General features: G+C 39.4%; 2 protein-coding genes, 1 long non-coding RNA gene and 1 pseudogene across 5 annotated transcripts; 1 reads left to right on the top strand and 3 right to left on the bottom strand.

Annotated features, from left to right (window-relative positions):
* Positions 1 to 35476: 35476 nt before the first annotated feature.
* LOC110907323 lies at positions 35477 to 40330 on the bottom strand. Its single transcript, XM_022152319.1, has 3 exons — positions 39979 to 40330; positions 36251 to 39921; positions 35477 to 36148 (listed from the first exon to the last, which is right to left on the bottom strand). Exons 1-3 carry the CDS (start codon positions 40328 to 40330, stop codon positions 35477 to 35479), a joined length of 4695 nt encoding a protein of 1564 aa, XP_022008011.1.
* An 8182-nt stretch (positions 40331 to 48512) lies between these two features.
* On the top strand, positions 48513 to 51956 carry LOC110909314 (receptor-like protein kinase 7). Its single transcript, XM_022154346.2, has 2 exons — positions 48513 to 51334; positions 51409 to 51956. Exons 1-2 carry the CDS (start codon positions 48763 to 48765, stop codon positions 51783 to 51785), a joined length of 2949 nt encoding a protein of 982 aa, XP_022010038.1. The 5' UTR covers positions 48513 to 48762; the 3' UTR covers positions 51786 to 51956.
* Positions 51957 to 53969: 2013 nt separating this feature from the next.
* Positions 53970 to 57528, bottom strand: LOC110909315. Of its 3 annotated transcripts, none has more exons than XR_002575341.2 (7): positions 57276 to 57528; positions 56724 to 56872; positions 56458 to 56610; positions 56268 to 56350; positions 55712 to 56085; positions 55169 to 55299; positions 53970 to 54443 (listed from the first exon to the last, which is right to left on the bottom strand). It is a non-coding gene; the product is annotated as an uncharacterized LOC110909315 (long non-coding RNA). The 3 variants fall into 3 exon arrangements; XR_002575338.2 differs by having other exon boundaries at positions 56458 to 56628; positions 57276 to 57526; XR_002575340.2 differs by having other exon boundaries at positions 56458 to 56628; positions 56724 to 56841; positions 57276 to 57526.
* A 3729-nt stretch (positions 57529 to 61257) lies between these two features.
* Positions 61258 to 62132, bottom strand: LOC110907322 (annotated as a pseudogene).
* Positions 62133 to 72089: the final 9957 nt, after the last annotated feature.

Here is a 72089-nt window from a genome sequence, read left to right as displayed (position 1 = left end):
ATAGCACATTCCTTGACCTTCTGAGTCTAGACTTAACATAGGAATATTTTCATCTGTATTCGGAGAATTGTTGCTTTAAATTCTATATCCGTCGCCAAGCAAAGAAGCCGTAATGGAATTTCTCCCCATTAGAAGCTTAGGGAAGGCCGAGCTTCGTGCTGCGACTGGGGTTAACATGAAGCCAAGGAGAAGCATTCAGAAATAAAATGAAAAAGAAACTCCTTTTTATTAAAGCTCGTTTTCCTTAGTAATCCTTTTAAAGGCATATTTATCCTTCTGTCCCTTCAAGGACAGCATCACTCCTTAGAAGTCCCGTTTAGGGCAACCATGTGCCTGTATGAATTCTAGTGGGACGGTTAGATTTAAAATAACGTTCCTATTATAGGATCTGCGATTATTATAAGATGGCAAAATCTAAAAAGGACAAGACCTAGCTCAGGTGCCATATAAGACAGGGCCAAGATGGTATCTCCATAATTAGATTCAGATCCATAATTAACATCTCAACTTAGGATTGTTCTGCGTTTAATATTAAAAGAGAATCTTCGGGGTAAAACCTAGCCACGAGTCATTATAGACATGGCCAAGATGGTAGAACCTGTCCAAAAGATTCCAAAAGTTTGGTTAACATCTGAAAGTATGTTAACATGCTGGGCAAATTGTGATGCAGTATAAATCACACAGGCCATCTTTGAAAATTGGGATTTATTTAAAATTCCCTGTAAGTAAAATAGCCATCCCTTAAGGATGAAGTGCCTGCGGGTAATAAATAACGTCCTCTGGGACTAAGAGACAGCAGAAGTCTGCAACTCACTGTCAAGAAAGGGTAATGAACTGTGATTCAGACCCAAATACCTCGATTCTGTGAAAATCCTGGTTATAAATTAAACTTGTCTATGTGACTAGGCTTTTTGTGCCATAGTTATATTTTAAATAAATTTAGGATAATTACAATGAAAATCCTGAATAAAATAAATATCATTCCTTTCCTGCCAGTATTTATATTAAAAAGAGTCTCAAAGGGTATAACCTAGCTTGAATGTCGTTAGGGACCTGGCTACGATGGTAAGACCTGTTTAAAGAGATTCAGATCCTTGTTAAACACCTGAAAACGTGTTAACACTCCTGACAATGGGTGATGCGATGAAATCACACTTGTCATCCTTGTATTAGAAATCTTCCAACCCTTCTTTTAGCCTAAATGGTCAATAGGAATCATGGCTAATAATCATCGAACATGATGTATATGTCAAAACATCCTTTTTAGATGTATGCCTACGGGCAAAGATGCATTCATGATAAAGATAGTTATTCATAACTTCCTGTCAAAAAGGTAATGAGTTATGAAATTTTCCGATCCAAAGGAATCATTGATTATGTTTTAGATTTTCCTTGTGACAAGGCTTTGTGCCATCTAAAGAATCCTTTAAAAAAAAGCCTTTGTGCTGTATAAAGTGTCTGTACGACATTGACAGTTGTGACTTATATCCCCTGTCTAATAAGAAGGATTAGATTCTGTGTGAACGCCAAAGATGGTTTATTTAAAAACCTAGGCAAAACATAATCAAATAAATCTTATACTATCTATTGGCCTATATGGTTTGTTCGCACCATGGCTATTTAATTATCAAGTTCGACAATTCCCTATATGATTAAATAAATTATTACCACTTAGTTTGTAGCCTTTGAAGCATCATCATGGCCGACCCCTCCGAAACTCCCAATCATCCAGTTAATCAGAATGATGATGCAAGACTGAATTTAACGGGCACCGAGTTACAGGCTATGATAGATGTAGCCGTAAACAACGCTGTGGACCGTGCGTTGAAGGATCATAAGCGAAAGTCCGATGACACCCCAAATAAAGGTTGCAAAAAAGGTAAGGCCGGTTCAAACCAGTCCAAGCCAAAGAAGGCAAAACCCAAATGCAGTAACTGCAGAAAGCAACATTTTGGAAAATGCACGATAGACCCACGTGCTAAATTGTGTGGAATTTGCAAGACCAAAGGCCACAAGACGTTGGATTGCAAGAAGCTGGAAGATGCAACCTGTTATGGTTGCAATGAGAAGGGGCATATCAGGACTAATTGCCCAAATAAAACCAAGAAGCCTGGGGAGGCTAAGAAGACCAACGCTGGAAACTCTCAAATGGATGCTCAAGAAGCTAATCAGGATGACAACATCGCAACAGGTACTTCTTTATCAATAACGCTCATGCTAGAGTATTACTTAATTCAGGTTCAGATAAGTCTTTTGTAGACAATGGATTTTGTAAATCTTTAAATCTGCCTGTTAAAAACTCTAAGCGTTAAGTATAAAGTAGGATTGGCCAATGGTACCCTAGAAACTGCTTCAGCAATATTAGATGGATGTTATTAGAAACCATTCTTTTCCACTGTCCTTGTTTCCATTGAAATAGAGGGATTCGATATAGTGATAGGAATGGATTGGTCATCTTATAGCTAAACCCATACTGTGGGTAATAAGAAGCAAGTGGTTATCAAGACTTTTTATGTTAAGCCCTTGGCAATTCAAGGAAGAAACATGATAAGGACTGCCTGAGCACTTGTTGAAATTGGTATTTAATACCAAAGCTTCGAGTATGGAAAACTCGGAAAGGACAAACAACAGTCGCGATGCTAGAAGATGCGACAAGTGTTAATGGCGCAACAGATGTGAGCCTCAACGTTAATGAAGTTAGTCTCCAAAACTGAAATTAACACAACTGCTTGAAAGGATATAAGAAAAGTCATGAAAAGTTCTCAAAACCTGCTCATCGTAAGTCCAGTAAGGGTCTACCTCAGCTACTCATGTTATATAGATTAAGAAATAGCCAGTCAAAGCTAAGACTGCCTCGAAATTGTTAAAGATTCTGCAGCTGAGTTTAAAAGGATTAAGAATAGAGGCGTTTAACCCTCCTGATGAATGATTAGAGGCAGCTCGCATTAATAATGATATTAGATAAACCCCCCTATTGTGATTTTAGTACTAAGAATTTTGTTTGGTTTCGGGTACTGATAAGTTTCTCATAAAACCATAAGCTTAGCAAACTTTTAGAAAATATTCCGTAAGAACCCCAGATATTAAGTGTAAGGTAAAACTTACAAGCGAAATCATAAGAACCGTTTCTTCTGTTCCCATCAGAAACCTTCAGCCGTAAATTTTTGAAGTATCTTCTCTATAGAGGAAGTGTGTCGGCATATACAGTTGATATCTCCTTGATCTCAATTGATTGCGAATACCAGACAGTATGATAAAAGCGCCATATGAGGATTGATGTATCTTAATATGTTCCATAGATTACTTCCATGCCTGATCAGTATGGAGGTTTAATGCATGGGACCACAAAGATATCCCGATGGTCATATGGTACTAAAGTCAACTAATGGTATTCAAAGAAGATATCCAGAATGGAAGTTTTCATGCAAATGTTCCCGATTAAGGAATTCGTGGACTTATAACATGAGTGTGTCATTTATTTGACACGAGAAATAATGGGTAAACTGGAGCCTGAAATTTGGAAAATCTCTACAACCGCCTTGTATCTTGAATTTTCTTCTCCTAAGATTACCCTGTTACCTCCTGAGAGGCAAGTAGAGTTAAGATTTATATCCCATTTAGGGCTGTATTAATATGAAATCTCCAAGACGGCTAATACGATCATTGGATGAATCGAAACCCTGATTAAGTAAGTTTTAAATAAAGGATTCATATAGCCTAACTCAATATTCTGAGGATTCGATATAGTTAATTAAGAAAGACGGTTCATTTTGCTTATGCATTGATTACCGCAACCCTAATTAGGCAACAATGAAGAATTTCCATCAGCCGCCCAGGATCGTCGATTTATTCGACTGACTTAAAGGATTAGCTATCCCTTAAGGTTAGTTGTAAGCAGTGATTGGAATAACCATCTCACCTTAAGATTAGCTTTTCTATAATAGTTGTTATATAAGTATCAAGGCTGCTCCTTGGGAGACCTTGTATAGATGAGATGTTAAACATCTATTGTTAGACAGAAAATTGGTAAGTCCAATTATCAGGATCTGAAAGTTGCATTGGAAACAACGAATAAGATCATGCAAATCCATAATCATTTATAAGTTGCCAGTATTCGGCAGAGAATCAAGGATTCATGGAAATAGCAAACCTCCTAAGTTCTTGTTAAGAAATAAAGTTCAAAAAAAAAATCACCCTGGAAAGGTGTGCCAATCTGTTAATTGTTAGGCTAGTTAAGCTCTGAATATATGAGATCATTCGAAGGAATCGAATGTATCAAGATCAAATAGCTTATAAGCTAAATCCTATTTAAGGAGCTTGGCGGATCTCGCAATACGTTACACATTAAGGATTTAAGGATGTGTTTCACCAATAAGTCAAGAAGCATTAACCCATATGATAGGCAGATCTATGATATGATGAGAAACCTGTATTGATTAAGGACCGGCAGGTTAAGAATGCTCGAAAGGGATACATGTACCTAATGTAGAGGTCAACTTGGGAGCTTGGAAGGACTCCAGGCATGCTATGAAATTTAAGTCCGTTATGCGACAAAAGAAACTTCCAGCATTTTAGCAAATCTCGAGGTCGAGATTTCTTTTAAGGGGGTGAGGATGTAACACCTCGTAAAAATCACGTCCAATGATGTATTGACACGTGTAATAAACCCTAATAAAGTCGAACAGTGAAATTTAGGGACTAATTTTTCGAAAAATCGAAAACTTTGATTTTGAAAGGACTGGAAGTATTATCATACCTAAAATAAGTTTCTAAATAACCTCTCACGATGGTGATGTTCCCAAATGTGCCACTTGATGATAAAGTGTAGCCGTTTGCTAATTAATTGAAAGTTTGCGCAATGAAGGGTTAAAATCGTCAACATGTTAATTCTTACCTCTGAGTGACCTTTTAACAAACCGGGAGCTTCATGATATTTAATTATACTCTCGGGAATGCCAAGTAATGGCCAACTAAGGTTTTTATGCCTATAAGTAAAGTTACGCGCAACTTTGCAAGTTAGAGGGACTAAAAGCGTCAATATGTTTAATTATACCTCTGAATGGCCTTTTAGCGAACCCAAAGCATCATTGTCACACCCCAACCAATGGCGGAAACATCGGGATGAGACGAAGTGTGAAGATTGCTAGAGACATCATAACGCTATTTGTGACAATATTTAGAAAATCCAAATTTCATTTCATTTCATAACTTCAAATAGTCAACATTACAAGAAATTCAAATACAACAAGTTTAACATAACAACATGATAACATAACAAAATTTGATACAACATATTAAACCCTAACGTCTATATGTGTATCTAGGCATCAACGCTACTTCTTTTCTTAGCATCATCCTCATCAACCTGTAACATGTTTAAAATAATTCAATGCAAAAGCAAAGGCGAGTATACAAGTTTGGTACGTACATAGCATAAGATAAAAATGTGAACAATCCCTCATAGCAAGCATGCGATTCAAGATAAACATTAAATATGGCATGTGTCTAACATATCAAACCAAGAAAACGCAACTTGCTCATGACATAACCAAAGTTTCAGTAGAGGCGGGTCGTTAATCCTATAGCGCTACATATGTCAAGGTTTGGCTCGTACGAAGTTAATGATAAGTTCAACACATAAGAATCACCCAAATTTAAAGTATCAAGCCATCACATATACAAGCATTGTTATAGGAATGTTCGTGTGTTTAGACAAAAGTTCATGTGTAAGTTTCAATAGGTAAACATGTTACACCCCAAAAGTGATAAAAGTAAAAAGGGGGAATACGAGTATACTCACAAAGTTTGCATATGTTTTCCGATTATCCAATTGTTGACGAGTAGAGATTTAGAGTCCGAATGTATAAGGGTTAAAGTTCAAGTATGTTTAGAGTCGAGATTCGGTGTTTAAAACAACGTAAAAATAAGATATGAGAATAACATGGAAAATAATCATTTAGTACATATGATGCTTGTTCTTGACACTAGGAAACTCGAAGGAGTTTAGATGTTTTCATGGAACAAGGTTCCATTAGAATCGTGACAAGTTATCATAGTCTAGGATGATGTAATCTAGTACCCCGACATATGAACACTAGTTCATCATCAAAGATTCGATTATTCGAATAATATATTTAGGTTATATAATATATGTCCAATAGTTCAAGCATGAGGTAGAAGATTAAAATCTTCATTTTGGTACCTCTAAATGTCATAGAAGTCATGTAGGAGGTAGGAAGATCAAGTCTTCCATTTAGGCACCTCTATGTGTTCACCACTACACTTGATGTAAAAAAAACAACCAAGGAGGGTCATGAACATACAATAAAGAATAAGAAATATACACACTAACTAAGAGAAATCATCAAATCATGTGAGGATTGTATGTTTGGACAACCCAAGTTGTTCCATAATCACTCATGTATCAAAGACAAAGTTTGACATGACTTGTGGGTTAAAAACCCTAAACAAAACACCAAGTTTATGAGGTTTAATCCTCTGATTTTAAATGTCTCAACCTTGTTTTTAAGCTTAACCAACCATGGGATAAGTTGTAAGCATTAGGACATAGGTATGAGATGTGTTGGACACAAGTTGCATAGGTTTAAACAAGTTTTTGATGAACATAAAAACAAACAGAAAGTTTATGGACTATTTCGGGGCATTTCCAGGTCTGATTTCTCCAAGGAGAAGTCTAGGAATCGAACCCCATGATTATACAAGCAAGTAGGAAAAAGAATCGAGTGAATCGGATAAGAATTGAGTGAGTTATGCTCATTTTCGTGAAGGGGTGTCAATCTACTCGAACCCTTGCTTTCAGCTACGGTTTGGTGGATGTTTTGTGAGTTTTTAGGGTTGCAAAAGTGGTAGGGAGGCTGGTTATAAGTGGTATTTATAGGGGGAAGGATTAGGGTTTCAATGGTTTGGGCTTTGGAAGTGTTTAGAAGGGGTTACACCTTGAAACTAGCCCACAAAACCCAACTATATGGGCTGAATTTTGCTGAATTGGGGCTGCCATATTTCTTTATTTTTTTATTTTTTTAAAACATTATAATGAGTAATTTTGTTAGTTAAGTTGTGTAATAATGTGCAACAATGTTTTCCCTAACTTGTAACAAGGTGAAATATGAAATAAAACATGATTTAACTAGGTAAAAAGTGTAATGTACAAGTTTTATTTACAAAGCAAGTTCCGTATTTTACAACGATTACAATGAAAGAATGGTTATAAGAACACAAGATTTCCAAAGTTAGAATTTCACGTAAGGTTTCTAAATGTAGGAAGTTTGAAAACGCAGGGCGTTACAGTCTCCCCTCCTTTAGGAAATTTCGTCCCGAAATTTATTCAAGAGGAAGGCTTGAAAGAGTTTTTGGCATAAAGGTGATCATTAAGAATTGAAACTTGGGAAGTTTGAAAGTTTTGAAAAGTACCAAATTTTGGAGAACATCAAGGTAGATTTGCAAGGGGAAGTTTTTAAGGATAGTATAAAAAAAATCATACTTTCGTAAAACCTGTTTATTGAGAGGAACGAAAAGGTTTGTTACTTTAAATAAAGCAATAGAGAGATACTAAGTATAGTTACACAAGAATCAAGAATAGGGAGGCTATTTTATAGGTAATGAGGTAAGTTAGGACTCAAATGTTTAAACAAGCTGGATTGCGAACGAGTTTTGTATAAAATAATACGAGTATAGAATGAACGAATGGCTCTTAAAGAGTACAAGTATGTGAATAGCATAAGTGTTGGATAGATGAACGTAGTGTGTTAAGGATGAAGTCTCGTCATGAATAATCGGATATAATGCGTTTGTGAGTTGCGTGAAGTTGTATTAGGTCCAAAAGGTCTGCAACACACTGAATTTCTCATGGCACGTTTTACGAAAGTTTGGTAACATGGTGAAAACACTTATATATAGGAAGTACCAGCGGCGTATCCACCATGTTTTAACCACATTACGTCCGTTTCGTTACTCGGGGTCATGTTACGTTCCGTGTCTTACCATACACAGTAGTACACTCTATGGTTCTCATACGCCTATCACTATAATCCTGTGTGCACCCGCGATTATACTGATCGTCGCATGATCCACATAGCTTTTACTAGTTATGTATGAATCAAGGTATACATGAATTTGAAAATAAGAATGTGTACGTAGAAGAATGTCGTATGTAAGCATGTTTATGTTTAAGCATGTATGGGACCCACGTAAGCGAATCCCTCGGATTACGCTCGCGTATAGGTACGAATGTACGAATCATGAGTAAGGATGAAAGTATGAGCATAAGTTTAAGTATGAATACGCATGAATGTATGAGCATAAACATAAAACGTGTAAGTAGTATGTGTACAAGTAGAAGCGTAAAACGTATAAGTAGTATGTGTATGAGTACAAGCATAAAACGTATGAACATAGGTGTAGGTATGAAAAATAAATATTGCGTATATGGTGTACGTTGAGACATTGCGGAGAAAAAAAAGGGTTAAGTATGTAGATACGAACGATATAAATGATGTTATCGCGAGATATCGTCTAAAATGTGTATGATGATGTGCATGTATAGTTGTTTAAACAAAACGTTGAGTTTGTCGAATCGAAATTAGATTGAGCTTGGTTTGAAAGGTAGAATATAGTTTGTATATGTAAAGGAACATAAAGTACTCATTGGTCATGCTTAACGTATTTTGTAATGATTGAAATGCTACTTTTGTTAAAAAAAAAAAGGAGTTCACGTATGTTGAAAATTGTCGGTCCCCATGAAGTCTTCTAGCCCACGTGTTTTGAAATTTGGATGACGAGTTAAGCGTTGTAGAGAAGGTTTTATTTTTTTATTTATTTTTTTTTAATAACGGGTTTGTTTCATTTGCATCAAAACATGAAATTTTGAACTTTGAAAGTTCTTGTGAAAACGTCGACCCTTAGAAAAGAAATTTAGTAAAAGAACTTAGTGATTGTTTAAAAATAATTTTAACAAAGGATTTATTGATGTTGGAAACAGTATTTGGTAAAACGATCATATAACATCTATGAGGCCTTATAAGTAATTGAGAAAGGTTAGTTTGATTTCGATTAAGAGTGGAAGTCTCTAGTATGATGATATAATGTGAACGTGTTTCAGTTAATAAATCAGATGTGAAGTTCATGGGCAAGAGATTCATTAGACCGATTAAATTGATAGGTAGCATTTCGTAAGGTTTGGAAATTCGTGTAGTAAAACGGTAAAGACATGATTAAGAATCTCGTGTATATGATTTGAGTGAAAATGGATGGTAGAATAAGAAGTACGTTTGATAAACAATGTATTTTGAAATCGGTATAAGTAGGTATTTTGAATAATGATAAATGATTTAGGTATAAAACATGATCGGGTTTGCATAATAAAATATTTTGAAAGAGAAGTTTTGGGTAACGGTCACCTAAGTAAGGGAATCACCCCTGGTGAGGTCGCTTTAAGGGAAGAGGGGTGGAGTCACTCGTCAAGGTAAGGAAGTCACTCCAATCTCGATGATACCTCTCCACTAGTTGTTACAAGGAATATGAATTTAAATTATATGAAAATCATGCATATATAAATGTATCGAAAAGGTTCGATATGTTGTGCGTGTGAAAAGAGAAATCAAAGGTAAACTCGAGGTTGAAAGATTGCATCGTATAAAATGAACAATAGAAACACATGTTTGACCAAAGTTTGGAGTGTTCCAAATGGAACTTTGACTAACCAAAGTGGTCGAAAAGTCTTTTGAATTTGAGGAGCATGCTTTGGCCTAATAGGTAAAATACTCTCGCCGACAAGTCGGTTAACGGTATTTACCCTTCCGGTTACTACATGTCCCAAATCAATCGAAATTTCGAGACTTGGCGGGATTTATGAAAAAATCAAGGAGTGGAACTAGTCGACAAGGTGCGGGTTTCACCCCTATCTTGACGATTTCGTATCCTAAGTGTGGTTGGTACTCGTCGGGTCAAAATTTAAATTTCGACATGTTGACGAGGGTCCACTAGAATTTGAAATTTGAGATTTGCCATTTAGATGTGGATTTCACTCATAGCTCAATGGCGATATCTCGTGTAAAAAGAAGAATAGATAGATTGAGAGTCGTTCACTAAACTGTGGGTTTCACGCCTATTTTGGTGAATTCGTCTCATTTGTACAATATGAGTGTTCGGATTTAGAATAATCGAGTAAAATGCATGAGGGAAGTGTGTGTTGAAGGAAATACACAAGCAAGTATAAACACATAAGAAAGCATATCAAGAATGGTACTTGAATAATGAAATGATAAAACAAGTGTTAACACATAATAGAACAAGCTTTAATGCGTACGAATAACATGTCAAATATTACACATGAGTAACATACATGTTTAAAAGAGCATAAATAAGTAACAAATAAGGTATCATGTAGTAGTCCAAGCAAAGCATACGAATAAGGCTCTAAAACTATAGACTAGGTGAAAGCATTCCTACTTTTCCTAATTCCCTATAGTTATGGCTCTGATACCAATCTGTCACACCCCAACCAATGGCGGAAACATCGGGATGAGACGAAGTGTGAAGATTGCTAGAGACATCATAACGCTATTTGTGACAATATTTAGAAAATCCAAATTTCATTTCATTTCATAACTTCAAATAGTCAACATTACAAGAAATTCAAATACAACAAGTTTAACATAACAACATGATAACATAACAAAATTTGATACAACATATTAAACCCTAACGTCTATATGTGTATCTAGGCATCAACGCTACTTCTTTTCTTAGCATCATCCTCATCAACCTGTAACATGTTTAAAATAATTCAATGCAAAAGCAAAGGCGAGTATACAAGTTTGGTACGTACATAGCATAAGATAAAAATGTGAACAATCCCTCATAGCAAGCATGCGATTCAAGATAAACATTAAATATGGCATGTGTCTAACATATCAAACCAAGAAAACGCAACTTGCTCATGACATAACCAAAGTTTCAGTAGAGGCGGGTCGTTAATCCTATAGCGCTACATATGTCAAGGTTTGGCTCGTACGAAGTTAATGATAAGTTCAACACATAAGAATCACCCAAATTTAAAGTATCAAGCCATCACATATACAAGCATTGTTATAGGAATGTTCGTGTGTTTAGACAAAAGTTCATGTGTAAGTTTCAATAGGTAAACATGTTACACCCCAAAAGTGATAAAAGTAAAAAGGGGGAATACGAGTATACTCACAAAGTTTGCATATGTTTTCCGATTATCCAATTGTTGACGAGTAGAGATTTAGAGTCCGAATGTATAAGGGTTAAAGTTCAAGTATGTTTAGAGTCGAGATTCGGTGTTTAAAACAACGTAAAAATAAGATATGAGAATAACATGGAAAATAATCATTTAGTACATATGATGCTTGTTCTTGACACTAGGAAACTCGAAGGAGTTTAGATGTTTTCATGGAACAAGGTTCCTTAGAATCGTGACAAGTTACCATAGTCTAGGATGATGTAATCTAGTACCCCGACATATGAACACTAGTTCATCATCAAAGATTCGATTATTCGAATAATATATTTAGGTTATATAATATATGTCCAATAGTTCAAGCATGAGGTAGAAGATTAAAATCTTCATTTTGGTACCTCTAAATGTCATAGAAGTCATGTAGGAGGTAGGAAGATCAAGTCTTTCATTTAGGCACCTCTATGTGTTCACCACTACACTTGATGTAAAAAAAACAACCAAGGAGGGTCATGAACATACAATAAAGAATAAGAAATATACACACTAACTAAGAGAAATCATCAAATCATGTGAGGATTGTATGTTTGGACAACCCAAGTTGTTCCATAATCACTCATGTATCAAAGACAAAGTTTGACATGACTTGTGGGTTAAAAACCCTAAACAAAACACCAAGTTTATGAGGTTTAATCCTCTGATTTTAAATGTCTCAACCTTGTTTTTAAGCTTAACCAACCATGGGATAAGTTGTAAGCATTAGGACATAGGTATGAGATGTGTTGGACACAAGTTGCATAGGTTTAAACAAGTTTTTGATGAACATAAAAACAAACAGAAAGTTTATGGACTATTTCGGGGCATTTCCAGGTCTGATTTCTCCAAGGAGAAGTCTAGGAATCGAACCCCATGATTATACAAGGAAGTAGGAAAAAGAATCGAGTGAATCGGATAAGAATTGAGTGAGTTATGCTCATTTTCGTGAAGGGGTGTCAATCTACTCGAACCCTTGCTTTCAGCTACGGTTTGGTGGATGTTTTGTGAGTTTTTAGGGTTGCAAAAGTGGTAGGGAGGCTGGTTATAAGTGGTATTTATAGGGGGAAGGATTAGGGTTTCAATGGGTTGGGCTTTGGAAGTGTTTAGAAGGGGTTACACCTTGAAACTAGCCCACAAAACCCAACTATATGGGCTGAATTTTGCTAAATTGGGGCTGCCATATTTCTTTATTTTTTTATTTTTTTAAAACATTATAATGAGTAATTTTGTTAGTTAAGTTGTGTAATAATGTGCAACAATGTTTCCCCTAACTTGTAACAAGGTGAAATATGAAATAAAACATGATTTAACTAGGTAAAAAGTGTAATGTACAAGTTTTATTTACGAAGCAAGTTCCGTATTTTACAACGATTACAATGAAAGAATGGTTATAAGAACACAAGATTTCCAAAGTTAGAATTTCACGTAAGGTTTCTAAATGTAGGAAGTTTGAAAACGCAGGGCGTTACAATCGTGATGTTTAATAATACTAGCAAGGATGTCTAATATGGATTAAATGAGGCTTCAATGCTAATAAATGATGAAATGCGCAAGTTGCGCAATAGAGGGGCCTAAAGCGTCAACTTTTGAATCTACGCCATTCGGTGACCATTTAAGCGAACGAGAGCATAGTAATATTTAAGTATATGCTTGGGAATGATTAATATGGGCCATGGAAGGCTTAGATGTCATTAAACGGCATTTCGCGCTACTTTGCGCAATTAAGGGACTAATTGCGTCAAACTGCAAAAGGAGGTCGAATCGTATGGTAACAGACCTTCCGGAATATGTTCATAAGTTAAACATACCCTATTTATCCTTTATATAGCTTAGGTATAGGATTAGAGGTGTTTGGTGCGCAAAAATAAACTTTTATGTCATGTAGGGACTAAAAGTGTCAAAAAGTGCACAAGTTTGCACTTTTGCGCATATCTCGCATTCTGAATATCCCCGGACACCCAAAAATTTATGTAAGCACTAAAATATTTTATTTTATTGATCGCCATGATAAAGTTCCATTCGTCGCGGCGTTTGAATCGTTTTTAGCGTCCGTCCGTGTTCCGTCGTAATTAGCCGAACAACGTGACCGTACGACCAAACGAACCGACATCCGGCATATTTTTGAGCATGTTTCATACTCCCTATGCTTAGGCATCATTTTATAGCCTTAAAAATGGTTTAACGGGCCTCAAACGCATCAGAAAGGGGCTAGAAGCATGTAGGGACCAAAACTGCCATTTTAGAAACTTGATTTCCAGCTGTTACCAGCTGTTACAGCTGTTTATTGCAAATGGTTTTCTTCAGTCCTTGGGCAGCCCATAGATTGCTAAAACAAGGGGTAAAGGTGTACGGTCCAGATGTGATCACGTTTATCAAGAAACGATCCTAACGGTCCTCAAAAACCTATATATATATACCCATTGAATTTGGCTCTCATTTGCACCATTTCCTTCAAATCTGCTATGATCTCTAATTTGTGAGGGTCTTGAACTCTTTTTGAGAACCTCCTTCAGTTCATAGGACCTCTTGTAAGTACCCTTTCGTGCCTAGTTTAAATTTCTAGCGGTTATAGCTGAAAGGTCAAACGTTTCGATAAACGCTTTGACTTTTAATCGGTTGAGCCATAGTTCGGAACGAACATGGCTACGTGACCGTAATTAGGTAGGTGATTAACCCTTAAAAGGGCGCCTCCTAATTACCACGTTTACTTAGTTTAATTGTCGGGTCAAATTAAAGTCAAACGGGTTAGTTTTAAATAAAATGCATAACTATTAAATTAGAAGTCATAAAATCAGTTTTGCCACATTAATAACTTGGTAAATATTAGTTGAACATGTCTAAGCATGATTCAACCCGACAATTCTAAGTATAGGCCTGGTTCGGAGCCGAAAGTCGCAAAAGTTGACTTTTGCTTTGACTTTCAGTTCTGACCCGAATTAGACTTATTTAGATATGCCTTAGGATTCCTTTAGGATCATGTTATGGGTTAGTGTAACCCTCTGAGGTTATACAACCTGAATCCTTAGTTATCCTATTCATTTGCAAGTTTCCGTTATATGCCGAATTGTTGACCGTTATGCCCTTTTGACCTTAAAACAATATTTTTGAAAATGTGAGAGGATAGAAACCTTCACTACTGAATTATAAACTTGTCCATAAAATCTGACATCAGTTTAAGGTCCAGATTAGGAGTTATGCTCAATAGCGTAATTAGAAGCTTCTTTAGTAATTAAATAGCGTAAATTGCATATAGCCTATCTAAACCCAAATTTTTGTATAAAACTTTATACCTACTGTATTAAAATAATATTTTGGGATTTTTAAAGATTTTTATTTAATTTTAGGCTGAGCATAACTTAGTGTTCTAAGCTTAATTCGGCTAATGCCGATTTTGCCCTTTTAAGCCATAAAATGAGTTTTATAAATCCAGTTGACCCCAAACCTTTTTCTACTGATCTAATATATTAAATATATTATTTTGAGCCTTCTGGAATTTTAAAAATATCAGCTTTCTTTATAAAACCCGGAAATGGCTCCAAATCGCCTTTTTTAAGCGTTTTTAGCACATAAGTATGCACTAGAACCTATTTAAGCATATGGGATTGAAACCTACTGATGTATTCAGTAAAATTTTATATTTTAACAGTAGGAGGATAACTTAAACTCAGAATTTCTGTTTTGACCTTTTAGGCATTTGTGAAATTACCAAAACGCCCCTATGGTGTCTAGAATGATTAAGATTGATAAATTTCACATAAGGATTAATACCCTACTGTTATAACTTAGTAAATTAAGTTTATTTACTGATTTAATCAGACCTGTAACTCAGGTTATTATTTAAACCCTTTTACACCCTTTAAAATGACCAAAATGCCCTTATGAGGCATAAATTGGGTTTAAAACCATTTGGGGCATGATGGAAGGTATCATTCCGATATCACAACATGTTTAAGGCATATTAACTTAGGAAACTTGTATATGACTCTTATGGTTACTCGTTACGCACTTTATGCGTTCGGATCGGCGTAGGTAACTAGTTTACCCATTATAGCCGAAACGGGTCAAACCATATCATTTCGGTCTCAAAATCCAGAATGTGATTAAGTTACCCATATTAAACAAGTATGCAAGCTTGTTGGGTCAAAACCACATTCTAAAAACGGTCTTCGCCTTATCGTGCGTTTAAACCGTAATCTTCATTTAAGAACTAACCGGTCTAGGCTTAGGCCAAATTAAAGACCCGTTAGAAATCTAATAGGTTATTAAAAACCTTCGTTCCAGATTTAGGAGCCCAGTAAAAGCTATCTGTACTTGCTTGGTGGTATACGGCTGGGATAAATTGTATAAATTTGCTCAGGTAAATACGTTTAACTTATTTTCCCTATACGGGCTTGGGGTACGGTATATAAAATACCGCTTGGTCGGGTAATTGACCTTAACCGGTCGGTGGTTAAGAGTAGTCAAATAACCCGTTTGAAAATGCTGTTTTGTTTGTATAACGCCTTTGGGGGCTTGATGACCATGTCCCGGATATCCTTGGCATCATTCAAAGAATGGCCACGACCTTAGCATACGGGTGTAGGCGTACACCCGTAGTGCATTTAGTAAAGTATAACAGTCGGTACGAGAGGAAATCTCGCGGTGGAACTATACTATGTGGTGTGTCTATTAAACTTTAATCCGGCACGACCCGGATACTGAACGCTAACAAACATGTAATTCTTTTACAAGATTATAGGCAAATAATTGTCCCAAGTTATAAAATGTTTTGTGCCTCGGGCATTCAAATCAATTTTTAAAACCTTTTCAAAATGAGTCAGTTAAATTGTGTTTACCAGTGAAAACTGACGTATTTTCCCAAAAAGACTAAGTGCAGGTACTACACGTAATAGGCTGGTTTCTCCTAGCATCAAATAGAAGTCTCGCAAGCTTAGATGCCTGAAGTCTGTTGAACAATGTTTTATTTTATTTTGCGATCCGCCTGTGGATCTTTTACTTTCCGTTTGTAATACTTGGATATTACTTCATATCGGATTGTAATATATTTTGCTTCCACTGTGCATTTAAATTGTGTGGTTTGACTATGATGATATCAACTACGCCAGGTACTCCCCACCGGGCCCACCGGTGACACGTGGAAAAAATTGGGGTGTGACAGTGGTATTAAGATAAAGGACAAAACTTGTAATTTTTCCGTTAAAAAAGAGATGGTCTATCATTGCCCAGCCGTCGAGGATACTTGAAAAAAGTAAAATGAGAAACGTCATGTATACGTGCATCATCTTGCATAACATGATATTGGAGGACTCGGGCAGAGTGTTTTATGGAGAAAGTTATGATGAAAGTAACCAACTGACGAACCCACTACTCACATACGCTGAAAAAGAAGTTATCCGAGCGAGGATACGTGACAGGGACACACACCATAACCTTCGAGCTGATCTGACCGAGCATCTATGGTTTAATCATGAACAAGGAGGAGACGGCGAAGACGACGAGTGATTTTTTAGTGACATTGTATTTTTATTTAAACTATGACATTGTATTTTTTTATTTAAATTATGGTATATTAATTTTATTTTTATTTAAATTATGAGTTATAAATTAATAAATCAAAATTAAATAATGTTTAAATTTAAATAAAAAAATAATTAGGTAATGATGATAAGCGCTTTAAACTATTGCATGCAAGTTAAAGGAAGAGGCTTTGAAGCCCCCTGTATGACGTGGCTGAGATAACGTGATAAAGCCCCTAGAGGCTTTATACCACACCCTTCAGCCTAAGTACAACTTGTGTCTTAAGAGTTGGTAGTTGTATTTGATTCATATATTATGAACCAACGATGCTTATTAATTTATTTTGTGAGACTAAAGACTCCCTATTGATGCAGAGGCTTCCATATTTGGACCATAATCTTCACCAACAAACCTATAACACCTCGTAAAATCGTGTCCAATTATGTAGAGACACGTGTCCTAAAATCCTAAATGTATAAAAGATTTGATCTTGAAGGACTAAACTTGACAACTTTGAAAAGATGTATGCGGAGGGACTAAAAGTGTCAACATGCTAATTTATGCCTCTGAGTGGCCTTTTACCAAACCCGGAGCCTTATAATGTTAAAACATGCTCTCAGAAATGATTAATATTGAATATAAAAGTTGAGGGGTCAAATATGAAAAGTTTCAAAATTTAGTTCTCTAATCAATCACTTACGGACCGTAAAGGTTCAGGCTTACGGTCCCTAAGGACTATATCTGGGCGAAATATTTTAAATCGGTTATGGACCGTATGGGGTTCATGCTTACGGTCCGTAAAGTCTGTATCTGGGCAGAAATTCTTGGACAGCTGCAAGTTTCTCCCTTAAACCGCCCTTTACTCTCATAATTCGAAACCTGGAGAATTTTGATGGCTTTTAAAACCACCAAGTACACCTGTGATGATCTCTGGACACCCCTTAACACCTGGCTTGAACCTTGATCATCCTTCTCAACTATAAATAGGAGTTCTTGGTGCCTCATTTCCTTGCTCATCTAAAAATTCAATCTTTCTCTCTATCTCTGAGGTTCCTGATCAAAAGGAAGCTCTCTCTAGTTTAAAGTTCGAGCTAGGACCCTTTGTAAGTGTCCTTAGCCACTTTAGTTTAGTTTTTATACGTTTAAAAACTGAAAGTCAAAGTTGCCGCAAAACAGTTTTGACCTTCGGTTTAGACCTTAATGGTCCAGCCATTGTTCGAGGCGAATATGGCTACGTGATAATAATTAGATAGGTGTTAATCCCTCAAAAGGGCACCTCCTAATTATCAGATTTACTTAGTTAATCGTCGGGTCAAAGTAATTAATCAAAAAGTCGATCTAGTCAGATTTTTAAATAATAATCAAAACTGATAATGTGAAAGTTATAAATCATACTTTGTCACTTAAATAACTTGGTAAATATTAATAGAACATGTCTAAACATGTTCAACCCGACAATCCTAAGTTTAGGCTCGGTTCGCAACCGAAAGTCACAAAAGTTTGACTTTTGCTTTGACATTCAGTTCTGACCCGATTTAGCTTAATTCTTTTATGTATTAAGCTTCCATTGTGACCATATAATGTTGTAGTATAACCCTCTGATGTCATATTACATGGTCACTTAAAAATTCTGAATTATATGCATGTTTCACTTATTATGCTCATTATTGACTAAAATGCCCTTAAGATCTAAAAATGAGATTTTTGAATAAAAGAACATACAAATTGATTAGGTACAGATTAGTAAACATATTTAACATGTTTTGAGACTTACATTCTGGTCTTAAATTGATGTTATGCAATTTATTAAAAATAAGGCTTTTATAAGGACCAAAGTACCCTTAAGCATGTAAAGCTAGTTTAAACATAGATTTTGGCACAGAACTCTTTGCCTACTGTTATGATATCATTTCTAGGGATTTTTGGAATATTGGGTCAGATTATATATTGACCTTATCATTGAGTTTGTGTATAAAGCTTGTAATTGACGATAATGCCCTTTTTGCAAATAAAATGAGTTTTACATATAATTAACATACAAAACTTTTTGCTACTGATCTTTTATGAAAAATAAAATATTTTGACCATCCAAGGCTGGTCAAAATCTTAGAATCACATAAACTTTGCAAATATCGTCAATTATCGGTTTTTACGCTAAATGGGTGCATAATATGGTTTAAAACCATATTTAACACCCAAGACTTATTACCTACTAATGTTATAAATAATTTTAAATATTTTTATAGTACGTATAAGTCATAAACTCAGAATTCCAATTATGTCCTTAAAAGCATATGTGAAATGACCAAAATACCCTTTCGGGGCATAGTTTGGCCATAAATGGAAAACCACACATATGTATGATATCCTACTGTTATAACATCATAAAATAAATATTTTTATAGAATGTTTTTGACCAGAACATCAGTTTACCTATAAACCCCTTTTGTAAATTCTAAAATGACCAAAACGCCCTTATGATGCTTAATTCGGTTTTAAATTCTTTTTGGGCATATATGTTGACATCCTATTGATGTCTTAACATATCTTAAGCATAATAATATATGGAACTTGTATATGGTTCATTCGGTTACCCATTATGCTTATACGCGTTTAGTTCAGTTTATGTAACTAGTTGGCATAAATTAGCCGAAACGGGTTTAACCTTGTCATTCAAACTTCAAAATCCAGAATGTATTTAGTTTACCCATATTATACAAGTATTCATACTTGTTGAGTCTAAATTACATTCAATTCCGGTCTCCGCTTAATCTAGCGTTTCAAACTGTAAAGTATCCTTAAAACTAAATGGTCTAATTCTTTGACTTAAATAAGACTCGTTAGTATCCTAATAAGTTAATAAAACCTTCCTTGCAGATTAAGTAGCCTCAGTAGAAGATATGTGCATAAAGCCTTAGGAATATATGGCTGAGTAGCAATCCTTATAACTCAGGTAAATATTTTTAACTTATTTTCCCTTTTACGGGCTTGGGATACGGTAAATTATTGCCGCTTGGTCGGGTATGGGATCATTTAATCGGATTGTGATTAATAAATCTGCATAACCCATTTTAATATGTTTTGTTTGATAACATAAACATTGGGGGTTAACGACCGTGTCCTGGATATCCTCGGCTCATTTAAATTATTATTAGCCACGACCTATGCACGGGGTGTAGGCATACACCCGACAGATGCAAATGCTAAATAACAAATAACCCACATGTTGGGGATAACTCCTTTGTGGGTTTTATAAGTGGCGAGTCAGTAAATCATGTTCGGTTTCCAAACCGGCCCCAAATGTATGACAAACATGTAAATCTGTATACAAGATTTTAAATAAAATTGTCCGAAGTTATAAAAGATTTGTGCCTTGTGCGCCAAAACCAATTTTCATAAACTCTTTTCAAATGAGTCAGTTAATTGTATTTACTAGTGAAAACTGGCGTATTTTCCAAAGACTAAGTGACAGGTACCTCTCAAAACTAGGCTGGAGCTACTTCGCATATATTAAGAGGATCTTGCAAATCGCTAGATGCCTGAAGTCTGTTAAACTCAGTTTTATGTATTTGTTTTTATGGTCCGCCTGTGGATTTCTATTACAATCCGTCTGTATATTCTTTCGTTTGAACTTTGAACATTATGGTTTGTAATAGTATTTAACTTCCAAGCCTTCCGCTGTGCTTTAATTGTGTTTAATTGTCTATGATGATATCAACTACGTCACGATACTCCCCACTGGGCCCACCGGAAATATGTGAAAATATCGGGGTGTGACATTTTATGTGTTTTAGCATCTTTATAGTGATATTAATAATTGTCGACACTTCACGCATTTATATAACATACGTGGGTTCTTATTATACATGATTTATGTCGTATCGCATAAATAAGCTTGAAATCTCCTCATATCTTTTCTAACACTCTGAACAGGGGTGTGGTATATCGCCTCCGCCACATCACCGTCTTTGATGCCCTATAGCGCTCCCAATCCATTTCTCAGGCGCCAAAGAGGGTCGTCATCCTTCTCTTCGCCATGGCTCTAATGGGCGTTTTGCACTTTTTCGAGGTGGTTGGTCAAAATGACCATTTACCAATGATCCAATTTATTAAAAAAACTAAAATTTTGTTAATATATATACATATATTTTACACACACCAATCACAAACTAACTCACTAAAGTACACAAATTCTCTCCAATCATTTTTATAACAAAAATGTCATGTCACTCTTCATCCGATTCGTCCAGCTCTTCATTCGACAGAATGATCGACGATATGCTTATCGCAGTGACGCAGGAGGCGATTCAGTATTTGCAAGAAGAAGCCAAACCCACTACTCACTTACGCTCAGAAGGAAGTTATCCGAGCGAAGATACGTGACAAGGACACACACCTTAACCTTCGAGCTGATCTGACCGAGCACCTATGGTTTGATCATGAACAAGGAGGAGATGACGAGTGAAGATGTGTATTTTTTTTAGTTTAACCTTTTAAGCATTCTTACGTTTGTATTTTTAAGTGACATTGTATTTTTTTTTATTTAAATTATGGGTTTTATATTTTATTCATGTTATTTAAACTAATATATAAAAATTAAATAATGTTTAAATTTAAATAAAAAATAATTAGTTAATGATCTTGGACGCTTTAAACAATTGCAAGGATGTTAAAGAAAAGACTTCAAAACCTTCATATGAGGTGAAGTCTAGGTTACGCTAACTTGGTATAATAAAGCCCTCAGGGGCTTTAAACCACACCAACGGCCTAATACGTGAAGAAAAGGAGCAATACAATGAGTCCAACTCATATACATATTAAATTTTGTTAATCAACATCCACCGAACAAATGATTTTCTTATGATACATCAAAAAATGTTATGAACTTAATTTTTATTCGAATAAAGTTTGATAATCGGAAAAAGATACTAATTTAATGATTTGTCATCTCGTCAAAAGGCGGTGCTTGAGTGCCTAAAGGGTCCCCATACTCAAGATTTTTTGACCGTTATCCCGATTGAGGGGCTGGGACAATGCATGTCTGCAGTAGAATACAGAGTTATCCTTAAATATCGGCTGATGATCCCTATGTACCCAGAAGATGAAACTTGCTCGATATGCCGTAAAACTTGTATGGATAAATACGGGGAGCACGCAGTGCATTGTAAAGAGCTCCCTGGGTTCAAATATTGGTATGACTGGGAACAGGATATTTTGTGGGACATCCTGAGAAAAGCTGGGATTTCGGCTAAGAAAGAGGCCCCTAGGGCTGTTCATTTTTATCCAAAACCCAAGACCCGACCCGAATTCAAAGCCATCCGAACCCGAATTAGCGAATATCCAAAAACCCGAACCCGAGAAACCTGAACTCGACCAACCCGAACTTTAAATGGTTCGATTATCGGGTCACTTTTACCTACCATAAACACGAAAAAACCCGACCCGAAAAACCCGAAACACGAAACCCGAAAAAAAACCCGAATATTTGTTGTTTTTTTTTTCCTTATAAAAGTGTTTCGGTTTGAAGTCTTGAATATACGAAACCTTAAGTTTTGGGACTTTAAATATTATAATAGCATATCGTCAAATAATGTTTGAACTTTGATGATATTTTTAAAGTAACAATATGAATTTTGATGATATCTTGTAAAAAAACATTAATTTTTCATTTTACATCTAAACCTGAAAACCGAACAACCCGGCCTGAACTAACCTGAATCCGAATAACCCTTTGGTTGGTTTAAGGGAAAAAAGTTTGTTGCGAGACAAGCAACAAGAAAGGCAGAATAGGAGAAAGTAGATAAGCACGCTAAAGCTTGTAAAGAGAACCAACATGTTTTTGTCCCCTTTGAATTTGACACATTTGGCTCCCTAGCGCCAGAAGCTATCCACTTCCTCGACCAGTGTCCAACGGGTTATCCGCAGCAATTGTTCAGCCCCGGGAGGGCAGAGTTTTGTCTTTGGTTGATTAGGGTTTGCAATTTAGAAATGGGTGGCGGTGTAGCTTGTTGCCCGTGTTTTGATGTAACTTGGCAAGTATGGTTGAAATGAGATTTGAGTAAATTAACAAAATCGTCCCTGAGATTTGGGCATGTTTATCATTTTCATCCAAAATAATTTTTTTGTACCATATAGTCCTTCATTTATGAGATTTTTTGTCATTTTCATCCAAACGTCTCACTTTTTTTTTTTGTCAAAATTGTCCCTGAGATTTGGGATTTTTTTTCATTTTCATCTAAATGTTTGATAGAAAAATAAAGCAAATTAGACCTTTAAATGAAAATGACAAAAAATCTCAAAAGTGAAAGACTATATGGTACAAAAAAGTTGTTTTTGATGAAAATAACAAACATACCAAAACTCAGAGATGATTTTAACAATTTACTCAATGAGATTTATATTGTTTAAAAAAAAAAAAAACAGAGATTTTATTATACTGATAATGATAATTTTGGTAGACTTGATGATTTTCTCTAAATTTTCTCGTTTCCATGTTAGAATATTTACCGACATGACGAAAGTGTAATATCGCACGTGGGATTTATTAGTCAACTTTGGGCGGCCTTCACTCGGGTCCGACAGCTGTTGATTCATCCATCCTGACTCTATAATTTCTACAAGATTTTATACTTGTTTATTTATTTAAATACTATAAATAAGCAATACTTTCATGCATATAGGTGTTGTAATATAGGCTTAGGGGAGTTTTCAAAAAAAAAAGTCATATTACACTTTTAGTCCAAAGCTATTTTATTGTTTATTTTTAACCCAAAAGTTTTCATATTTTCCAGTTTAACCTCACAACTTTTTTACTTTCAACTTTGGTTCCTTATACTTTTCATATTTCGCAAATTTTTCATTTTACGTTTCGTTCTAAATTTTGCGAGTTAACACGACGCAACGGTCGTGTCTGGTTCAACGTTTTTACGTTTCGTTCTATTTTTTTTTTCGAGTAAACATGGCGCAACGTGCATGTGTGGTTCAACATCACTATGTCGTCTATTTTTTCCCGTTTTACAAATTCGTCACGATGTGCGGGTCTTAAATCGTCTTAGTTATTACTTTCTATGTTTTACGTTTCGGTATAATTTTCTTCGCATTAACACGCCACAACTTTAGTGTTGGCTTTCGCTGACGATGGTGTGACATTAGTGCTATTTATTATGGTTTTACGCCCCCACCGCAACGCGGGGGGCCTTGATACTAGTTAAAATAAATTAACAAATTTTTTTTTTCTTTATGAAAAAAGCAAAAAATATTACTGATACCGACGATGAATATTTATATGTCATACGTGTGTGTACTTGTTTTTATAAAAAAGTTTAATTTGGTCTTCGTAAAATATAAACAATTGAATACCAAATAAAAACAATAATTTGTCGGTACTTGTTTTTTCTCTCTAGCTCATCTACCGCCCAAATAAAAACAAATACCAAATAAAAACAAGTACATGACGAAACTGGTAGGGGGTGTGTCACAGTCTTTAATTGGAAAATTCTGGGGGAGGTCACGGTTCGCGATGGCAATGGTTGATGCTGTTGGTAGGTCAGGAGGGCTAATTAGCATGTGGGATCCCTGTGTATTTGAATGTACCGACGTCATCAAAGGACAAAGGTTCATTGTAGTACAAGGAAACCTGAAACATACTGGGGAATTATTGAATATAGCAAATATTTATGCGTATAACGATCCGGTTGAAAGAAGAGCTTTATGGGAGGAATTGATTATACTTAAGCAGTCATTACAAGGTATGTGGGTATTTGGAGGGGATTTTAATGATGTCAGGGAACCTGGGGAACGCTTCAATTCTGAATTTGTAGCGTTGAATGCAACTTTCTTCAATTGGTTTATCGAGACAGCAGACTTGTTGGAATTTCAAATGGGTGGGCGTAAGTACACTTATCACTCGGATAACGGGGTTCATAAAAGCAAGCTAGATAGGTATCTGGTGTGTAGGGACTTTTATAATAAGTGGCCGGGAGCTTCGGTTGTCGCCTTGTCTAATGTAGTCTCGGACCACTGCCCAATTTTAATGTCAGTTCTTCCACAAGACTATGGACCGATTCCAACTAGGATCTTTAATTCCTGGTTAGTGTTGCCCGGTATCATGGAGTTCGTGAAACATTCCCTGGATAGCTTTATGTTCCAAGGGGCGGCAGATTTGGGCCTTGCGGTTAAACTAAAGTGGGTCAAATTCAAGCTAAAGGAACGGGTTAACAATATTAAGGCAGAAAAGGAGTTGGCATATAAAGAAAAGATGGAAATGTTGGAAAAATTGGAAGTACAAGCGGAGGAGCGGGTTCTTTCACAAAGTGAGTTGGAGAATAGGGCCGAGTGTAAAAGGTTTATTATGGAGGAAGATCGGGTTAAAGTAATGGATTTGAAGCAAAGGTCTAGAGTGAAGTGGGCCGTAGACGGGGATGAGAACACGTCCTTTTTTCATAATATTGTGAACGCGAACCAAACTTCAAATCGAATAAATGGGCTCATGATAAATGGGGTATGGGAGACAGATCCGCCTCTGGTTAAGGACTCAATATGCTCATTTTTTGCGCATAAGTTTCTAGAGCCGGCTGCGGATAGGCCGGGTTTGATTTGCCCGTGCCTCAAACAGATCACAGATGCGGATGGGGAGATGTTAGCAGCCTCGTTCTCGGTTCGCGAAATCAAAGACGCGGTTTGGGAATGCGGAGGAGAAAAAGCACCGGGCCCAGACGGTATCAATTTTAGGTTTATTAAACGTTTTTGGGACTCGCTTCAGGTTGATTTTGTCAAAGTTTTTGAGGAGTTTTCGGGAAATGCTACCATTTCATCCGGTTGCACCTCTTCGTTTATAGCTCTCATTCCCAAGTGTAAGGATCCTAATGGCATGGGTGACTACAGGCCGATTAGCCTTATCGGGTGTATCAATAAGGTTATATCGAAAGTCTTAGCAAATAGGATGAAATTAGTCATAAACAAGCTAATTTCGGAAGAACAATCTGCCTTCTTAGCCGGTAGAAGCATCATGGATGGGCCTCTGATTCTAAACGAGTTAATTCCGTGGCTGAAGACGAGCAAAAAAGAAGGGTTCATTTTCAAAGCGGATATGGAAAAGGCATATGATTCGCTAAATTGGGGATTTCTGGAAAGCATTTTGGAGCAAATGAAGTTCCCAACAATCTACACAAATTGGGTTATGGCTACGGTTAAAAACGCCAGGGCATCGGTTTTGGTAAATGGATCACCTACTCAGGAGTTCGAGTGCTATAGAGGTTTGAGACAAGGAGACCCCCTGTCTCCGTTTCTGTTTATTATTACTATGGAAGCGTTGACTGGGGTTATGAAAAAGGCGTGCTCACTTGGTTTGTACGAAGGGGTGAGGTTTGTGAATCATGGCTCGGTCTTATCTCACTTCTTTTACGCAGATGATGTTATTTTTGTGGGGCGATGGACGGAGTATAGTGTTCGAAATCTAAGGAGAATACTACGTTGCTTTTTTCTAGCGTCGGGGCTCCGGGTTAGTCTTGCAAAAAGTAGTGTGTATGGGGTGAATGTAGGCGATGAGAATGTACAAAACATGGCGAACACATTGGGGTGCAAAGTTGGTCGGTTCCCGTTCAAACATTTGGGACTCCAAGTGGGAGCAAACATGAATTTGGTAAAAAATTGGCAACCGGTGGTCGACGTTTTCAAGAAGAGATTAGCTATTTGGAAGGCAAAAATACTATTATTCGGGGGTAGGTTAACTCTTATAAAGTCGGTGCTCAATGCCCTCCCGACATACTACTTCTCATTGTATAGAGCACCAACTCGAGTGATTGAGCAACTAGAAAGATTACGGCGAGAGTTCCTATGGGGCATCACACCGGAAAGTGGTAAATTGAACATGGTAGCATGGGATAGCGTCATGACACCAAAAGAATTAGGCGGGGTTGGGGTCGGATCCTTAAAGGATGCAAATCTCGCCATGCTTGCTAAATGGTGGTGGAGGTTTAAGACGGACCCCGATAGTTTGTGGCGAAAAGTTATTTGGAGCATACATCATAGCGAACGGGCGTGGAACCCGATACCGGGGAAGATGTCGATAGCCGGACCATGGAAACAAGTATTTAAAGTATCTGGGGATTTAGAGAAATATGGTCTTAACCTGGCCGATTGCTTTCGGGCGAAACCGGGTGTCGGAGTAGAGATTTCATTCTGGAAAGAAAAGTGGACAGAAGGTGACTCGTTGCAGGTTCGGTATCCGGAACTATTTGAGTTAGAGAGAGCAAAAAATGCTACAGTTGCGGATCGTGTCAAGGTTATTGATGGAACAGTGGTACTGAACTTCTGTTGGATTAGGATGCCGTCTACGCCGGAAGAAGTGATGGCAGTACAATTGTTGTCTGATGAAATGTTTGCGGCTGCAAGGGGATATGGCGATGATCGTTGGACCTGGGAGCTTGATGGCTCAGGTAATTTTTCTGTTAAAAGCTTGAAGAACTATTTACAATGTGCTAGATTTCCGAACCTGGGTAACGATTTTAGTTGGAATAATTGGACCCCATCTAAGGTGAATTTTCTGTCATGGAGAATCTCCTTGGATCGCTTGCCTACTCTAGTTGCGTTAGCACGCAGAAACGTGATAAATGGACAGATTGAGTGCAAAATGTGTGGTCTGTTTGCGGAAGATGTGGATCATCTGTTTGCGGGTTGCAATGCGGCACAGTATGTTTGGGATTTTATCTCCCACTGGTGCAAGATCTCAAGCATCTACGCCTTCTGTGCAAAAGATCTGCTGAAATGGCATATGCAGGTTCGAGGGAATGCAAAGTGGAAACAATTAATTTACGCAGTCATACAGGTGGCATTGTGGGTAATCTGGCGTAGTCGAAACGATTTGGTTTTTAATAACAAGGCTGTGAATCGGGTCCGTATGACAACCGAAATAAAACAGCTAAGCTTTTTATGGGTTGGTAATCGGTCATCGTTGAAAGGGATTTCATGGGAAGATTGGTGTATGTTTGATATAGCAAGGAAATGTTTGTAATCTGTTATGTATAATTGGTGTATGTAACTGGTGCGGGTTAACTTACTGTTGACCTTTTGAAGTAATAAAAGAATTTTGTTGGCCGTTCAAAAAAAAAAAAATACCAAATAAATAAACTTTTTCGATGACCCGACATATCGTTTTCCAAAACCACCTTTTATTCATATTTGAAATTTTGAACGGACAAACTCTAATTTTTAATTTCATACTTGGTAGAATTAATTATGTCTTTTTTAAAAATATAGAAAATCATATTTTTTTTGAAAGGAAAACTTCATTAGCAAACTGTCAACCCGACGAAAAAAAAATAGACGGGCGGCCAAACCAACTACAATGGGATATATAAAATTACACCAATCAACCCAAAACATATCTTTATACTTCCACCTACTTCTAAACCAAAGAAAACCTATCGATTTACCCGCACTAAAAACTTCCTCTACCTTCGGCATCTTACCCGAAAAAACTAGCTCGTTCCTAGCCTTCCAAATCCTCCAACAAGTGATAAACACAACGCCTTTATAAGCTAGCAACGCCTTTCCTTTTAACCCGCTGAATGAGTGCCTTTCCAAAATGTCCCTGCACGAAATCGCCATCGGAAAAGGAGTCTTACACCACCGGCTTACCTTCAACCAAACCGTCGTAGCAAATTCGCAAGCAGTAAACAGATGCATGACGGTCTCACTATCCCGAAGAACACATCAGACACGTGACATCCGGGACCGAGATATTCCGCTTGGTAAGTTCAACTCTAGTGGGTAGCCTATCCTGCTCGGCTCTCCACGCGAACAAGTTGCATCTTAACCACTAACCAAAACCACCTACCTTTAGCACATGCCTAACCCTTTCCCAACTCCTCTTGATATTTACAAAGGTTTATAGTTAAAAAGGAGGAGGATTGATTGCTTGGCAAGCATATGGTAGAAGTAAGTTCCATGCCGGTCTCGAGTGTTTCACAAAAATACATCTTCGGCCGAGTGTTGAGTGATCTCTCGTGAGGTATGTGAACTTGTATATAAATGGAATTTTAAAGAGGCATGTTATTCCCAAATAAATAATTTCTCTTATGAAACGTTCTAAATAAATCATAACGAATAGGATTATAAATAGTATAAAAATAAAACCCAATAAATATCTTGGATTCCCGACACTCAAGACAAGCCCAAAACTTCTCTTCTACCCATTCCATTTGTGTATGTAAGCCACATAATAAAGAGTTTTGCTTGAGGACAAGCAAAGATTCAAGTGTGGGGTATTTGATGTGTGTAAAATGCAACATATGAATTACATCAAATGAGGCATAAAACTAACCCTTTTTAGTACTAATGTTGGAAAAAGTGTGTTTTTGTTTTCCTTTTGTATTTTCAGGACCAAATGAGCTTAAACGAACAAAAGGAACAAATATGCAGGAAAAACTAAGATAAATACAAAGAAAAGGAATAAACGTGGCATGCCCGGCCCCTCGACAACATCTCCACAAGCAAAAACAAGAAACAGAAGGCTGACCACGGCCCGTGCCCACTTGACACGGGGGCGTGGTCAGGTGTCTGCAGAAACGGACAAAGCCGTGGAAGCTTCTACGCCCACCACGGGGGCGTGCCTAGCTCAACACGGTGCGTGGTCAACGCTAAGATTTGCAGAATCTTGCAAATCTTGATAGTACAGATACGCTTCTACACACGGGGTCGTGCCCAGCGAACACGGGGCCGTGTGGAGCCCAATACTGACAAATGCAATTAATGAAGGAAGAGAAAGGAGATGGCCACGGGGGCGTGTCCAGCGGACACAGGGCCGTGGCCGGGCTTCTGTTCAGGATATAAATAGGGGTGCTTGGCTCACTTCAAAGGCATCGCTTGGCAAACCACCTCTCTCCCACTTTGCCACCACTCCACCACCACTACAACACCCATATTCACCACCATCATCCATCATCCACCTTAGAGTGTGTGTAGTAGTCTCGGGATCCAAGATTGATCGTAAGAGTTCTTGTCAATCAAAGGCCATGTTTGGCTAAGTCTCTTACATCACTTGGTGAAGAAAAGCATTTAATGTATTACTTTTGATTTTTAATCTTTTCGCACTTTTTATTTAGTTTTGTATCAATGACTTTAATAACTAGTTTATTATGTTGAATGTGAAACTTCTTTATCATTTGTCCGTGGTGTCTTGGTATTACTTTACTGTCTATATAAAGTAAAAGATTTTCACCATTCATATCTCTATGGTTTATATATAGATATGTTGGCTACCTGGTCGGGGGTTAAGGGAATGGTTTAGTAAGGTTCTTGCCTTGTTCAGTGTATAGATCCTACAAGGACCTCCTTCAATACCCACTGGTATTGGATGGCGGGGGTGCGAATGGCTTGATCCCCTCATATGTAAACTACTATTAATACATTAAACCGGCTACTTGGGATTGTATCCCTGCTGACTCAAACCACTTAGCTGAGGGTAACGTCACCTTCAAAAGAGGGGCCTACCATTTTTCGCGTTAGTAAGTTAATTAATTATCTTTCAATATTCCGACCCTTTGGGATTGTATCATTGCTGACTCAAACCACTGGGTTGAGGGTAACGTCACCTTCAAAAGAGGGGCCTACTACTATAAATAAGATAATCTCTTAAAAAGTGCAAAAGTGCGGAAATCATCAAATGATACATTAAAGGCGAGTCGGATCCAAGTGATTCATCTTGTCTATCTGTTTTATTTTTATTTCAGCATTTTTAGTTTTTATTTTTCATGTTTAAAACCTTTTCTCAAAAAATTTTAGTTTGATTAGATGTTGAGGATAAACCAATACTAAAAGCTCTTGTGTCCTTGGACAACCTCGGTATCTTACCAACGCTATACTACGCTCACTGAAGAAACACTGACATATGCAGCACCTACGGCTTCAATGATTAGTGACCCGAACGCTTGGCTGCAAAACAGAAACACCGTTAGGACTCGTTACAGGAATGGGGTTATTCCTGTAACCACCCTCCGGCGTGAGAATAAGTATTGGTTTATGAAAGAAGTTTTGGAGAAGAAGATGTATGAGAACAAGATGATCATACCTTATACGTTTACCTCTATTTATAGGTTTTCCATTAGGGTTTCCTTTAACCTAGGATGTATTCCGATAAGTTAGAGATTTACACGATCTTCCCGCAAAGTTGGAGATTTGGTTGTGCAACTTCCATGTAGATATGGAAGGTTCTAGAATAATCGCTTATATTTATATTAATATAATAGGTTGTAACCGGGTCGGGTTGACCGATGCGGGTCACACCTCGTCATGTCCCCCCAGTCCGAGTTCATGGAAAGAAATCCATTAGGTCGGACTAAGAGAAAAAAGAAAAAGTTAGTGTATTATGGTTGTTGCTACGGTTTTGGGAAATGACGGCGAAAATATAGGATGTGACAGTTGGATCATCATATTAGTGACAACTGTTTTTACCCCATATGGACACGTATTTCCGTTCGTACATCTTTTTGAATTTGAAAAGTTGCCTTTGCGTATAAATAACGACTCTTTATGTAGGAGTTCAAATCCCCTCTCCCAAATCATTCCTTCGTCGTTCTTTCTAATCAATGGCTTCGAAAACCAACGAATCGTCTTCCACCGCTGCCACCCCTACAGACATATTATTTTGTAAGTGGGGCGTAACATCCTTCAACAACCTTGTTCGTGATTATGGTATTAGGGCCGAATGGAACCCCGTTTTGCCGTCCAAGACCGACACTGCATTCCCCTTAAAAGCGGGTAAAATCACTTTGTTCAGTGGTTTTTTCAAATTCTGCAATTTCCGGCTACCCGTCACCAAGTTTCTGAAATCGGTGCTTGATTTTTACCGTATCCACATTTCTCAAATACATCCCCTTGGTTTAGTGAAACTTCGGCAATTTGAGTTTGCCTGCGTAGCACTAGGCCATATCCCAGAACTGGTTGTCTTTAGGGCTTTCTTTGTGCTTGTGTGGAAATCCCCTTTCTTTACCTTCGACCGGAGGGATACTGACGTGTCGTGCCTAAGGGATATTCCTACCAGTTCGAGGGACAAAGATTAGAAGAAAAAATTCTTCTATCTTGATGCCTCTGTTATCCCTGGGGAAATGCACTGGAGAGAGAAAGGGCCAAAGGATAAAGTGAAAGACGATGTTCCTCCTGAGGATGCGTACGCGTCAAATGTTCTATACATAAAGCTGTGTGGCCGCCCCTTCGAGTGCACAATTATCCCTGAAGGTGCGTTGGTGATGGCCGGCATGAGTTTGTTGTGGCCTGATATTAAGCGTTATCCCTCATTTCAAAGGGACGATGCAGGTATGTTTACTTTGTCGTGCATTGCTATTTTTGCTGTGTGTTTTTTTTTTTTTTAACTCCCCATATGTTACACAGGGGAGTGGGGTATGTTTGACTTTATTGATCCTCCTCGGCATCTCGCGTTGAAGCCTGCCGACCGCGTGTTGGATGAAGGAGAACCAGATGTGCTAAGGGTGCATCTTGAGCAGTTTCTTCTACCCGCTGTACCGGCGGACCCCACAGCATACGTCACCCAATTGGCAACTACCGCCGTGTCAGTGTCGGAGAAAAAACCTACCCGGATAAAGCTTACCGGAAAGAAACACACACCGATTCATGGAGGTGTGTCCTCCGTGGAGGAAACTTCCAGTGTTGGGCGTGATGTTCCCTTGGCCACCGATCTGACCAGTCCAGGTCGTGCCTTTGAGAAGAGAAAAACCTTTGTGGCGCCTACTCTAAGTGCCTTTGAAGCGGTACAGGCTGCTTGTGCTTTCCCAACAGGTATCTATTACTGACTGCCACTGTAGCATACTAGTGTTCATGTTGCTAAACCCCCGCTACGTTTATTGTGCAGGTACCTCTGTGGGAGTGCCACCTGGGGTTGTTACACCAACACTTGTGCCGACCGTGGCGTTGTCATGTCCTGGTTCCAGTGTTAGTATGTCCACAGTCCTCAAGACCTCGGCTTCTGTTACTGCCGCTGTGAGCTGTGTCATGCCCCTCCCTATTCCTACGTTATCAGTAGCTGTAACTGTTGATCCGCGGTCCACACTTCGGTCAGGCGGTCTTGATACACCTGTGACTGACTCGCCCAGAGGCATTTTTGCTGATGTAGATCGAGATGCTACTCCCGTGTCAGCGGCACAGGAGGTGACCAGCGTGGGTGGTGGCGAAACTCGAGGATCGAGCAGCGGTATTGCTGATGACGGTGTCCGTCTGATTGACGACCTGTTTATACCAACTGTTCGTTGGGACCCCAATGCTCAAGACAAACGCTATCAGCCTCACTGGAAAATCGCTGAATCTTCAAGGCTGATTTTCCCCCCTGTGGTTCAACACTGGGTCGAGCGAGCGTATCCCCCTGCCGAAGCGGCGTACGTAGAGGGTTTGAACAATGAAGATCTGATAAATTCTTCAATATCTGACTCTGTGAGCCTACCACGAAGGTTGGTTGAAATCCGTCGCAAGTGGATGCATGATAACACCCAACTCCACCAGGCTCGATCAACTATTCAGGAATTGAGGGACGACAAGCATCGCTTAGAAAGTCAACTGCAGACTGTGGGATTAAGGGAGGCCAAATTCTTGTCGGAGAAAAACAAAGCTGAGGAAGATTTGCAGAGGGTGACTAACCATCTTGCTGAAGAACGGATCTTGTGGGCCCGCGACATGGAGGAAAAAGATTGAGTGTTGGCTCAGGCCAAGAATATACAGGAGGAGTTGGAGCGTAAGGCCATAGCGGAGGCTCAGAAGGTGAGACTCGAGTTATCGGCCCAATTGGAAAAATTTCGTGTTGACACTGATTTTGTGTCTCAGGTTCAGGAGCGGTACCAAAGCTTGACAACTGAAATAGAAGCCTCCCATACCAAAATCCGGCTTATGCAGGCAGAGCTGGAGGAACGGGAAGGAAAGGTCAAGGAGTTGCAGGACCATTGCGATTCACTTGTCACTCAGAACAACAAACTTGCTGTATCGTCCTCCTCTAAACTAAAAGAAGTGGAAAATGCGCTGGCCCAATCCAACGCAGAAGTCGATGATTTGACCAGCCAGCTAGCGGCTATGCGGGGAGACAGGAATTGGTTGATAACTAACGGGCTTGTGGGGGCGTTCGAGTACCTGCGTGAATCGCCCCATTTTACCAGCTTGGTTGATCGTCTCTCCGCGGCTGCGTACCAATCCGGGCATCATGATGGTGTGTATAAGGGCTATATGGATTGCCATCAGTTGGATAGGGTATCGCTGGATTTTCATGCTGTCAAGGGTAAGCTGCAAACTGATATGGCGAGCGCCCTTGAAGCAGCGTACACCGAGCCGCTGCCCTGTTATGGCGATTTAATGGACAAAGTCAATGAGGATGGGATAGAATCGCTGCGTCTGATGCTGGACCCCGCGGAGGAGTCTAGAGAAGAATGACAACCTTGTTTTTCTTTTTGTTGCTTGTGATGTACTCTTATTGCTTTGCTAGTGACACTGTTTGAATTGGGTTTAGTGCCTCTTTCTGTTTTGATTTGACAGCTATATTAATGCAAATGTCATGATTTCTGACACCGCCGAATTTTTAAAATATGGCTCTGTGACGTGTGATGATTATTTTCCATTAATGCTCCCGACGTCATCACTATCAAAACTTTTTACTCCTGCTATAAATTTACCTTCCGTTTCCTTATTTGGTTGTTTGGACATGATGGAAAGAAAACGATATAGGCAAAGACTTTCCGAGATCTTCCGGGTTCTTGACGCTGCTGATGGCTTGCTCCAGCTGCAATACCCGGTAACGAGGTCGATGCTTAGGGGGAGGAGACCCATTCCCAATGCTGCTCCGGTTCGTGCTAACCGAGCATGTCAGAGCATTGTTATTGAGGATCCTCAACCAGTGGATCCCGGAGTGCCACAGCTATCAGCTGATGTGCTATCTAGTCTGATTCCGGTGAACCCTGAACAGCGATACCGTCTGACGTACCAACGCCATTCTGGTGGTCGGCCGAGGAGGCAGCAGGCGGATGGCTCAGGTGCGGTGGTTCCGATGGTTGATGGTTCATCTGACCATTTGGCCATCGATCCAGTTGTAGTTGTGGGTGATGAGGTGGTGGTGCATACCCCTGCAGTGGTGATGGCACCCAACCTTCCTCAGTAGGTGTTTTGAACATGTTCTGTATTTTGGTTCCCATATGTTTGGTTTTTAGTGACAGGGACAAGTACTTGGTTTTTTTGAGATAGGTTATGTACATGTAGTGATGCCTATCTGTTTTGGGGCGGTGTATGTATCTATTACCAAGATACCCGCCGTAAGCGCTTGTTAGTGTTAACCCTATGACTTATATGAATGAAAATATTTCGTGTTTAAGGGTGTTGTTTGTGTTTTTACCGTTTTATGCATTCATCGTGCGATGGTAACTTTTGTAACAAATAAACTTAAATCTTTATTAAACTTGCATGGAGTAATAAAAGAAAAGCAGGAAAACCCCAACACGGGTTACAAATGTGAATTGAGAAAATAGTTAACTCTTGCTGTTAGGAGCAAGGTTTTACAGGTAGCATTTCCTCAACTGGGCGATGTTCCAACTGCGCGGTATTGGCGTGCCATCTAGTCGGGATAGGCGATAGGCCCCTTTACCCAGATCTTCTTGGACGATATAAGGGCCTTCCCAGTTTGGGCCCAGTTTTCCTGAGGGTTCCATTCTACTTGCTTCGTTATCACGCATGACGATCACCCGCTTTGAAACTCTGTTTAGGCACCCGTTTGTTATAATACTTTTCCAACGCTTTCTTGTATCGTGCTTCACTGATGGCGGCTGCCTCACGCCTTTCTTCCAACAAATCCAAGCCTTCTCTCAGAGATTGGTCGTTGTCATTGCCTATGTTGAGACGGCGTAACGACGGTAACCCTGCTTCAGCAGGTATCATTGCCTCCATTCCGTAGGTAAGGCTGAATGGGGTTTCGTTGTTGCTAGTTTTGGGCATTGTTCTATGTGCCCAAAGGACATGTGGCAATTCTTCCACCCACGAGCTTCCCTCGTGCCCCAGTCGTTTCTTGATGCCCTCCAGTAAACTCCTGTTCGTCCGCTCCACTTGTCCGTTACCTTGGGGGTGTGCTACCGACGTAAAAATCTGCTGGATGTGGAGATCAGTGCACCATTCCTGGAAAATTCTATCCGTGAACTGTGTTCCGTTGTCACTCACCAGGTAAAGCGGTAACCCGAACCTGCACACTATGTGCTCCCAGAGGAATTTTTTGGCATTTTCCGCCGTTATCTTAGCCAAGGATTTTGCTTCCACCCATTTGGTGAAGTAATCAACCGCCACAATTAGGTACTTTAACTTTCCGAGGGCCGGCGGGAAAGGTCCTACGATATCCACGACCCATTTCTAGAAAGGCCACGCTGCTGTCACCGGTACCAGGCTATTCTTGGGCCGTATTGTCTGAGGAGCGAACTTCTGGCAACTGCGGCATTTTCGTAGTTCAGTTACAGCGTCTTCGTGCATCCCAGGCCAGTAATATCCCGCGCTATGGATTTTGGCCACCACTGCTCGAGGTCCGGCGTGTATGCCGCATAGACCCGCGTGAATTTCGCTGATGAGGTACTTTGCCTCTACCGGGGAGACACATCGCAGCAACGGACCCAAGTAAGATTTTCGGTATAGGACACCATCATTGACCTCATATTGTAGCGCTTTCGTTTGTATCTTCTGTGCTTCGCCCTTGGCGGGAGGTAGTTCACCTGTCTCGAGGAAGCGCAGAATCGGAGTATACCAGCAAGGTTCTTCCATGGTGATGGCGGAAACACTCCGTGGTTCAATTGAGGGCGTCTGTAACGTTTCGACTTTGACTTCCTTTTCCATGCCCGAGGTGGCGAGTTTGCTCAGGGCGTCTGCTATTTGATTCTTTCCTCTATGTACATGGTTGAGTGTGACCTTGTCAAAGGAATCCATGAGTTCTTTAGTTTTCGCCAGGTATTTCGTCATTGACTCGTCTTTAGCTTCATACGTTTCGTTTACCTGATTGTTAACCAGCAACGAGTCGACGTATGCGTCTACCCTGGCTGCCCCCATGGATTTCGCCATCCGTAAACCTGCCAATAATGCCTCGTACTCCGCTTCATTATTAGAACATTCAAAATCGAAACGTAAGGCGTACATTAGTCTGATTTGATCTGGACTTATTAGCATTAGGCCTGCACCGGACCCCTTTCCGCTAGATGATCCATCAGTGTATAGCTTCCAAGTCTGCCTTGTAGTGCTGGACTCTGGTATATCTTGGACGACTGGGTCCGTAATGACTTCTCCTTCCGGTATTTCAGCTAAAAAATCAGCAATCACTTGCCCTTTAACCGCTGTTCGCTTCTGATATTCAATATCTAAAGCCCCCAGCTCAATGGCCCATTTAGCCAACCTGCCCGAAACCTCTGGCTTGTGTAAGACTTGCTGTAGCGGGTAATTGGTTAGGATTTGTACGCGGTGTGCCTGAAAGTATCTTCTTAGTCGCCTTGTGGCGTGTACTAATGCTAAAACTAGCTTTTCCAGTGTAGGATAGCGCGTTTCAGGCCCCGCTAACACCCGGCTTATGTAGTATATTGGTGTCTGCTTCCCTTCTCGTTCAACCATGAGCACGGCGCTTACCGCCGTATGAGCTGCCGCTAAATACATTTTTAATATTTCACTGGGCCTTGGCGCTGTCAGCGTAGGTAACCCTTCTATAAAACGTTTCATTTCTTGTAGAGCCTGCTCCGCTTCGCTGGTCCATTTGAAATTCTTCTTGTTGAGGCAATCTTTTAATGTTTTTATGAAAGGCAATGATTTTTCGGCGTGCCTTGCTAAGAACCTGTTGATTGCTACTAGTCGTCCATTTAGGGCTTGAGCTTCTTTCAGCGTTCGGGGAGAAGGCATTCGCGCTATGGCGGCTACCTTTTCCGGGTTAGCTTTAAAACCGTCTCGGGTGACTACTACCCCCAGGAACTTCCCCTCTTCCACCCCAAACGAACACTTCTTTGAATTTAATTTTATGTTGTATTCTCTGAGCCGCTGGAAAGTTTCCTCGATATCTGCCAACATCTGTTTTTCTTCGCTGCTTTTAATTACGAGGTCGTCTACATAGACTTCCAAATTTCGCCCGATCTGTGCCTCAAACACCTTGTCCATGAGCCTTTGATAGGTAGCTCCTGCGTTTCGTAGCCCAAAAGGCATCTTGGTATAACAAAAGATGCCCACGTCGGTATGAAACGCTGTTTTTTCTTCATCTTCTTTGGACATTTTAATCTGGTGGTACCCTTTATACGCGTCTAGGAAACATTTGAATCGGTAGGGTACCAGGGAGTCGACCTTTAAATCAATCTCGGGTAACGGGTACGCATCTTTTGGGCACGCCTTGTTTAAGTCTTTGAAATCGATGCACATTCGCCACGTGCCATCTGGTTTTTTCACCATGACCGGGTTGGACACCCATGTATGGTATTGCGTTTCCCTGAGGATTCCAGCTTCCACTAACTTTCGTACTTCTTTAACGACCGCCGCCCGGCGGTCTGGGGCCATGCTGCGCTTACCCTGAGCAACCGGCTTGACGCCTGGAAGTGTGGCGAGCCTGTGTTCCGCTTTGTCACGGGGGGCTCCCGTCATATCGGAGTGCTCGAAAGCAAAAATGTCCGCGTTTCTTTTTAACAATTGCTTCAAGTCGCTTACAACTTCCGGTGACAGAGTGTCCCCAATTGTGACCATTTGGTCTGGATGGCGCGTGCTTAATACCCATCTTTCTGGGCCCGTGGCCCCAGTGGGCCCCTGGCGACATCGTTTGGTATTTAGTACTTCCCCGATTTTATCGCGAAATACGGTAGCGATACCTTGCGGTGTTGGGAACTTCATAAAACCCCTTGCCGTGGAGACTATGGCGTCCAATTTCCCCAGGGTGAATCTTCCGATTATCACATTGTGGTATGACTCAGCGCGGACTACAAGGAAAGTTAGTAGTATGGTTCTTTCTTTAGGTGGTTGCCCGAAGGTTACCGGGAAAGTGATTTGACCAATAGGGTCAACCTTTTCCCCTGTGAAACCTTTGATAGGGGCGTGTACTGATTCAAGCAACTTCCTATCCTCTGGTTGCATTCTGTTAAAGCAATGTTCATAGATAATGTCTTCTGAGCTTCCGGTGCCGACTAGGATTCGCCTCATGCGGTAGTCTCCTACTGCCGCGGAGATGATCAGGGCGTCTGTGGTAAGATGCAAATCCTCCATTCGCGGTTCTATAGTCATTGTTGCCAACATCCAAGGCTCGAGCGTGGAGAAACTCCGCTTCGCCCCCCTTCCCGTGTCAGCGTGCACCATGTTCAATTCGCGCGGCCTTTTGCCTGCCGCTTTATCATTCTCCTCCTTGACCACAGGCGGGCCTTGCTTGATATCTCGCACTAGGTGTGCCAACTTACCCGACTTCACGAAGTATTCGATCTGTTTTTTAAGCTGAAAACAGTCGTTGGTGTCATGCCCGCTCCCCTTGTGGTACTCGCAGTATTTACTCGTATCCTTGTTAGGGTTGTCTTTCAACGGCTTTGGTGGATTAAGCCTGAGGTTTTCTGAGGCAAGAATTTCGGCCGGGGTCTTGCTTAAGTTGGGATATTCACACCGAGGTTTTGACGTCTCGTTCCTTGAATAGGAGCTTCGGTGTCTGTCATATCGCGAGTCTTTGTCGTTTCTCTGGTATCGGTCCCCCCTATGTTTGCTTTTGGACCCCCGGTGATATTTTTCCTCCTGATTCTTTAGGGCTTCTTTCTTTCTATTGGCTGCGTGACTGGCTGCTACCGCTTTTTCTTGTATAACATATACTTTGGCTATTCGCAGTATTTCATCTATGGTTGGGGGTACACCATCCCTTCCATGCAGCGTTCTTAGTAGCTCATCTTCGTTGACTCCTTGGAGGAACGCTCCACATGCCAGATCGTTAGTGACGCCTGGGATCGCCAGGCTTTCTTTGTTGAATCTGATGATAAAGTTTTCTACCATCTCATTGTCTCGGCGACGAATATGAAGGAGTTCGTTCCTATCTTTCCTATGTCGGCGCTGCTGACTAAACTGTAGGATAAACTTTGATTCCAAATCTTCAAAGCTGTTTATCTCGCCTGTGGGCAGGCTGTCCCACCATACTCGTGCTGCTCCCACTAGAGTTTATACGAACATTTTGCACCATAGGGGTATGGGCCAGCAGGCCACTTCACCGGCGCTCTTAAATAAATTGAGATGGTCGTCAGGATCGGTGAGGCCATCGTACTTGCCGACCGTTTGGGGCATTTTGGGTTTTTCCTTAATAGGAGCTTCGGCGATCCTACGAGTGAATTTGGACCGGAACGTCGCGTCTACCGGCTTGTATGGTTTGGTTAGTTCATCTTCTTCCAAATTTACGGGTTGTGCTGGTGGAACGTTCGTACCCGGGGCAGGTCCTGCCATTAGGTTGGAGTTTTCCAACGGGGCTACCCGGGGTCTAACTGCATTTCCTCTGTCGTGTACAGGCTCAGTTGGCGCTTGGGTATACATTGGTTGTGGAGTTGGAACATTCCACCATGGCGGCATGTAAGCCGCGTACGGTGATTGAGAGCTTCCTTGCGCTGTTCCCTGAAACGGGTACGCTGAACCCCCTTATGAGGGTAAATACCCGTAAGGGGGTGCATAGCAATACCCCGGGAAATACACCTGATTTCCTGGTGTGATAGGGGCATTCATTACTCCGGCTGGCATGATGACCGGCTGATGAGGTGGTGTAGATAACGCCGCCGTGAGCGCTGCTGAGTATAGCGGCGGCATTGGGTTGGAAACCAACGGCTGGTAGTATTGGGGCGTACTGATTTCTGACACTATGGTACTAGGGCTCGCCGAGGTAGTAACAGGGGTGGAGTAAAGGCGTGAAGCCTGTGAAAAAATAGTTGTCACCGGGGTGAATGTGTTACTGCTAGCTCCCCCCAACCCACTTGGTGGTATTTGTGAGGGCATATAGAGGAAAGGGCTTGTAACCACAGTCTGGGAAGAGACGGTGGTGATATTGTCAAAACCTGGAGGTGGTCCTTCTGCCTCGAACTCTGGGTCTAACGACCTCGTAACGGCTGGGGAAAGCTGTGGGACGGTACTGGTTTCCGCCCCTAACGCCAAATTGTTATCTGCCAACGTTTGACCAGCCATGTTCTGATCACTTGCCATGAGGTTCTTGTCGCTAAATAGGTCCCACGGATGGCGCCAATGAAGAAACACTGACCTATGCAGCACCTACGGCTTCAATGATTAGTGACCCGAACGCTTGGCTGCAAAACAGAAACACCGTTAGGACTCGTTACAGGAATGGGGTTATTCCTGTAACCACCCTCCGGCGTGAGAATAAGTATTGGTTTATGAAAGAAGTTTTGGAGAAGAAGATGTATGAGAACAAGATGATCATACCTTATACGTTTACCTCTATTTATAGGTTTTCCATTAGGGTTTCCTTTAACCTAGGATGTATTCCGATAAGTTAGAGATTTACACGATCTTCCCGCAAAGTTGGAGATTTGGTTGTGCAACTTCCATGTAGATATGGAAGGTTCTAGAATAATCGCTTATATTTATATTAATATAATAGGTTGTAACCGGGTCGGGTTGACCGATGCGGGTCACACCTCGTCACTCACGATGGGTGCACTTGCCCATGTGTGTGTTTAGTGTTAGTATGATATCGTGTTTTATAAATTTAAAACTTAACTAATGTGTAAAATGGGCTTAAAGTATTAATAAAAACATAATACACTCGACATGCATCAGTGCTCCCCCGGAAACCGTACTGCCTCCGCACAAGTTGCCTCGCTGAAGTAACAGCCGGATGAAAACTGGGGTGTGGCTCAGGATCGAACCCCCTCAGTGGATTTGTCACCATCGTTACTCAACCAATGAGCTATAAGCCCAGGGTTTAGTGTTCAATACTTGATATTTTAATTTAATTTTGGAGACGGCAAATTTGACAATAATCCTATACTTATTGGAATAAAGACAAATTGGACTCCTAACGCTTCTCACCTTTTAAGCACGGGTCAGAATTTGTCTTTTTATATTAATTTTGTTTCTATATTAATTTTTTTAATTGGAAAGTGTATGTATTTAAAGAAAAAATTTAGCGGTAAAAAAAGCTTATACTAGTTGAACACAAATCAGAATATAATCCTAAATTTATTGGAATAAAGACAAATTGGACTCCTAACGCTTCTCACCTTTTTAACACGGATCACAAAATTTTCTTTCTATATTCTATTAAGTTATCTATACTCCTTATAACCCCGTGTATTACACGTATTAAATAGATGTAATTTAAATACTAAATACTAAAATTACTATATATCTTGAAGAATCTCGTTTATTACACATGTCAAATAAATGTAATTTTGTATATTAAATAATAAAAAGTTATATCTTTAAGAACGTCGTGTATTGTACGGGTTAAATAAATGTAATTTTATATACCAAATAATAAAAAAAGTTATATCTTTAAAAACCATGTGTATTACGCAGGTTGAATAAATGTAATTTTGTATGCTAAATAGTAAAAAAAAAATGTCTTTAAATAGCCCTGTGTATTGTATTGTACAGTACATGTTGAATAAATCTAATTTTATAAACCAAATAATAAAAAGAGTATATCTTTAAAACACCGTGTTTTACATGTGATAAATAAATGTAATTTTGTATAGTAAATAATAAAGGCTTATATCTTTAAAAACCACATGTATTACACGGGTTAAATAAATCTAGTTTTATATATTAAAAATAAAAAAAGTTATATCTATAAAAATAATAACAGATATACTTGATACGCAATGGATAAGATGGTTGCTGAAATGGTTCCTGAAAAGAAGATATGTTATTCAAGAACCAAATCAGTAGCCATTTGAGTGATAAAGTATTGGTGTCGATTCCGACAATTTGATTTATAAATTATGTAATAAAATCAATATAATAATTTTTTAATAATGAAAATAAAATAAAATAAAATAATATATTAATACAAACTTTAATTTTTGTGATAAATAGCTTGTTTAATTTTAAAATTTCTTAAATTAATAATTTAAATTTCAGGATAATATTTTATTAGAAATATAGAAGAATTTTATTCAAAATTCAAAGTAGGATAAGATTTGATATTAATTTATCATTTATTTAATTAATTAATTAATATAAAATAAATAGGAAACAAAGACAGAAAAATTAAAAGTAAACGCCTTCAATGAATGATACATGTCACACATAAATTTCTTTTATTATGTTGTACTAGTAGTAAAACCCGTGTGCAAACACAGATGGTTTTTAGAAAACCATCCATACCACATTTTATTAAACGACGAATGACTATACATTTTTTGAAGTTTAATTAAAAATAGCTTACAAAGAAAGGGAACATCTTTTAAATAACAAATAAAAGGGAACATCTTTTAAATAACAAATAAATAACAATCGAGCACATTATTCTATTATCTATGATTGTAAATCTTGAAACATATCTTGATTTAAGATCCTTCGTTGTTGCGGTATAGCGTTCCATAAATCTTCTATCTTCATTTCTTTAAATACAACCTTCACCACATGATCCTACACAATGAATATGATGAACATTAGGCCATGTGGTATACTTTTACGCCCCTTAACTACACGTAGGCGCTACATCACCCACTTGACCATCTTTCACTTCACCTCACACAAAGGAATTGGTTTAACCCCCATAAATGCCCTTAAATTAATTAATATATATATATATATATATATATATATATATATATATATATATATATATATAGCATGTTGTGTGCGTGCAAATTTTCCTATGCTTGATTCGCTCCCTCTCTCTCCTTGTTAATATCTTAACACGTGAAACTTTTAATGCCTCTTAACACTCTTCAGGAGCGATATGACGAGTGTTAACGGATGCCAACTAAGATTAACACCTACGGATGTTAGAGTATACCAGACGGCCTTATATACGTTAAAACAACATTTAAGGAATATATAGGGTTCCATAAATCTTTCATATTAGTTACTAACTATTAGACTTTAATGATGTTATAAAGGTTAACTAAAGTAGGTAACTTTAATTAACCATAGTTATTAGATTATTCAAATGAGACACGAAATAAATTTAAAAAATGTCAGTGTCATTGTATCATTTATAAGGATTACCAAACCTTTTTACTTTTGTGTTAAAACATTAATTTTCAATTTTTATTCTTTATATAAATTTTACATCTTTTGACAACAATAACATATCTAAGTACATATATAAAGCATTTCCTTGGGAGTAAAATGTAATTTCCTCCCTCAATTTTAAGACGGCAATTCATCAGTCATGCCTTTTCCTTAATTTTTTCATCATTTTCTCCCAAATTTACCCCCAATTCAATGTTTGTCGCCTACATGATTCTTGGACAACAACTCATCACGTTGTTGAACATCAAGCGTCTGCACATTGAAGGATGGAATCATATGGTCATGGTGTTTAATGCTTCACAAGTTCGAATTCGCGGCAATCATTATAGTCGGTTTACACACACAAAGCCGTTTGATCACAACCCTACTGCATATAAATCCCCAAATCAATCGATCAATTTTCTAAATTAGGGCATTCAAATCTCAGATCTAAAGGTAACAATCACTCTAGGTTTACAGATCACACGATTATTCATTTGAATTATATAAATTGTGTTGATTATACTTGTAATGCACCAAAATTATCATAATCTTGATCAGTAGTACTAAAATCACAGTGGCTCTTTGGAATTTAAGATCAAGATACAAAATTAAAAAAAAAAACAATAAATTAATTTAAAAAACTCATAAGTTAAACATTAAGAATTGAAAAGGTTACCTGAATATTCCCGGTCCAATAATTTTTTTTAATATTGTTTAATAGGGGGCATTATCCCACACCCTGTAAGTTAAAGGGATGGGCCTTATCTGACGTGGACGTGACGTGGCGTGATAAAGCCCCGATAGGCTTTACCCAATACCCTCCAGCCTTAGGGTAATGGTTTTGGATGATAAATTAAAAGTCAGTAACATGGCGCTGATGTAAAGAGCCATGATAATCATGAAAATTCATGAAAATACCCTGTAGCCTTATAGTAAGTCACTAACTTGATTTGATCATTAAAATAATACTCACCCTTATTCAGTTAAGTTATATAATAAATTTCTTTTATTATTTAATATAGATATAAATATAGATATAGATAGTTATTGTAATTATTTTTATGACACATAAATCATACAAAAGAAAATAATTTCTGGACAAACAAACCTATTGAGATTGACTTTTTTAAATATGAAGTATATCAAACTTAAATGAGCATAAACATAATCTTGAGACTAAATATAATTATTACTATTACTATATATTACTATATATTACTATATATTACTATATATTATAAATGAATTAAAATGAATAGTAATTTTAATATTATAATAATATATAGTTTTTTTAATACTTTCATTATTTTATTTTAATATTATAATATAATAATAGTTATGTTTTTTACTTTTTAACTTTAATTATTATTATTACTATATATTAATGACAAATTAGAAAATAATAATCCCATCTTTCTGAAATTGGCTGATAATAATCCCAAGTCAGTTATTAGCCAATAATAATCCGACCTCGTCCAATTTTTTTGTAAAATAGACCGTCGTTAAAATAAGCTTAATGGAGTTAAGTTTTTTTTTTCGAATTACAAACCGATGTTTTAAGGCTTTTTATCAGAACGAGGATACGAGTCGGTTGATGTAGAACTTACCTCGAAATTGTGTTCGAAATGGCTTGAATTTTGTTAATTGGAAGTTAAACACCCGAATTGAAGCACCGTTTTCATGGGTTGGGGGCAATATTTTGAGGTAAGTTTTACATCAATCGATCGTTCTGATCAAAAGCCCTAAAACATCGGTTTATAATTCGGAAAAAACTTAACTCCGTTAAGCTATTTTAACAGCGGACTATTTTACAAAAAAATTGGACGAGGTCGGATTATTATTGGCTAATAACTGACTTGAGATTATTATTGGCGCATTAAGAAAGATGGGATTATTATTTTCCAATTTGCCTATATTAATAAACGAATTGAAATGAATAGTGATTTTAATATTATAAAATGTTATAATAATATATAGTTTTTTAATACTTTTATTATTTTAATATTATAACAATAGTTATTTTCTTTACTTTTTAACTTTAATCTTTTTTTAATATTAGAGGTTGGGATAAGTTTGGTGTCAACCAGTATCGAACCAGTACTGGTATTGAAAATACCGGTACAGTCCTGTTCGGTATTAGTACGTAAAGGTAAAAACCGGCACTAATACAGAAAACGCCAAAAGTTGGTGCCGAATTGATATTGGAAATCTTTTGGTTCGGGAAATTCAGTGTTGTTACCCGGTACCATTTGCTCATCACTGATCACGGTAACCGTACGAACAACGGTATCGTACAACTTTTTTTGTTGATTTTCTGCAACTTAAAATTTTTCTTTTTTTAATTTCAGGGGTAAGGATGAGCTCGGTGCCAACCGATACAGAATCGGTACTGATACCGAAAATACCGGTTACAGTACCAGGAATGCCAAAAGTCGGTACCGAATTGGTACTTAAGATCTTTCGGTTCGGCAAATTTGGTACCAGTACCCAGAACAATTTGCTCATCCCTGACCACGGGTTTCATACGAACAACATCGTTACCATACAACTTTTTTGGTTGATTTTTTTTCGGTTATCTTTTAGTGTTTTTTTCTACATTTTCTTTTTATTCTTGTCAGCAGTTCTGTTCGCAACACGCTCGTAGTGATTTCAAAACACATGTAAACACAGAATAAATAACAAAAGAAATTCGTTGCAACACGGTGAACTTCTTTAAACCCAGGTTATGTAATAAATAAGCTTAAACTCAAGCTTTACTTAAACTCACAGATTTAAAGAGTCTATTATTTATACATTTAGTATATTAAATATGTATTCCCATTATAGTAGTTATTCTTATATAAATAACTAAATAATATATATTATTTTATATATGTAAATTATAATTACAAATACATATACTAATAGTTATATATGTAAATAAATTAATAAATAAATACGAATAATAATCTATCTATAAATAAAAGAAACCACTTTAGGGACACTTGTCATCATATTAGGCTATTTCTTATAGATAATTATTATTTTAATTTAATTTCTTCTAATTAATTATAGATAATACTTCTACTAAATATTATTTAATTTAATATCTTATATTATAGATAATCCTCATACTAAATACTATTAGTTTAATATCTTATGGATAATTATTATTTAGTTTAATCTCCTTCTCATTTATAATATTTTTTTTTTTTTGAATTAATAGTTAATTACATAGTTAGTCCCTGTGGTTTGCACAAATTAACATACTTAGGTACTAATAGTTTAAAATCACATTCTAGGGTATTAACTTTTCATTTTATAACGTTTGGAGGTGTTAACATTATTTGTAGGTTTAAAATCACAATCTATTAGCTCCTAAGTATGTATTTTGTGCAAACAACAGCGACTAACTATGTTAATACCCTAGAAGTTAATACCTCCAAACGTTACAAAATGAAAAGTTAATACCCTAGAAAGTGATTTTAAACTATTAGTACCTAAGTATGTTATTTTGTGCAAACCACAGGGACGAACTATGTAATTAACTCTTTGGATTAATTATATTTGAACGTTTTGTTTGGTATCAAATAAATTTTACGAAACTTAAAATAAAATTAACTAATAGTATTTATCATTTATATATTTACGGAGTTTTAAATAAATGGTTAAATTTATTAAGACTTCGTTAACAAATTTTGCAATAACAGAATAAGCTATTTTTATCACGAAAACCGTATTAGTATATTAAATATTTTTATTTTCACTATACAGAATTACATTTACTCGACCCATGTAATAGATGAGGTTTTTAAAGATATAACTTTTATTATTTGATATATAAAATTAGATTTATTTAATTCGTACAATACATGGGGTTTTTTAAGGATATATATTTTTATTATTTAGTATAGAACATTACAGTTATCCAAACCATGTAATGCGCATATTTTAAAGATGCAATTTTTTTATTGTTTGGTATATAAAATTACATTTATTCAACCAGTGTAATAAATGAGGTTTTTTAAAGACGTATTATTTTATTATTTGGTAAACAATTTACATTTATTCAACCCGGGTAATACACGTGGTTTTAAAGATATAACTTTTTTATTTGGTATACAAAATTACATTTATTCAATCCGTACAATATGGTTCTTATAGATATAACTTTTTATTATTTAATATATAAAATTATATTTATTCAACCCATACAATAAATAAGGTTTAAAGATATATTGTTTTATTATTTAGTATATAAAATTTATTTATTCAACCCCGTGTAATACACGGGGTTATAACCTAGCAAACTAATAAAATCAAGCTCAAAGTTGAATAACTAACCAATATCAAACTTTAAAAATAAAACTGGAAGCTAGTAGAGTGTGAGCTATGTGTATTAAGTTAACTTTTTCCTAAAACTTACATCACTTTTTTTTAACAGCTAATTTTCCATTTAAATATTTACACCTTTCAAAAATTAAACCTTACTCACCATAAAAGATAATTCCGGCTATAACGTAAGTGGCGGTTACACCACTTGGTAAACAAACATTTATTCCGATACACAAAATGACAAAATCCATTCAGATTCGTATCACATATTAAATCTATAGGTAAGGGGGGATGGATGGATATATGTTAGCTAGCAGGTTCATATCATTGTCTCAATCTCATACATGTGAACTACGAAACTTCCAGCCAATAACAAAGTCAAATGTCTACTCCCATTTCCCATCTCATTCTGTTCCCAGCAACCCAAAACTGACCCCAAAATACAAAACATTTAAACAACCCCTCCCCCCTCCTCCCCATTCGGTCCCGTCGACATGTCGTCGCTCTTTTTCTCCGGTCATATCCGCTTGACCGTCTTCCTTGTTACCCTTCTTTTCCTTATACTCCACTCGTCGTCGCAATCCGACCAACGCCAACTTCTTCTCAAATTCAAATCCGCACTCTCAAATTCAAAAACCGAAGTTTTTAATGCATGGAATAAGGAAACACCCTTGTGCAACTTCACTGGGATTGTATGCAACTTCAACAAAGAGGTCAAAGAAATCAACCTCTCACAGCAAAAACTCTCAGGAACTCTTGCTTTTGATTCACTATGTGCTATAAAATCACTAGAGAAGTTATCACTTGGAGCGAATATGTTATCCGGAACTATTAGCAACCAATTATCAAATTGCACGAGTTTGCAGTACCTGGATCTTGGGATGAATTTTTTTACGGGGGTAGTCCCGGATTTATCCCGGTTGTCCCAGCTCAAGTTCCTGAGTTTGAACTTGAGCGGGTTTACCGGACGATTCCCTTGGGAATCACTCCGGAATCTCACCAGGCTTAGTTTCCTGAGCCTCGGGGACAACCCTTTTGATAAAACTCCTTTTCCTTTGGAGATACTAAATCTGCAATATCTATCTTCTCTTTACCTTACTAATTGTACGATCGAAGGGCGGATACCCGAAGCGATCGGGAACCTTAGTTTGTTAGAGAGCCTCCAGCTCTCTGATAACTATCTGGTTGGAGAGATTCCGGTGGGGGTTACCAAGTTGATAAATCTACAAATGCTTGAGCTTTATAACAATCAACTCACCGGGACTCTTCCGGTCGGGTTAAGTAATCTTGTGAATCTTGCTGAGTTTGATGTTTCGACCAACTTGCTTTTTGGTGATTTGTCCGAGTTAAGAGGCTTGAGTAGATTGGAATCTTTACAGCTGTTTGAAAACGGTTTTTCGGGTACAATTCCTGAAGAATTCGGAGAATTTAAATATTTGAAGCAGTTTTCGATCTATACGAACAAGTTCACAGGTGAACTTCCTGCGAAAATCGGGTCATGGGCCGAATTTGAATACATTGATGTATCAACAAATTACTTGACGGGTTCGATACCGCCGGATATGTGCAAAATGGGGAAAATGGAAAAACTTCTAATGCTTCAGAACAACTTTACTGGTGGGTTACCGGAGAATTATGCTAGTTGCACTTCGTTGAATCGGTTGCGAGTGAGTAATAACTCGCTTTCGGGCCGAGTTCCTGATGGGATTTGGAGTTTGCCTAATTTGGGTATGATTGATCTTGAAATGAATCAGTTTGAGGGTCAAGTGGGGCGAAATATTGGTGAAGCGAAGTCACTTGCACAGCTTTTTCTAGCGAACAATCGATTTTCGGGTGAATTACCGGTGGAGATATCGAATGTGTCATCTCTGGTGGAAATCAGGCTGACCTCGAATCTGTTTTCGGGTGAAATTCCGGTAACTATTGGTAGTTTGAAGAAGTTAAGTAAACTTCTTTTACAAGATAACAAGTTTTCTGGTGCAATTCCAGAGTCTTTGGGTTCATGTGTGTCACTTAATGAAATAAATCTAGCTGGAAACTTGTTTTCGGGTCAGATTCCAGAGCGTCTGGGTTCGTTAGTGAGTTTGAACTCGTTAAACATATCGGATAACAAGCTCTCGGGAGTAATTCCCGCGAGTTTGTCTTCGTTGAAGTTGACACTTATCGACTTGTCAAACAACATGTTGTTCGGGCGTGTGCCGCAGCCTCTTTTATTGGTGGCTTACGATGGCAGCTTCGCGGGCAACCCGGGGTTGTGTGCTGATGGAAGTAAAGATCTTCGGGAATGTTCACCGGTTTCTCACAAGTCGGGTCAGGTTAAACTCGCTATGTATTGCTTCATAGCAGTTGCGGTTGTGTTGATGTTTTCGTTATCGTACTTACTCTTCGTAAAGTTGAGTAAAATCGATCGTAAAATTCCGATGAACCGGGGCGGTTCGTGGGATGTCAAACAGTTTCATGTTCTAAAGTTTAGTGAAGATGAGATAGTAAGATCTCTTACACCAGAGAATATAATCGGGAAAGGCGGTTCGGGGAACGTTTATAAAGTCGATCTAAAATGCGGGGAGGAATTGGCCGTGAAACACATGTGGAAATCCGAACCCGATTCGGGTAGTTGGAGGAGTAGCCGGAGTAGTGCTGCAATCTTACCGAAAGAAAGAACCCGGTGGCCGGAGTATGAGGCGGAGGTGACGGCTTTGAGCTCGCTACGCCACATGAATGTGGTAAAATTGTATTGTTGCATCTCGAGCGAGGACTCGAATCTATTAGTATACGAGTATATGCCAAATGGAAGCTTGTGGGACCGGCTACACACGGATAAGAAGATCAGTATCGATTGGAGTGTTCGGTACGAGATCGCGATGGGAGCCGCGATGGGGCTAGAGTACCTACACCATGGTTGTGAGAGACCGGTGCTACATCGGGATGTGAAATCGAAAAATATTTTGTTAGATGAGGAGATGAAACCGAAATTAGCGGATTTCGGTTTGGCAAAGATCGTGCAAAGTGGAAAGGTCATGGATTCAACCCATATCATTGCGGGAACACATGGTTACATTGCTCCAGGTAAGTTGTTATACGCTTACGTTATTACCAAGACTAAAACGATTTATTTTAATATTTATTTAATTATTTTACAGAGTACGGATACACATATAAAGTAACAGAGAAAAGTGACATTTATAGTTTCGGGGTTGTTTTAATGGAGTTGGTGACGGGGAAAAAGCCGGTGGAGCCTGAATTCGGAGAAAGTAAGGACATAGTTTATTGGGTGCATAATGAAATGAGATCTAAAGATGACATGATCTCACTAGTGGATCCTAGCATTTCAAAAGATGCTAAGGAAGATGCAGTTAAGATGTTGAGCATTGCGATTCATTGCACAATGAAGTTACCAGCATTGAGACCGTCAATGAGGATGGTGGTGAAAATGTTAGAAGAAATCAAACCTTTCTCGCTTACCGATATAGTAATCGAGAAAGGGGGCGAAAACGAAGACTCGCCTTGTAAAAACTAGAGTAAACAAAAACGATAATCGTCGAAAATCAGAACGCTATCGTTGTGTAGTTTTGTATTAGTATCTTCTTTGTAATATGTAGTTAAAAATACATTTTGATATGAAACAATGTTACAGACGGTATATTTTGTTACAACATTATTGTTGAAGATGATATTTGGTTTTAAAGCATGTTTTTCTAATCTTACTGTTCTATGGAATCTAAAATATTGAATGTGAATGATTAGTATTAAATGTGTGAGATTGATGTTTACCTTATAATTATGGCAGCACAAACAGTTTAGGAGATCCAGGGGTAATTTCCGAATGGAGTGTTTACGGCTACTGGACAGTCAAAATATTGGGACAAACTCCGATGTATGGGTGTGGTATACGGGCGACGCAGCTGCATTATATCAGGTGGGAGACGTGCGAGACGAGTTGGACAAAATGCAAGTGATTCCAGAAACTAAGGCGGTAAAATGGAGTGCAATTTTAAGGTGGCATGGTGACAAATATTGCTGCACTTTTTTTGTGTTTGGCTGCATTGTTTTTGACTTAGCTCTGCATGTACCTTTCATGTTTTTTCCTTTACTGTACCGTACCACTTGAGCAACTTGCTTGAGTAATGTTTCTAATAAATCGCCCTCTTTCAAAAAAAAAAAAAAATTAATTATAAATGTGTTAAAGAGTGGTGAGGTACGTGGTTTGGTCTTTTTTGACACGTTAGCAAGGTCTGAAAATTGGGTAAAATGTAGCACTGGAGAGATAAGTGAAATTAGTGGGTTTGGAATTTAAAAACAAAATAAAAATAAAAAAATTGATTGGTCAACACAATGTCCAACCAATCAAAATATCTTCTTCTCGCACTTGCATCTCGTGCTTCAAACCACATGACACCCCTCAGAAAACCAAACCACATGAGGAGGGGGGTGTTGAGCATGTGGTTGCATGTGATTTGGCCAACCACATACCCACTACGCATGGTCTAACGATAGAGCCATGAGGAGCTCGTGGTTTGCTTTGTCAAACATTTGTTCCAGAATTAGAGTCCTTAAGATACTGGTACTTTTTTTATAAGAGCATGTTATTTTACGCGCATTGTCAGGGTATATTTAATGCTTGCTATTACTATGTCTCGACGTTTAGACTTCTTAGATGTGTTGCCATCTATAGGTCCAGCAAGACCAAAGGTGGCTAGACTAACGTATGTAGACATACCTTCCCAAACCGATTATGCAAGAAGTGACAAGTTGGGAACGATGGCATAAGTTATCCAGTTAATACATACTCTTTACTTTGTTCTTCATAAGCCCCTTGCAATAATGATCCGGATAACCAGTCTAAATCTACAAAAGTTAAAATGAGGGTTACCTAATCAATACGTGTTACAAAATATACAATTAATTATAATAAATGGCGTACTTAACTAAATAACTCTATGCGTGTACTTATCTACTCGAATGATTGGCAAAAATAAATCCGTCAAATAACGAAAATCTATATACATTTAACTTGCATAAGGTACAAAAGATGTGACAACTCTTGAATTTTATTCTCTTGATAGATACAACTCTTATTTTCCACAAAAGTTTGGTGAGAATTTGGAATACAGCTAAAATATAAACTTGACTAAATTAGTATTGAAATTGTTAACAAATTTTGTAATAAGAAATGTCAAAACTAAAAGCTGCCTGTATAAAAAAAAAAGTATTTTTCACATGATTAGGTATCTAATAAGCCATGAAGAGTTTGTTTTTTCTTATAAAGTAAAAGATTAGATTATAAAAGTTGAAGATTAGATTATAAAGTAAGTTGACCAGTCAATCATTGTCATCACTCAATAAAGAAGATATGATTGGCACCTTTAAAACAAGCTTTAACAATTTCAGTGGATGGTCCCACTGATTTAAAACCGAAAATGACAGATGCACTTGTGATCTTTCCATGAAACGAACTTTTTGATTAAACTAGTGGGAATGCCCGTGCGTTGCAGCGAGTGTTTCGAATGGTATAAAATTCATTGACGAACATAAAAAAGAGCATAAATTAAAAGCAATTGTATTACATATAAAAATTAACAAACTTATCCAAGGGTAAGATTTTATTATTCAGTAGTTGGGCTAATGATTTTTGGGCAATTAAGTTTCGGTATATCGATCACATAGATAACTGTCAACCTTTATTGAATGCATGCATAACCACTGCTTAAACCAGCAGGAACTTATTTTTACTCTACTTTCCATGGTCCAAAAGTCCAACAATTAACATAGTATTTGTAAACAGACAAATCCCAAAAAAGAATCCCATGTAAAAAGATTCCACAAATTCATGAATAAAAAATTAATATAACAATAAAATAAAACCTTTTGGTAATTTCACAAACATCCCTTGATCTGGCTTAATCAGATGTCACCTTGATCTTGCTTCTGTATAGGAGGGAGGACCTTCTTCTTTTTGGAGGTTTGATTGTCAAAGGTTAAGAAGACCACCTTGCCTGGTTCACCACATTTGAAGCTCCCGCAGATAACTGAGGCTGTAACCTTTCTTGATTTTTGGACGATCACGGTGTAGCCATCTTCAGCCGCAGGCACAAACCCGGCTCCATATGTCACCTCATACCCAACCACCCTGGCCTCCCATACCACTGTGCAAGTCTGCAATTTTTGTCACAAGATGCTGCATATGATTTCCAAAAAACTTCATGATTAAAGGAACACCATAATTCGTAATTTTACATTATTCCACATGAAAAAATCAATATTTGATCAAAATCATTAAAAGGGGTACTCTTTAACAAAATTTCCATGAAAAAGACCATAATTCATCATCCAACAGAATCTATTATATGTATCAGGTCGTACATATAACAAAATTCCCACATGGAAAAAGTTCCATAGTTCGACAAAATCATTCAAAAGAATCGGATCGGATTCATTGTATCAGGCCTGTGTAGTTTCTAACAGATTCTTAAAAAAAAGGGTAATTGCACGGTACCCTTGACCGCGGGAGGGTTCTCCCTCCCCAAGCTAGCGACCCGGCAACGCTGCCTGGCGGTGACTACCCAGCCGTTTCGAGGGGAGCGAAGAGCCTGCAAGCAGGATTCGAACCCGAGCACTTTAGGCCTCGAACCGGTTTAACTTGGGTGCCGGTGGCCATTGGGCTGACACCCAATGGTTGTTTCTAACAGATTCTTGACATTTAGTAAGTATAATTCTATTAGAAAAATCATTTAAAAGAAGAGGTTATCGATATTTCATCATGTCTGGTAATTTTTCTAATTAAAAGAGCACCTAAAAAAATTTGCATGTCAATTTCTGGCAAAATTCCCAGACGAAAAGAACCATAATTGGATCAAATTTACACAAAGAGGGTAAAAACATATGATATAGGTAATTAAGTACCTCGGTAATAGGGAAATCGACGGTATGTTTAGTTGCGGACTTGACAAGCTCTTCTGTAACGGCGTCACCAGAGGTGAATTCTTGTTCGCCTTCGCAGCTATTGAACTGGCACCAGCTCAGGGGCTATGTATCTAAAATCCAATCAAGCAAATCAGCCATGATCAGGCAAAGAAAATCATCACTTGGGTCAAAGACATAACAAATATCAAACAAAAAACCGACGAACTATGAAATAATACCGACTTATTTTTATAAAAAGTTGAACACTTAGTGTCATTAGAAATGAAACGACATGTTTTATAAACAGATGTTGATAGTGGTTTAGGGCCTGAGCAACTTTGAAGAGTTTGTCCGGTCCATTTATAAAAAAAAATTAAAGAAAGAAGTACAACCTCAAGTAGAAACTCTTCTTTAAAGAAACGTGAGTCTACGGCTTATCTCCTAGCGCAACAAAACTATCCAAATTTAAATATAGGTAAAATTTGGCATTTTTGTCTCAGGCGATTTAGCCTAATTTTAGGGTTTAAGAGGGAAAAAGGTTACCGAATACTCGTCGGGACTGCATTGTTGAGGAGTAACAGACAACCACCATCACTGTTGCATCATTGGCATCGCCGGAGTACCACCGCTGTTCACCACATTCACTGATAATCATCCGAAGAACCGAACGCTTTTCACACTATCACTGTTGTTCCATTTACCGAAAGCCCTAACGCTTTTCACACTTTAGTCTTGACAGAACTACTACCGACGCACGATTAGAGAATCGAACACCGCCATAGCCTTCGATTGGTACAAGTCACGTGCTAAAGGAGACACCGGAGGCTCGCCGGATTGACTTCGTCTTTAGTCATCTCTCCACAAAAACAAATTAAGCAAAAAAGCAATCTCTAATCAATCGAATCCCTAATTACTTCCTGCACACAGATCCATTAACTAAATTGACCTAATTTATATTCGACTCATAAAAACTCTCTAAATAACAGATCAAACAAAACAGTACATCACAAACCAACCAATAGACACCAGATCTATAACCAATCACAACAATTAAAACTATAAACAGGCCAGATACAACAAAAATAGAAGAGAGAGTTACGTATGAACGCCGACAACGGGGCCGACAAGCAGAAGAGCGTTGATCCAGTTCTTGGTGACCTTGTGGGTGACCCATCTTGCCTCCTATGTAATTTGTAGATTTCACACAAAAAAAAATATAAAGTGGGCCCGTTAGACTCAAACATGAGACCTTTTAATCACAAAGAATTTAAATTTATATATAAATATACCTCTCTGTACTTGCTGGTGACATTCGGTATGCCTTTATACGATGAACATGAGCTTGAAGATTGTGCTGAGCTGTAGCTACCAACCCTACCAATTATCGGCATATCATCAGGGCTTTTGCCAGGTGAGTTCCTTGGTGGTGTACAAGACAAACCCTGAAAAGTGTTTCAACCCTGAAACACATTCAAATAATGAACACTGAATTCGATCTTGGTCAACCCAACAATACCCATTTTACTCCCTAAAACATATGTGTGAAACAAATTACCTTCCTGTAATCACAGCTCCGGTTGCGAGTCCGCTGCTGAGTAGGAGGCTCTTCATAGGTTGGAGTCACATCTTCATCCTCTCCTAATATTGATTGATTAACTTCTAGTTGTTTCGGTCTACAACAAGAACTGAAAATCATACCAGTTCCTGATAGAAACAATAAGATAGACAAAGGATTGGGTGAAATTTGGTCTAATGTATCCAGAGAGTGTGTAATCAATCATGTCACTAACTAATTAAAACAAAAGCCATTAAACCAATCATCAATCAATCTCAAAAGAACAAATAATGAAATCAATTTTGTGTCTGTAAATACTCGTAGCTGTTAGCATCATATGATCAAGAATCACCCAAAAACAACAAAATGTTTTCAAGACTATTCCCTATTCGTCTATGCCATCATATACAACTCAAACTATTTTTATATAAAAACACAACTAAAGCTCACAAGTAATGTAGAAAACAAGATCAACATATTAACAAGTTCCAGAACAACATCTGAACAAGAACAAGAACTGAAACAAGATCGGGAACAAGAATAGGAACAAACCTGCAAATCGGTTCGGGTTCCTTCAAAATCGGTGTTCTCCTTCGATTTGATCGTCATTTGTTCTTCATCTCTGGTTCTTCATCGTTCAATTGAAGAGCGATGGAGGAAGCTAGGGTTCTAGAGAGAGAGCGAGAAAAGTGAGACTGAGAGAGCGTGAATTGATTTTTGGTAGGGTTGGAGGGGTGTTTTACGGTCCACCTTTCCATCGTTCAGTCTGCTCTTCGCCTTGATGGTTCCGTTTCAATCTATAGGATAGGATGACTATAGGGTCTGTTTGGTATGGGGTAATGGAATAGATAAAGGAATGGAATGGACAAGATAATAGAATGGACGAGGGAATACAATGGATCATTACCATTTCATGTCTTGTTGGGTTACCATGTGTGAATGGAATGAGTTATTATTGTGTATTGTTCGGTAGGCAAGAAAAACGGAGTAATAAAATCAGCGGTGAGTGGTGGTGGTGGTCGGTGGTAGTGATTGTGGATGGTTATAGGTGGCAGTGGTGGGTGTCGGCGGCGACGATGGGTGGTGGTGGTGGCGGCGAGTGGCGGTGCGGCAACGACGACGAGTGGTGGTAAGGTGGCCGTTGGTGGTGGGTGGCAGCAGAGGTGGCGGTTGGTGGCGGCGGCGGCAGTTGGTGGTGGCGGTGGGGGTGGTGGCGTGACGATGGTGGTGGGCGGCGGCAGTGGCTGTCGGGGTGTGGTGGTGGTGGGTGGCGGCGATGGCGTCGGTGGTGGGTGGTGGTGATGGTGGTGGGTTGTGGCAAAGGTGGTGGGTTGTGGTGTTGTTGAAGAATGGTGTAAGATGGGATGGAATGGAAAAAAAACATGGGGGTGGAAGGAATGATTTTGAGGGAATGGAATGCATTTTGGAATGGGTGATTCCATTCCATTGACCAACCAAACACCCTTTCTTCATTCTCTCGTAATCATCCATTCCATTCCACCTCTCATTCCTGCATACCAAACACTACCTAGGTTTCTTTACGGGCAGTTGAGGAAAGGGTTTTTTGTGCGTGAGTATGAAGTGTGGGCTAAATGACTGTTAAGCCCACCTGTAGTGGGGCGTGGTTTTTAAAAATTAAAAAAAAAAAAACGCTGGATAACGCCCCGTCCCTCATTACACCCAGCGTTTCCGGGCGTTATTTTCGAAAAAAAATAAGTTTGGCGTTTTAATTAAAACGCTGAAATTGTATGGGGTGCGAGATTGGACCGTTGCCAAACGGTCAAATGTATTTAATTTTTTTTTTAATTCAAAAATTTACCCACTATATATATATATCAACCCACTTTCTCCTATTTTTTATAAAAAAAACTCTTACATTCTCTCCTACTTTCTCCTATTTTTTTATAAAAAAACCCACTTTCCCATATTTTTTATACAATCATGCATCCATTCCGACCCCCTTTTGGTGTCCCCGCAAGACCCACGAACCCGAACCCAACCCAACCGCAAAACCCGTATAACCTTCAAGACATGGACCCGAGCTTTTTAACTTACGCGGCTTACTTGAGTGGCGCCACTCCATTTGTGCCTCCCACTTTCGGCTATGGTCAAGCCGGCGGGTCGCAACCATCACAACAACAAGCCGAATCTGAACCCGATGTCGATGTCGTGCCGGAGACGCAACCCGAACCGGTGCAAGAGAAATCGAAACGCGGCAGAAGGTCGCATAAGAAGAAGGAAAAGGACGAACCTCGACGTACAAAAATACCATTAATTGGACGAAGGAAGAGGAATTCACGTTGACTCGAGCTTGGCTCGACATTTCGGAGGACGAAGAAACCGGTAACTCTTATATATATATATTTTTTTTACTTAGGGGCTGTTTGGTAGCCTCTGAATGGTCATTAAGAGGCTACCTCTTAATGGAACCATTAACAATTTTACCAATGAGAAGGTAGAAGAATGTGACATGTGATGATTTACCATTCAGAGGTTACCTCTTAACCATTCAGACTAGAGGTTACCTCTTATTCATTCAGATGTTTTAAACCATTAAGAGGTAGCATCTGAATGGTCATTAAGAGGCTACCAAACAGCCCCTTATTTTTTACTTTTATTTTTAACATACAACTTATATTTTTACTTTTTTTTAATTTGTAGCAAACTTTCAAACGGGCCCCGTTTTTTGGAATAGGGTTCGTGCACTCTTTTTTAGCACGTGGGGTCAAGGCGAACATCGGGACAAAGATTCCATTTCTAGCAAATGGACCGACATCAATAACAAGTCTCACGCTTTCCAAGAAGTTTACCAACGTAACTACGATACTCGCCCGAGCGGTGAAAGTGACGTCGGGGTTTTAACGAGGACTTTGGAGGAGTTCGAGAGGACGAAATGCCCTTTCACGTACTATAAGTGTTGGGATCTACTACGAAAATGTCCAAAGTGGGCGCTAGTTAATCCAATGACGTCTAGTAGTAGACGTCGAGCTAAAAGGTTAAAAACATCATCCTCCGTTGACCCTGCAACTCCGACATCGGATGCCCGCAATGTCGATTTAAATGAGGTGGTGGACGTTGACGAGGAACTTCAAGAAGAGTTGACCCGACCGCCCGGTAGAAGAAAGGATAAGCGAACCGGGAAAAAAAGGTCGAGTCGTCTTCTGATCTCGAGTTAAAGGAAGATTTCGAGGAGATGAACCGTCGTCTCCAAGACATTCGCGACCTCGGCCACCAACGTTATGAGGTTATGAAAGAACGAGTGGCCGAAACAAAAAAAGTTTAACGAGATGCAAGAGGCGAGGCAAATGGAAAAGGACATTGAGTTTTTGTCCAAACCTATCGACCACCTCCAAGGCGATGCGTTGATCCTTGCGCAAATGCGTCGCCAAAAAAATTCGAGAAAAATATGGACTTTAGATCATCCTTTTTTTTAACTTTAATTTTTTTTAGGTTTTTTTTTCTGTTTTTTTTTTATTTTCTGTTTATTTTTTCGGTTTTTTTTTTTCAAGTAGTGTAATTTTTATTTTAAATTAATGAAGTTTTTTATGTTTTAAATTAAAAAAAATAATTGGGAAATGATTGTATGGGCGTTATTGGAATAATGCCCCACTACACCACTTTATGCTATAATGCCCCATGCTGACTGGGATGACACGTGTCGAATAATGCCCCATGGTGGGGGCATTATTTTGATTTACCACTACACATGGTCTAAGTGTCTTAAAATTTGTTACTTTTTACAATTTCACCCTTATAAAATAAGCATTGTTTAGTTGTACATATTGCATAAAATGATGAACGCCATGTAAAATTACATGTGTGTACATTACTTTTCTTTTATATAGTAACTAGTGGGAATGCCCGCACGTTGCGGCGGGTGTCCCGACTGATACAGATCCAATTATAATGTCTATTACAAATGCTGACGTTAAAGCATGAAGTTTGTCACTTATAAAAGCTAATCTCTCACTCTAACCGTACTGCACCGAGCACTTTCAGTATCAGTATCCATTTTGGGTGATTTTCGGGATTGGTAATTTGGGTACCAGTATGGTTCGGCACCGGTATGATACTGAGCTCATCCCTATATTTGACAATATCCGACTATATTTTTGGATGGACAAATATAATATTAAAAATTTTCATGGGAATTAATGATGTTGATCCAAAAAGAAGTGCTTAACAGGCCTGCACTTTATTTATAGTGGAAAACTCGTGCGTTACGAGCGGAGTCGACAATACAACTCACTTGGTAGTGAGAAGAATGTTTGTCATAAAAAAAGAAATCAACAATAAAACTCACAAAAACCACCCAAAATAACTTTATTCAAAGAGTTCTCATTTGCCTTATGGTAATCATACATTCTGTTAATTTAATCTCATAAATATATAAAAAATTTCATGGTCTGTGCTTCTATACACAAAATATGATATGCAATAAAAGCTTTAAGTCATAACAAGGGGCAAAAATTTCGGCTAAATATTACAATAAAAGCTTTAAGATTTACATTCAAAAATCATTCTTGATAGACAATTATTCACTTCCAAATTCTCTGTTCAAATAGTCAATAAACATTCTCTTTGCACTGTCAGCATCCAAGGGGGGGGGGGGGGGGGGTAAGCTTGATGGACCAGTCAACTTTATGAACGTCTTTCTTAGCCTCCAAAGGTCGGGTAATCCAACCGACCTCGAAATTTTAATACTTGGCAAGTCATGACTAATCGAGAGTCCGTTCACGGGTCCTCGCTAAAGACTGCGCCTCGATAATCGCACTGGTCACCTCTTGTGGGGCTCGGTCCATTTCGTAAAGTGAGTTCGCCTCCGAAAAACGCACACTTTGTGTCGCTATCGTCGGCTGCAAGATTTTAACATCTCGCATCTTCAAGTCCACTTTTTTGGTAACGTACAATACAAGATCTACAATAGCCGGAGACGATTTTTCTATTCCGTCTTTAAACGGCCATAACTCGAATAACGGTGAATCTTATCAGTTCATTCGGTCAGGTCTCTCGAACCTTCGTACTAAATATTCGAAAATCCCGTCGTTATATGAACTTTCGTCTTTCTCCCTGCGTTCAATGTTCCATTTTCGGCAATGCGTTTCTTCAACATCAGCAATGCTACTAACGACAACTACTTTTGTTCTGCTTATGTAGCATCGCCTTTCGCCGCTGCATTTTCACCACTCCACATTCCACAGCCACCACCTCTCGTTAGCATCACCATCCCTGTCGTCATACCTCTCACTTTTCCCTCTCGATCCCCGCCTGATTTCTCTCTCTCTCTCTATCTCTTTGGTTCCCGATTTTCTCTCTATATAACCCTCTTAGAACTTGGCCACTAAGAGCGCTGCACCAAACATAGCTATAAAACTCAACTGCAACTTGCCCGTGTTGTAGCCGATTCATGGGGCCACATTAACAGCCTCTTCACTATTGAACCCTGCATGGTATGCCCCTGGAAAATTACAATAAATTCTCCGGTATGCTTGCGTAGAAGCACGATAGACTGGCGCTCCCTCAGATTTTAGAATTGTAGGGGACAGCTGCGTAACATGTCATAACACACGCAACTCGTGTTAAACTAAACTAATATATATATATAGGGGAAGGTTCATTGGGGAACACTAAAAAAGTGGGGAACAGCGGGGAACCGGCTCAAACGAACTCCGATTGGACTCATTCCAGCGGCGTTGGAACCGGCTCGTCGAACCCTAACTAAGATCTCTTAACCCTAAACCCTAAATCCTAACTCTTGAACTCTAAACCCTAAAGCTAAAAAATAAGGCTAAATCCTAAGCTAAACCGTAAAATCTAAACTATAAACCCTAAAAGCTAAACCCTAAAGGCTAAACCTAAAGCTAAACCCTAGAGCTAAACCCTAAAGCTAAACCCTAGAGCTAAACCCTAAAGCTAAACCCTAAACCCTAAAGCTAAACCCTAAAGCTAAACCCTAAGGCTAAACCCTAAAGCTAAACCCTAAAAGCCAAACCCTAATATATTTAGGGTTTAGGGGTTATGATTTAGGGTTTAGGGTTAAGAGATCCTAGTTAGGGTTCGACGAGACGGTTCCAACGCCGCTGGAATGAGTCCAATCGGAGTTCGTTTGAGTCGGTTCCCCGCTGTTCCCCACTTTTTTAGTGTTCCCCAATGAACCTCACACTATATATATATATACACACACACACAAAAACAATGCCATGATACATTTTTAATGTATATATGGCATCTAGGGGTAGATTGGATGTGGTGAAAGTGATTATGTAATACTAAAATAACAAAATAAAAATGTAAGGTAATCACTGCAGTTAATTGTGATTTCAACGTACCATTTGATGTAGCTAGTATCAACCAGATTATTTAACCCATAATAATCTTGAATTCATAAACAGAAGCTAGATCTGGCAATTTCAGCACATTCATTCATTTATGATTAATAAAGAACTTAAAACCACAAAATTTCATAATTCACCTTAAATTATATGATTGTGTATGACAAACAAATCTAATTTACCTTCTAATAGATATAGTTTGTTTCATGATATCCTTAAACAGTTAACTTCAATTAATACAAATTTCATAATTCACCTTAAATTGTAAGAGAATGAAGAATTATACCAGCAAAGCAAAACTGTTAAAATCAAATTAATCATACCTTTCGTTGTTTTGACTTTTTATTTGATAACTTCTTCCCACGGTAATTTTGAACAGCTTCCTCCTCATCTTCACCCCCTTTCTTCTTGTATTGCCTCCCATTTCCTTTATTTTCTATAAAAAAAACTTAACATAGAAACAAAATCAACAACCATGTAACAACCATACATTTTAAACAATTCAGATGAAAATCATTACCATTCGTGACGATTGTTAAGCTTTTTAACACGCTCCAACACTAACAAGCCAGAAATTCAACCCTGCAGAACCCTAGCCGCGATTGCGACTCTCCTTCTCGCCGGACCCAAAGCACTTCGAATCAAAGGTCACCGGATGTGTTGAAACTTGAGAGATGAAGACTCAAAAACCAGTTGATACGAACTGGCCAGAGTAGAACTTCAGATGATCCGACAAGAGACCTGCAAGATCACAAGAGACAAGCACACCGTTAGCCTCGTCACAGGGAGGGGGGCCTCTCTGTGACCAAGCTCGGGCGTGAGAATAAGTATTTGTGAGGAGGAAATAAGTCAGGGAGAGAGAGAGTAGCGATTACCCCTTGCTGGAGGCTTTGGCGGGGTATTTATAGCTTTTGGGTGTGCTGACGTGGCGAGTTAGTTAGGGTCGGACCAGTCGCTGTCATGACGGTTATGGAGGTGGGGCCTAGTTAGTTACACCGGACCATCGTAGGGTCCGGTTCGTTTCGTGGTGCAAGGCCCGGTCCGATCTGTTTGTAGCAATGATTCGGTCCGGTTAGGGACGTATCCTCATCAAGTCCCCCTAGTTCGTAATGTTTGTTTAGCAAAAATGTCGAACTATTTGTCGAAGTGTTCTGGAGTTCACGGTCTTTTGCTTGGCGGTTTTAAAATTTTGAAATTGGGCGGTGATCTAAGATTGGTGACTGTCAGTCGTTTTAAATTTTCCGCCCGATGTGACGGTTGGTGTGCGTCAGTTATCATGACGTGTCGTCGTTTGATTGGGGCCTTTGAGGCGGTTTCATATCCCTATAAAAAGGGGAGAGGTGATTTCTCGATTTTACTTTTTACTTTATACTTTTATCCTTCATCTTCCTCTCTTCCTTTCTTCATCTTTGTTGGCGAGAAAAACATCGATCTGCTTATTCAGGTTAGTAAGTTCTTTTTTCTGTTATGGCGAATAAAAGCAATCTTTCTGGTTGCTTTAACGTCTTGACTCAAAAGGGGTTAGACTGGTATGTGGAGAGTTATGCGATTCCTAAATCGCTAAACCCTATTCTTCCGAAAAAAGATACGCCTATCTACCCTTTCGTCCCGGGGAAGATTGGGATTTACACCCGTTTTTTCGACTACTGTAACTGCCGTCTGCCTCTGACGAAGTTCTTGGTTGAGGTTCTACTTTTTCATGATGTACACTTGACTCAAGTGAATCCTTTTGGCCTTGCCAAAATCAGTCACTTTGAGTTGGCTTGTCGTAGCTTAGGGTCCGAGCCGGATTTGGATGTGTTCCGGGCTTTCTACAAGTTGAACCGGTCCGGAAATTGGTATACTTTTGAAGTTAGGGACAAGAGTTCTTGCTGCTATACATGGATCACCACGAGTACAAAGGACTGGAAAGATCACTTTTTTCTAGTTGATGATCGGTGCGTTCCGGAATTCATGGTGTGGAGGATAAAAAAGTCGAAACTCCCGCCTCCTCTTCCTGAAGATTTTTCGTATAACGAGAAGCTATACGCCGATTTGATAAAGGAGGCCGGATGTATACAGAAATATCCGGAACACATCCTCGTCATGGGTCGGATCAGTACGATGTGGGCCGAGCCAGAGTGGTATCCTACCCTTCGGTGGAACAAAGAGGGTTAGTTGTATAGAGTCTCTTATACATTTATGTGTTACTTATTTATATTCGAACCCCCTTCTTTTTCTTTTTTAGGTTGGTAGATATTACTTATCATTTGCCTTCTTGTGCAGTTATGGGTTTGAAGGAGGCGCTGCGGTTGAAGTCCTTCGATTCGAAGGAGCTGGATGTTCGTGCTACCAAGACTCCGAAGGGTGATACTCCGTATTTGCAGCTCATGCAACAAAATCTTTATCCGATTCGTGAGCCGGAGGCTCCTGGTGGTCAAGGTGTTTCAGGTTCGGCCCCTATTGTGTCGCCAGCTGCTCAAGTTCAGGCGATGGTTACGGCGGATGATGCTGGGGGTCGGAAAGCTGGTTCGTCGATGACGAAGGGTTCCGGTTCTAAAATTATTATCGAGGATGAGGGGGTCCATCTTTCTGTCGGAGATTCTGAGACGCATGCTAGTGGGGAGAAAGGAGATAATGATCGGAACGAAGATGAGGACGTCGGGGGAGATGGTGAAGACGAAGGTGAACAGCCTCGGATTGCTTTGAAGAGGAAACGGGCTGCTCCCACTAAAACTGACCCAAAAGCCAAGCAACCGAAAAGGACGAAGGCAGATTTTAAAACAATTACACTCGATGACGACGACCAAGTTACCGAATTTTCTACCGCTGGAGGTGTACTAGCGAACTTGGATGCTCATCTCCATGAGGGCCGCACCCCGCGGGATCATCCGCTGCAAACTCCTGTGAGCCCGTTGTCTTTTGGTAAGGGGGGTGTTAAGGTTGTTACGGACTTGCGCACGTCCGACCCCAAGAAAATTGTGCTTTCTCCTTCGGGTAAGTTTACTACGGGAGTTGCATCTAATGTGTCTAGGCCAAGCTCTTCGCCGCTTGATGGTGGGGACAGTGCTTCTTCCTCCCCTCTATGGTATGACACTGAGGCTGTGTTCTTGTCTCGGGAATTAGGTTCGGGCGATTTTGAAGGTGCGGATGCGGCTCATGCTTTGGAGAAGTATGTGCCGGAATGGTCGCTGGTGAATAAAGATAGGATCGTGGATGCCCTTTCGGCCAAGATGTCTTTGTTTCATTTAGGAACTCCTGCAGAACATTCCCATTACCGCAAGATGAGCGGACCGGAGCTTGGAAACACCTTGATGCTGAATCAAGCTCAGTCGAACTCTCTGGTGGTAGAGACGTACAAACGTTGGGTCGAGTCGGAGTCATTGTGCCACAAGCTTAAACGTGAGATTGCTCATTTGAAAGGCGAGGGTGATGTTCGATCTAAAACGAAACAGGAGCTAGTTTCCCTGCGATCTCAAGTTGACCGACTGAAAGGGCAGGTATCGGAAGCCAAAGAAGTTACCAAGTCTTCTCAAGCTTCGGCCGCTGCGGCCCATGAGGCTCGTGACAAAGCTCTTCAAGATTTGGAGACTTCTAAGTCAAAACTTGCTGATTTGGAGAAAAAATTAACCGGAGTAGAGATGAAGCATGCCGCCGAGCTGAAAGAGATGCAGACGTCTCACGATCAGCTTCTGGCTGATTACCATCGCTTGGTTGATGGTACGTTTACAACCTTCTCGTCTTCCCCCTTTTTTATATATTATTGTTATTGATCCTTTGGAGCATCGTCTCTTTGCAGCTAAAGACGAAATAGAGAGATCTCGTGACAGGGAGATCGAGTCGCATAAGACAACGATTGATGAAGCAAGAGGGATGTTGATTCGGTGCGAGCGTGATATGATTGAGGCATATGCGCAATTATCGGAGCTCAAACTCACTAAGCAGTGGTTTTTGACCGAGGGGGTTGCATGGGTTGTGAAGTTGGTGCATCAAAGCCCTGAATTGGAGAAGGTGGTTGCTGACCTGGTCAACAGTGTCAACGCGGTTGGGGCGAATGAAGGGATAAAACAGGGTTTTAAGGTCGCGCAGGATCTGGTTGGTTCTGCGGAGGAGGTTCCAAGTTACGATGCCGGAGCTCAGAGTGCCCTGGACGCTGCGGTGAAAGCTTTTGATGAGCTTAATATCTCCGTTCTTGACAAGGTAGCTGATTTGATAGACGAGCCCCTACCTGTTATTCAACAAAGAAGCAAGCTTCCCATTGTTGGGGATGATGATAATATAGTTCAAGTTTAATGTTTTTGTTTCTTTGTAATCGTACAATGTGTTCCGTTGGTATGCTTCGCTTGAAACAGTTTTAATTGCACAACGAATGACTGTTTTTGTGTTAAGTCATTTTTATTTTAACTTAGTTACTTAGCATCGGTTTGCGTCCAAACCTTTGTCGTATACTTTTAACTTGGCGATCGCACCGGATGAAGTGCTTCGCCTGCTCAATAGATTTTAATTTTCTTTTGAACTATTTAAGCCTTCTCGATCAGCGCGAGGCATGGGTCGTGGCCCGTTCGTGCACGTTTAGAAATTTTGTTCGAACTTATATGTATGCTATCTTTATGTTTATAAAGATGTAGATCGCTTTATTTACTAGTTCGGGGAAAAAACATCCCGATTACAAAGGAAATAAAAAGTTATCGGGGTAATACCCTCCCGATTTACATATTGAAATCTGGAAATACTAAAAATGTAAATTAGCGATCTTCCTCAGCCGTAGCTGGTTGTTTACATGAAGCACTTTTTTAAGTGTACCCCATTCCATGTTCGAGGCACTGGGGTTCCGTCAAGCTTCTCTAGCACATACGAGCCCTTCTCACTGGCTTCCTTGACTCGGTATGGCCCTTCCCACTTTGGGGTTAGTTTGCCGGGGGTTTCGGTGCGACTTGCGTCGTTGTTTCGGAGCACATAATCTCCGACTTTGAACTTATAAATTTTAGCCCGAGCATTGTAATACTTTTCGATTTTTTTCTTATACCGAGCCTCTTTGATTGCCGCTATGTTTCGGCGTTCCTCCAGCAGGTCAAGGTTGGACCGGAGTTCACATTCGTTTTCTTCCCAATTCTTGCATCTTTGATTTGGGAGCCCGATTTCGGCCGGAATTACTGCTTCGGTACCGTAGGTCAAGCTGAACGGTGTTTCACCGTTGCTGGTCTTGTGCAGTGTTCGGTGTGCCCATAGGACGTTTGGCAGTTCGTCCGCCCAACCTTTTCCTTCCTGACCTAGCCTTCTTTTTATGCCGTCGACGATGCGTCGATTGATCTGTTCAACCTGCCCGTTGCCCTGGGGGTGGGCAACCGAGGAAAAAACTTGATTGATTTTTAACCTTTCACACCATCGCTTGAAGGGGTTTTCTGCAAACTGTTTTGCATTGTCGCTTATGATGTAGAGCGGTAGACCGAATCGGCACACTATTTGCTCCCAGAAAAATCGCGTCACATTGTAGCCGGAGATGGTCGTAAACGGACGAGCTTCTACCCACTTGGTGAAATAATCCACCGCGACCAACAGATATTGTGCGCTTCCGCTTGATCTCGGAAAAGGTCCGACGATGTCAACTCCCCATTTTTGAAAAGGCCATGCGGCGGTTACTGGTATCATTTCATTTTTAGCCCGGAGGCTGGTTGGTGCGTGCCTTTGACATTCGTCACATTGCTGGAGCTCTTTTACGGCGCTTTCATGCATTCCGGGCCAGTAGTACCCTGCGTTTTTTACCTTTGTTACGATCATTTTGGGTCCGACGTGGATACCGCAGATGCCATAGTGTATTTCCCGTATGATGTAACTAGCTTGCTCCGGATCCAGACACTTTAGCAATGGTCCGAGAAAGGTCTTTCGGTATAATCCTCCTTCCTGCATCTGATACTGGAGGGAATTGATCTGGACCTTTCTTGCTTCCGCTTTGTCGGTTGGCAGAACGTCATGCACCAAATAATTGATTATCGGCGTCATCCATGTTTGTGGTGGAACTTCAACTTGCATTACTTGCGGAGCTGCGATTGACGGTGTAGCTAAAACTTCCACTCTCACTTCTTTGGCCAAGTGGCTGAATGATACCGATGCCAATTTGCTTAATGCATCCGCTTTTTTGTTTTTGCTTCGGGGGATATGTTCGACCCTACATGCTTCGAACAAAGCCATTGCCTGCCTTACTTGCTCGAGATACTCGATCATGTTTGCTTCCCTCGCCTCGTATTCTCCATTTACCTGATTTGCTACGAGCAGCGAGTGTACATGGGCTATAACATTCTTGGCTCCGACTTTCTATGCTAGGCGTAGGCCGGCCAGGAGAGCTTCATACTCAGCCTCGTTGTTGGAACTTTTGAATTCTAGTCGGAGCGCATACGTTACATCCGTTCCGTCTGGATCGGTGAGAATTAGGCCCGCTCCTGATCCTTCGGCACTAGAGGCACCGTCGGTATATAAAGACCATGGCTTCTCCGGAGCTTTATCTGCCTCTTCAGTTTCTTTCTCTTCCGGTATTTCGACCAAAAAATCAGCTATCACCTGTCCTTTTAACGGACCTTTAGTTCGGAAGGTAATGTTGAATGCGCCCAACTCAATCGCCCATTTCGCCATTCGGCCTGAGACCTTGGGTCGTCGGAGAACGTGTTGGATTCTTTGGTCCGTTCGTACCTCGATTGGATGGGCCTGAAAATATCGGCGAAGCCTTCTTGAAGCATGGACTAGGGCCAAGGCTAATTTTTCCAAATTTGAATATCTTGTTTCGTAGTCCTTTAACGTTCGGCTTACATAATAAATGGGGATTTGTTTTCCAGTTCGGTGGGCAACTAATACCGCGCTGATGGCTCCGAACGATGCAGCTAAATATACCGTTAATACTTCGTCTTCTTCCGGTACGGTGAGGGTTGGTAGGGTGCCCAAACATTCTTTAAGTTCTTCGAAAGCTCGCGCGGCCTCTCCCGTCCATTTAAACTCCGATCTAAAGCTCTTTCTGAGAACGTCCATGAATGGGAGCGATCGGTCTGCAGCTTTTGACAAAAACCGATGGAGAGCAGCCAATCGTCCATTTAAGGACTGAATTTCTTTAACTGATGTCGGGGGCTTCATTGTAAGAACAGCGTCAATTTTGTCGGGGTTGGCTCGTAAGCCTTTTGACCCGACCATGACCCCGAGAAACTTGCCTTCTTCTACCCCGAATGTACATTTTTTCGGATTCAACTTCATGTTAATGCTTCGGAGCCGAGTAAATGTTTCGAGTATATCTTTTAGCATGGCGGCCTCATCATGGCTTTTTATCACGATGTCATCGACGTACACCTCCACGTTTCGTTCGATCTGGTCCTTAAAAGCTTTGTTCACCAGACGCTGGTACGTAGCACCGGCGTTTTTCAAACCGAACGGCATCTTAGTAAAACAAAACACTCCTTCATTGGTGACGAAGGCCGTCTTATCCTCATCTTCGACCGCCATTTGTATCTGGTGATAGCCTTTGTAAGCGTCCAAAAAACATTTTAGCCTGAATGTTGCAACGGAGTCAATCTTCTCATCGATCTCTGGGAGAGGGAAACAATCTTTCGGGCACGCATTGTTTAGATCGGTGAAATCGATGCACATTCTCCATGAGTTATCTTTTTTTCGTACCATCACGGGGTTTGATACCCATGTTTGATACCGAACCTCCCGAATGATCCCCGCGTCTAGGAGGCTTTTAACATCTTTTGCTATGGCTTTAGCTCAATCCGGTGCCATGTGTCTCTTTCTTTGTGCTATTGGTTTGACTGAATCTTTTACATTTAGGTGATGTTGTGCCATCGATCTGGGGACTCCCTGCATATCAGAGTGCTGCCACGCAAAGACATCTATCGAGTTGCTTAACAATTCCCATAAAAGTTTCTTCGTTCGTTTTGGGAGTTGAGCGCCGATAGCCACTTGTTGTTCGGGGAAATCCGGATTGATTGCCCATAGCTCCGTAGGTACTTCGGACTTCTTAGAGCTTGTTTCGGCTGTATGCCTTACTTCAGCGACCAATGAATTCGATTCTGAACAGATGGTTGCAACACCGGCTTCGGTAGGGAACTTAATAGCTCCGTGTATTGTCGAACTAATCGCTCCAAGAGCTCGTAATCCGGGGCGTCCGAGTATTATGTTGTGCGAGGAATGAGTTCGAACAACAAGGAAAGTTAGTGGCACCGTCCTGCTTTTGCTACCGTCTTTGAATGTGGTTGGAAGAGTAATCTGTCCTATCGGACGGACTACTTCTCCTGAGAAGCTTATCAATGGGGTAGATACTTCGATAACTTCCTTTTTGTTTGGGGATTCAGCTGTTGGAAACACTGGATATACATGATCTCAAAGGCGCTTCCTCCATCCACGTAAATACGTCGAACCAGGTGTCCGGCGACAACAGCTGAAATTATGATCGGTCCGTCCCGAGCGTCTTCGGGGTCGACCGGAGGAAAATACGTCGGCTGACGCATCCATGCTGCCATATGCTGGTTCGACCGTTTAATTCCTCTCGGTTCTGCTGACCGGATCATATTGATTCCCGGTTCGGTGTTCGGATTGTCAACTACTGTTGCTGGCTTCTTTCCATCTTTTACTTCTTTTACAAGATGTGAGAGTTTACCGGATCGAACGGCCTTTTCGATTTCTTGCTTTAGGGCCCAACATTCATCAGTTGTATGGCGTTTGTCTCGGTGATATTCACAATATTTCTTGGAGTGCTTATCTGAGGTGGGCCGTTGCTTTAATGGCGTGGGGAATCGAGTGTTTTCTGTGCTGAGGATTTCGCTCGGCGATTTTGATAATTCAGAGAAACTGTTGAATCGTACGTTTCCTGTCCGGAAACTGCTTCGATCGGATTTTTGATACGGACCACGGTTTCTGTTCCAGTTATTGCTCCTATCTTTTGGTGGCGATGCGTTCCGTCTCCATGACGTGGTTCGGGCTTTGGAGCTCCTGGCAGTCGCTTCGTTCGGTTGGCCGCAAGCACTCTTCCCTCGAACAAAAGCTCGAGCCCGTTCCATGAGTGTCTCCATGGTCT

Source organism: Helianthus annuus, chromosome 3, assembly GCF_002127325.2.
Source record: "Helianthus annuus cultivar XRQ/B chromosome 3, HanXRQr2.0-SUNRISE, whole genome shotgun sequence".
NCBI lineage: Eukaryota > Viridiplantae > Streptophyta > Magnoliopsida > Asterales > Asteraceae > Helianthus > Helianthus annuus.
The sequence above is the reverse complement of the archived record's forward strand: the minus strand, read 5'-3'. Positions and strand labels throughout refer to the sequence as shown.

Coding starts and splice junctions, on each gene's coding strand:
- LOC110907323 (XM_022152319.1), bottom strand. CDS start 40,330: ATGCCGCCATGGTGGAATGTTCCAACTCCACAACCAATGTATACCCAA. Junction 39,922..39,978: donor CAATTTATTTAAGAGCGCCG/GTGAAGTGGCCT, acceptor TATAAACTCTAG/TGGGAGCAGCACGAGTATGG. Junction 36,149..36,250: donor CTGGGATGCACGAAGACGCT/GTAACTGAACTA, acceptor TGGCCTTTCTAG/AAATGGGTCGTGGATATCGT.
- LOC110909314 (XM_022154346.2), top strand. CDS start 48,763: ATGTCGTCGCTCTTTTTCTCCGGTCATATCCGCTTGACCGTCTTCCTT. Junction 51,335..51,408: donor ACATGGTTACATTGCTCCAG/GTAAGTTGTTAT, acceptor ATTATTTTACAG/AGTACGGATACACATATAAA.